The sequence below is a fragment of the Uloborus diversus genome, chromosome 10 (genome assembly GCF_026930045.1).
Source record: "Uloborus diversus isolate 005 chromosome 10, Udiv.v.3.1, whole genome shotgun sequence".
Taxonomy (NCBI): Eukaryota; Metazoa; Arthropoda; class Arachnida; order Araneae; family Uloboridae; genus Uloborus; species Uloborus diversus.
Window position 1 is genome coordinate 56,808,904 of NC_072740.1, and position 60,948 is coordinate 56,869,851.

The 60,948-nt window shown below is 33.1% G+C and overlaps 2 protein-coding genes across 3 annotated transcripts in view; one reads left to right on the forward strand and one right to left on the reverse strand.

The window, feature by feature from the left end:
* The window catches only part of LOC129231751 (serine proteinase stubble-like), a 13,192-nt gene extending 4,875 nt beyond the window's left edge, over positions 1-8,317 (forward strand). The window contains exons 3-5 of the mRNA XM_054866110.1: positions 675-943; positions 6,784-6,938; positions 7,795-8,317. Of these exons, the coding sequence (XP_054722085.1) occupies positions 675-943; positions 6,784-6,938; positions 7,795-7,956 (586 nt within the window). The 3' untranslated portion in view covers positions 7,957-8,317. The remainder of the gene's footprint in view (positions 1-674; positions 944-6,783; positions 6,939-7,794) is intronic.
* Positions 8,318-18,675: 10,358 nt separating this feature from the next.
* LOC129231243 (excitatory amino acid transporter-like) lies at positions 18,676-57,760 on the reverse strand. 2 transcript variants are annotated; one of them, XM_054865520.1, is made up of 11 exons: positions 57,631-57,760; positions 43,627-43,730; positions 42,695-42,917; positions 41,602-41,800; positions 39,951-40,158; positions 37,874-38,064; positions 34,050-34,176; positions 28,098-28,331; positions 22,406-22,600; positions 19,699-19,833; positions 18,676-18,978 (listed from the first exon to the last, which is right to left on the reverse strand). In XM_054865520.1, the coding sequence occupies exons 3-11, from the start codon at positions 42,791-42,793 to the stop codon at positions 18,717-18,719; spliced, it is 1,650 nt and encodes a 549-aa protein (XP_054721495.1). In that variant the 5' UTR covers positions 42,794-42,917; positions 43,627-43,730; positions 57,631-57,760; the 3' UTR covers positions 18,676-18,716. The 2 variants fall into 2 exon arrangements, with proteins under 2 accessions (XP_054721495.1, XP_054721496.1); XM_054865521.1 differs by lacking the exon at positions 43,627-43,730 and having other exon boundaries at positions 57,631-57,750.
* Between the last annotated feature and the right edge of the window lie 3,188 nt (positions 57,761-60,948).

The window sequence follows — 60,948 nt, forward strand, 5'->3', positions numbered from 1 at the left end:
CTTTATTTTTCGGGCTCAACGTTCCATTACTTTTTTGAAAATAATTTATTTTGCAACACATATCACACGTGGTTCAGAGTTAGCCTTAGTGGCAATCCAACTTTGGATATAGATAATTCATTTTAAAGAAAGCTAAACTCAGTGGCGCAACAGCCCATGGGGGCCAAGACCTACTATACTCCCGTCAGATATTGTGCCCCAGGGATCTGGGGAGCAAAGATGTTCCGGTTAGGTAGCCAACCGAACGTGGAACGCCAAGTGCTCTGTACCCAAGCATGCTAGGTACTCATTTTATTGACCCACTAGATTCTGGGTCGACCGTGCTGGGAATCGAACCTTCCCTGCGGCGTGAAAGCGCGAAGTGCATTATAAATGGTTTTATAATTATTATTTCTTAAATTTGGATAATTATACAACATGTTGGGAGTTTCTCTTCATCAGTTTTGCGCCAATAGGTGAAATAAATTTAATAAAATATGAGTGGTGCAGTTGAAAAGAGAGAAACCTGTTATTTTTGTGGAAAGTTTAGTTTGACTTTAACGTTATAAACCATAAGTGCAATTGATATACATCAAGTTATATTTCAGTTGATGTTTCGCTACATGCATAAAAAATCGTGAGTATACGTTTCCATGCTGAATTCTCAAAATAACAGCCCTTTCGTGTTTTTACAGTAAAATGCCAAATGAAGTTGTATTGCGTCTCGGAGAGTACAACTTTCACAGGATGGACGAATCGCACCCCCATGTCGAGCGAAGGATCTACATGATTGTCATTCATCCCCAATTTGATGCCGTCACATACGAGAATGATTTGGCCTTGCTTCGGTTCTACGAGCCAGTCTCTCTACGAGCAAATATTGTTCCCATCTGTCTGCCTAAGCCACTAGATGATGTGGCTGGTAGAATGGCTGTTGTCACTGGATGGGGCCGTTTGGCTGAAGGTAAGTTATGATCACGGCTTAATTTCTAACGAAAGAAGTGCAGGAGCTATATAGTTCCTAGAACTTATTTTTGAGCTTAAATAGTCTGAATTCCATCCAAAATGTTAAAAATCGCACACCCGTGATAAACATCCGTAGTATAAAAGATTAAAATACAGTGAAACTATTTGAGGGGCCACCTGTCTTAAGCGGCCACCCCTCTTAACGGCCAATTTTTCGCGGCACGTGTTTTTTGGCCCATAGGCTTAATATTAAAAACACCCATAGCAACGGCCACTCAACCCTTCTGAATGGCCACACGGTGGATGCGTCCATCCCATTTTTCAGGAAAATCTATTCACTTCCCATTTTTAATCTACAACCTTTCAGTTCTAATAGGGGATGTCTTACTAGCTGTTAATGAGTTCCGATAATTTGAGTAAAAATGTCACTCACGCTTATTTCATTAGTTGGTCAGTGTGTGTGTGATCTGGGTTGCAAACAACACCGCCGAAGATCATTTATATGAATCTGGAACAACGTACACATCAAGCTTTGATAATTTGAGTGTCGACTGAAAGAAACGTCTCCTGGTTAATGATTCTGCGAAAATAAGCGCTTTTCAATCAAATCTAATATTAATTTGATTACAATTGTTAGAAAAGATTTAAAACTTGAGTCTCAAATTATATCCTTTCTTCAAAAATGTAAACAATAATTAAATATTGTTTCTCCTTTAGAAAAGTCTTAAATTTCATTTTATGTGTTAGACTTGCTTAGGTTATTTATTATAAAAATTATATTGCAGCTGTAACGAAAACCCTTAAAAGCGGCCACCCCCTCTGAACGGCCTAAATTTTTCGGAACGGAGGGGTGGCCGCTCAGAGAGATTTCACTGTAGATACGTAATAGTGAGCGATGTAATATTTCCTTGCCAATATAGCGTACAACGATGGTAAATCAAGCCCTTGGAAACAGAACAATTTCTCAAATTATTTCTTGCTTTCAACAAGACGAAATGAACTCTTTCAAAGTCGAACCTTATATTATCAAAGCCAGACTGTACGTTCACAGTTGGAACTGCTATTTACACAGCATTTTTTTTTTTTTTTTTTGTATCGCTCCCAATTTTAAAGAGAGGCGTATTTGAATAATGTGTCACAGGTGCTCAACAGTTGTTGCCACCTTTTAAACTTGCTGACCTTGACGGGTTGTTTCCTTGTTACTGAAGCCTGAACAACTGAAAAATGCAATTAGGGAGACCATACTTCTTCAAATTTCGGGACTTTCCCCAGATTTAGGGTCTTTTTTTTTTTTTTTTTTTTTGCTTTCATTAAGTTATGTGACATAACTAGAGTTAGAAAATCAAGGTGTATTTGCGGAAAAGTAGGCTCGTTTAATTTTCAGGAAATTTCCTGTTAAATTCAAATTATAAAATTAGGAGTTTAATTTTTATTCCAAATTGCTTCATTCTATTGTAGTTCTCGTCTTAGTACGTTAAATCTTTTGTGAATGCCTCAAGATTTCGACCATCTTTTCATCTGACTCCGATTTATCGTCGTTTAGAGCGTTATTCACAATTTTTGATCAACAGATGGGAAAAATTGGAAAAGATTTTTGCAGACTGCTGAAGATTTTTTCTCCAAAACAATTTATTAGGTATCAAAGAATTGTTGAATTATTATGATTTGCCAACAATGTAATTTAAATGTAAGGAATAATTAAGTTATTATACACAAATAAATGAATTTTCAAGTAAAATCACAGAATTATAAAATTTAATCACAAAATTAATGTACAAAATATTGTATAAAACGTTTTACTTTAATTTATTTCCTTTAATTTGTTTATATATTTTATTCATTCGTGTTATTTATTTCTAATTTATTAACCAAGTATTTTTATTAAGGAGAATTTCGCGTGCGCAGGTGCCGGACCGAAGGTTAAGAATCGCTTTACGGTCATTTCCGTTGAGTGACTTTCTCGATGATACCCAATTTTCAATTAAAATCCTATCTTACTCCGTCCATTCATAGAAAAAAACGCTTCTCATGAGCACAATATGCGCGAAGTGATTGTTCTTTGCGCAAGAATAGTAGATAATATTGAACAAAATAGTTTTATGATTATATTTTTGGGGATATTTCGGTAATTGGGAATCTGGCGCGGTCGTCTCATTTTTAGCGTAAATAATTTTGTTTTGGTAACCCTGCTGATTTATAGTAACCCTATGTGAATAGATGTTTCCGTTCTCTTTGCTTGGATTTGCAACGAATAAACCTCTCGCGCTGGAGCTGAAGCCAAAAATTGACGCCAATGAAGAAATATCGCCAGATTCCCAATTATCCAAATATCCCCATATTTTTTAAAAGATAAAATAGACAAAATGCAACACTTTAAAGAGGATTTACTAGAACATTGATCCATCAAAAATCAAGTCATAACGAAAATTTTTGAGTTTTTTTCATACTGTGGATTTGATTTGATTAGCGGCAGGTCCTATAAGGCAGATCAAAAGAGTTTTCTTCGAACGTACTATCTATTAAGCAACATTCATTCAAATCAAAAAATATCTTTTTTACCTCATTCATGCTCAATGGATGAGTAAATAATGATTATCAGAATGATGGACAGATAATGAATTACGATTCCTTTGACGTTGGTGAAAAATGGTATCGGCTCAATTGTTAGGTTTGACTAACCGCTAAGATTTTCGTTGGCTTGATGGATGTGTTAAGTCAATCCCGTTTGTTTCTATACCTGTTAAAAATGTAATTCAAATGCCTGTTTATTTTAATGATGATTTTTACTGAATATCCCGTTTTAAAAAATTTCAAGACATTTAGGATAATGGATACTAAGCTCGTTTTCACGTTCTGACTCTTGTCACAGCCTACATGGTCAGTTAACTCTCCAAAACTCACGATGCGCCGTGAGCAAAATATTCGCGCCAAGAAATGAAACTTTTTTAAAATCTTGTCCCATCAAATATTTCCTGTTTCATTAAATAATATTAGGGCGTTTCTATGAGTGGTCATGGGAGATCACTATGACCTCCCAAAAATTCCCCTTATTTGGCAAATTTTGTCTGATGATTCAGCAAAATTATCAGCATTCAACAGAATTTGGAGCTCCATTCGGCGAAATTTGGAGTTCTGTTCGGCAAAGTTATCATCATTCGGCAAAATTTGGAGTTCCATTCGGCAAATTGAGGATTTCTGCTCTCCTAAAAATTTAAGTTCGAGGCGCTCGTGAATACTATATTTTTTTTTCATTACACTTGGTGTTTTGAGTAAATACTAAATGAAATATTTTGAACAAAAAATTTAATACATTTTTCGAGGGAAATAGGTGCCGTGATAAAAGTTCTCATGCGACGCGTTCTCAGGATGCGAGTTGTGAAGGTTTAACACTGTCTTTGAGAACTAAACATGATCTAAATATTTATTTTTGTTTCTAATCTTGCAAACCATCCTTTCCATTACAGCCTGAAGATATTGTATGTGATTTACTATTAGCGTTAAATAGTTGTATTCTGTGCAATATTACTTTCATTCGCTGTAAGTTTCAAAAATTTTGTAAAACTGTAAATAAGTTACAAGGTTTAGTCAACACGATCACATTGGTATGATGTTTCACTCTTCTAAGAATGTTTCTATTCTCCATAGTCATTAGTTCATATCAGCGGGGACCAAAAAGTCGATCCCGGTCTACCAATCTATCGCTAAATGATGTCTAACCAATCAACGTTAAAATTGATAAGACTTGTTTTGTTACTTCTACAAATGCGTTTTCTAATTAAAAAAAATATCGTTTTCATCTTACAGATTTTTAGTGATTGTTTTTTACGATTTGCTATTTCGATACATACATCGTATGACCTTCTGATCAAAAATATTCGAACTTGTTATCCATTAATGTCTTTGTATGTACGAAGTGATGACTTTTGTTCTAGTTTGGCGAGGGGGGCTTGTAGTTCTAGTTTTAACACTAGAACTACAAGCCCCCCTCCCCTTTTTTTCCTGTAAACTATAAACCAGGGTAAATATTTATCCCATGGGATTTTTGCTCGTAAAAATGTTTTGAAATATGTAATCTGACTCATAAGCACATTATTATTATTTTTTGTTTTTCCTGCCGAAGAGAATGGTGAAGAGCCATATCAATTTTACCAAGGTTTAGTTAGTGAAAATACGATTTGAATAGCTAAAAGTGCTGTAAACCTGGTGCTGAATGAAAAGTGGCTACGTGGAGTAGATATCTACTCCGTTTTGTAGTTCTAGTGGTAATTAACAAATGTATTGCTTTTCTAATGCTGGTTTTAAATATTTTGTTCGCATCAGTCCTCTTACTAACAAACGCAATTTTTATCATATCATGACACACTGAACATATAAAGTTGATCTCAGCTACAGACGAATTGTCTAACCCTGATTTATACTATGTATGGCTATCACGTTCTCGGGTGAAGGTTAAAGTAAAACACCCTCTTTATTTATGCCCTCTGGCTTGAATTTTGTAATTTCCCGTTGATGCACCTGTTTTCTCATTGTAGGTTAAGATGCTAGCTTGCTCTTCCTTTCTACCCACGCCTCTCACACTAAAGCCCTGATTTTGCTATTGTGGCATGCTTAAATTTCCAGTCTGCAAAAATGACCGTGCCAGGTCATTTTAACATTTCTCTTTGAACCGAGTCTTAGCTTTGACCAAGACTAGGTGTGATTTAATTTTATATCATGTCATGGGATTTGTCTGGATTCCCAAAAATTTGAATAATCTAAAAAAAAATTTCTTGTTTTATTTATTGTTACGTTTGTTATTATCATCATCATCATTTTATTACTTATTTATTGCTTAAAAAATAAAAGAGTTTCAAAGTTCTGAGAAAAAAAATATTTTTAGCTGATTTCAAAAACAGTCCATGTCCTATTTTGAATACAGACACTATGAATAAGGGCACTTCCCTGTGATGTTTGCCTGCTGTATTGGATAGCCAGTGATAAAACATTCTGACGATTACATCCCTTCTATACACCTACATATATTTGATTTTTTTTTTTTTTTTTTTTTGAGTTTTACTGTACAATTTTTACGTGGTTTTTAATTTTTGGTGTTGTCAAGTTTTAAACTTAAATGCTGTAAATTGTTACTTGTTTTTTAATGCTTCGGTATTGTACAAATTTTAAATTTAATGCTATATGTATTACTCTTTGGACGGTAGCTAGATGGAAATGGTCTGAATTCCTGTTTTGGCAATTGAAACGACAACAGTATTTGTATTCTGAAGAAACTTTGTCCAGAGATTAAAGGAATGGCTACTGTCCATTTATTTAACTATTGTAGGTTTACCCATATTAGTTTCTTGTATTTAGCATTTTAGTGCTGTAAGAATTTCCTCCTGGGTTTCCGAAGTAACAGTCTTCACATGTATAGATATTGACATGTACGGATGTCCTTTGGCTGTTCCTAGTAAACATTCTTTGCAGTTGTATTACTACTGCTGAAAATCTTATATCTTTAAGAAACCTTAAGAAATTCATTAAAAGATGGAATGATTTGTTTTAAATCTTAAACATTTTTTTTTCTTTTTGTTGCGGTTACCTTCATAACTCCCCCCCCCCCCCATCACTCTGAAATCACTCAAATTTCGAAAACCATTAACCAAAAGTGCAAGATTTGGAACTCTATTTTGTTTTTTAAATTATCATCGCAGATACTGAGTCTGTCAAGTTGGCAGATTAATCGCAATTTCGAAGATGTATTTGTATTAAAATTATCATTTTTTTCTAATTATTTACTGACATGTGTGGGTTGAAATATCATGGTAATTCATACAAATAACCGATGAATTTATTTGGCAGAAGGTGAACTTCCCGGGTCTCTTCATGAAGTGTCCATGCCTATTTTGACAAATAAGGAATGCGAAGAAATGTACTCCGCTGCTGGCTACGTCGAAACCATAAGAGATGTATTTGTATGCGCAGGGCTACTCAATGGAGGTTTGGATGCTTGCGAAGTAAGTATTTGCATACTTTCAAACTACACTGTGCCGTCAAAAAGTAACTCTCAAAAAATTGAGTCTGAACTTGACATGCTTATGTGATTTCCCGAAATATAAATTATTTTAATTCTACATGAAATACACCGCCAGCTCAGTCATTCCAGCCGCCAAGGACTGCAGTTTCGTGCTTATTAGCACTCGTCAGCCCGACATAGGAAGTGACTGAGCTGTAGGTGGAAAACCTCTAAAGTAAGAGAAGAGTGCCAAACAAACTGGCAGCTAATATAGGATTAGCACTGACCAGACGAGTGACCGAAGCAATGGTTCGGTTTATCTAGAAGAATGAAAGAAAGGCATGGTAAAGTACAAAAAAAAAAAAAAAAAGCATTCTAGCCGCATTGTCAAAAGGTCTACTCGCATTTAAATTGTACGTAGAGGGCAAGGCAACATTTAAAAAAGGCTCTACTCGACTTCAGGGGTAATTAGAAATGTAGTAACGTATTTGTAGCTAAACCCCTTATTAATCCATTCTTATCGTCAGTACTGCATTGAAATTTTTTTTGGGGATTAAAATTGGTTGAAGATCAGACGTTCATTCAAAATTTTAAACTATTGAAAATATCGGACTTTTGAGTTCTGCCCTTTTTTGGTGGTGGGGGAACGGAATTCTTCTTTTCGTATTGAAATATTGATGTACCTTGTCTTTAGAAAAGTATTCTGTTCAAAAACAGTAAAATGCTTCATTTTGAACACTAATGTTTTTGAAACTTGGTGGGAAGTTATTTCTCACTGCCTTATTAACGGTTAAAGTGAAGATATAGTAGTTTTTTATGTATCTAACTGCAGTTTCCCCCTTTTTTTCTCATTTCAGGGAGACTCTGGTGGCCCCATGGTTGTGAGAGGTACTCGTGGACAATGGAAGTTGGTTGGTCTTATTTCTTGGGGAATGGGCTGTGCTGCGCCAAAGCAGCCAGGAGTGTATACAAGGATCACGAAATTCGTTGATTGGATCGACGACATTATTTCGCTTTAAAAGCAACATTTCGCTGTAGTTGAATGTCTTTTGTCGGATAGTCATTTTAAAACTATTACGATGCCGGTGGATCTCTTTTTTATGTATGTTTAGTGTATTGTTTTCTACTGTAGCATTTCTGAAAAGAAGAGATGCAAAATGATTGAATTTTAAAAAATTCCAGCCATTGTTTTTTATGTTCGAGATTCAATTATTCTTCTTAATAGAGTACAGTTAGTTTCTGACTGTTTTCTTTACATGAAGGTAATTTAAATTCATTTTACTCTTTGTGTTGTTTTTGTTCTTCTCATTGGTTGTGTATAGGTGACTTGCGCTTGGAATGCATTTTATCCTTTAATATTCCTATTTAGATACTGCCATATAATTTTATAGTTGTTTTAATTTTTTACTTTTTGTCCATCACAATTGAAATAAAAAGTTTTTATATAGAAGTGCGTGGAATTATTTTATTATTCTGTGTTAGTGTTGGCATTTTGGAAGTCGGTACATTGCTTATTTTGGTTTATGAAAGATTGGAAGTAATTTTGCTCAATTTGGTTTGATTGGATCGCTTAAATAAATTTATAATTTTGAGTCTGATGTTTTATTAAGCTCTTTAGACTCGAGAAAAAAACCACTGTTCAAAAACAATTTTTACTGTATATTGTCTTTTTGCGACACTAATAACATAAAAATATATGGGGGAGGGAGGGGTGTTTGATTTTTCTACTGAAAAATAAAATGCTTCACTCTTATTTGAACTTAAAAAGAGAACACACACAAAGCTTATTTTAACTTCATTTGAAATTTGATACTTTGCTTAGCAAAATACAACACTTTAATGCTAAAAATTCAAAGTAGTAAAAGAAAACAACTTATGTTTTACGCCATAAGAAATACAAGTTTGCAGTAAGATATGTGAAACTTTTGTTTGTGAATAAACTTTAAAAAATTTAACCTATGCTGACATTTACAGGACTATAATTAAATTTAAAAGATTTCAATAGAAATCACTAGTTTAAAAGGACTTTTTACCTAAGCAATATTTTTTTTACGAATTTTTTATCATTATATCCGATTAGGTATATTTGGAATGATGAGGTTAAAAATCTCAAAAAGAAAGTGAAAAATAAAAGGCATATTCATTCACTGAGTAAAATGGAAAAATTAGTCTAATCTTCACCATAAAGTATCTTACCCCAACAACAGGAGACTGTTCTCGGTTTTCTGTTATTTCTCTCTGGGCTAAAACCGTTATGGAAAATTAAAATGAGAAGTACAGGAAAGATGTCAATACTTGATTCATTAATAATTTCAATCCTTCCCAACCTTTCGGAGTGATTAGTTGTTGCTTGCAATACCTCTTATTGTTATAATATAAAATGATCTTCTTCCAGAAGTGAAATCCATGTTCAAGTTATGATTATTTGGAAAAATAATCATTATATCAACATAATTAGTTTTAATTACGTTAAGTATGCTAAGATAGAACAACGGTAATATATTTTTATGATTTGCGTAAGGAAATAATTGTTTCGAGTTGTTTTTAAAAATTTTGTATATTGCAAACATTAAATGAGGCAGTGAGAAGCAAAGGGATGTAAGTGGCATAGTTTAAAAAATTGGAGATAACCAGTACACATGGTAGGTGAACCTCTTCTCTGTCTTGCGGCAAGAGATAGTACTAGTAGTTCTGGTAGGTGCTGTAGAAAAACTTTTCAATGAAAGCCTACCAAAGACCTTATCTTTAAACGCGTTTTACTCAAAACATGAAAATGTCAACTTACATCCCTTTGCTTCTCACTGCCTCAAATGTGAAATATTATAGAAAATAACAAAATATTTCTATAATCATATTAAATAAGGGTTGAAAGAGCTAGGTTGGAGTTTAAAAAATTGGTTCTGAGTTACTGCTAAAACTCGAGCGACATTTTTTTTTTTTTTTTGTTTAACATACACTTATGTTTGTGAAAATTGCAACAACATGAAGGACTCATTGGAAATGGATAAAATTTGTTGCACATGTTACTCATAGTGCTACAGATAAACGATCAAAATTACAGATCACTGAAATGAAAATATCGGGCGTAAATAAATATCGAATGTAGCTACCCCGTGCAGATATGACAGCCTGTACACGTTTGGTATCGAATCATAGAGGTTCTGAATGTCACGATCGGGAATAGCATCCCATATGGCTTCAATCTGAAGCCAAAGTTCTTCCGTACCAACTGCCGGACGAGACACATGTGCGAGTCTCTGACCAACGCAATCCGAGACCAGGGCCGCGCCGGCCCTATGTGCAAGGTCGTGCGACGCACGACGACCCCAGAGTCAAAAAGGCGCCAGGCTCTACGAATCAAAAATGCTCCAAATGAGAGGGAAAAAATAAAATTGAACTTTTCATTTTTCTATAAAAGTACCGGTGAAATTATACTGCTCATTAAAACAAGCAAACTTCCTTACTGCCTATCTATAAGGGAAAATGATTGCCTTGTTGTGTCTGAATGTGCTATTCAAAAGCTTTATCTTTTATACTGAAAACACATGATTCTAATTAATTTGCATTTTTTTTCATATGTGGAGCCATGAATGGTACTTCAACATGTCTATAATTTCATAAGGTTGAGCATACGAAACAGCGCAAGAAATTTGCTATTCTCCACTTTGGTTCTTGCTGTGAATATGTTCTATTATAATTCGTGCAATATGTATTTTTGTGATTTTTTAACTATTGTTCGTGGTAATTTCACTGCATCATGTTATCATACATTAAAAAATACGGTAAACAGATTTGCATATTATTTACTTGTGCGTAATATGCATATATTGTAGACAATAATTTAGATTAACTTTTTAGTTCCGAAAAGTAACGACTTGACCATAATTACACAATTCCCCCACCCCCTTTTTCTTTACCTATTTGGGTATTAAATTTTTTAAAAAAAGCTTTAGACAATGTGTTTTTTTTTTAGATACTAAATTAAATGCCTTTTTAACAATTCGTACTTAAGAATTATTCGTTTTCCCAGCAAGTTTCAGTTTCAGATTTTATAGTGGAATATCCTCTACAATATTATACTTCAATTTAGAAATATAATCAGTACCCTCCTGTTCCGTGACGCAACTGGGGGGGGGGCTCAAAGGGCACCCCTCAGGTTGCACCGCCCCGTTCTCCCTCTCCTCCAGAATGCTGAGTTGAATGTTTCTCAAAAATATTTACTATTGGGGGGAAGGGGGGGGGGAACGCGTCTTCAGAAAACAAAGTGATTTTAATAAGGAAAAAATAATGATGTTGGGGTAAAACTTTAATTTCTTTCAGTAAAAAAATCTTAGAGTTACAAATTCTCAACAATTTCAGCTAATTGGTCAGCTACTCCCTTCCCTCCCTCCTATTTCTTTTCTTTTTCCCTTATCATTTTTCTTTTTTCTAGTTCGCCTGAAAATGAGAAAGTGTTCAAAATGCTACTCGGCCGAATCCCTCCCCCCCCCCCCCCCCGCCACGCCAATAGCATTACGGAGCATCTCAAATTTCGTTTCCAGATCTTCAATTTCGCAAAATTTTGCGAAAGCTCCCGACAACAACGCATGAAACTCTGTTCGAAAATCACTTAAAGTTGCGTTTTTAGAGCTTTAATTTCGAAATATTGCCGGCCCTAATGTTACCAAATATGTCCTTACAATCATGTTTTTAAGACTTCAATTTCAGAAAATACTCGGACAAGGGCCTCGGAACCTCCTTCTTCAAATATCATCAAAAGGTTTTTGAAACATGACTTGCCAAAAATTTGAGTTAGAATAGCCTCTGAATCACTTCTTCTAACATCATGGAATTCTGCTTAGGTTTTTAGGACTTTAATTTTAAAAAAATTCCAGGAGGGAGCTCCAGAATTCCCTTCTTGTAAAAATTTTCAAAATTGTTTGCAATTGCGTTTTTGGAAGTTCAAATTCGAATAATTACAGATTAGAAAAGGAATTGATTTCCATCTATTTTTCAAAAAATAACGATCGGGGAGAATCCCAGATTTTGCTAACGTCAATAAATATGGCATAAAATCACGTTTTAAGGCTTCAACTTCTATAAATTTGCACGGAGCCACTTGCACCTTTTTTTCCCCATAACACCACAAAGACCATCTAAAATTGCGTTTTTCAATTTATAAGTTTCAAAATTTTTCCGGGGAGAACCCCCGGACCCCTCTCATTAAAAGAGTTTTTTTTTTTTTTTTTCAATTTGTACCACACTAAAACTATTTTCTAGTTGCGCCACTGCTCCTGTTGTCATATTTTGACAGGCATAAAAGTTTTATTAATTATTTATCACTTAGAGATTAGATTGAATTCAAAGTGGCTTTAATTTAGATATTAAAATATTGCCTTCTTCCTAAACGCATTATTAGCATATCAGAGGAGCTGCTGAACTAGGAATAATTCTGAGATGTAAAGTAAAAACTTACACCATATTGCGAAATTTAATATTCACACTTTACTTTTTGCATAAGATAAATGCCAAACTTTTTTTTTCCCATTTTATATCTGTCCACAAAACTTCCCTCAATATTTCCCTCGAACGCCAGAGCATAAATTCGCTCAAAAAACATTTGCACGACGGCGCCGATCAGGCCTGGCGCGGTCATGTCCGAGACATGCTTGACGGGTGTCATATCCGGAGAACGCGCAGACCAAGGAAATAGCGTAACCTGTCGTGCACCAAAGAACACTTGTACATTACGTGCGACATGTGAACGTGCATTGTCCTGCTGAAACGCTGCACCAGGAATGCTCTGAAGGAGTAGTACCTCATTACGTTATCATTACGTATGTATCATTAAATTGAGGAAATCGTTAAATCGAAGTTATACTTATTTCAATTGTGTCATTTTTTTCTTGAAGTTGGTCAAACATTTCTTCTCGCGCGTTGGTTGAAAAGAATTTGGTAACAAATGAAACCTAAAAGTTCAATTACAAAGCAAGAAATTAACTAAATTGAGATCATTAATAACCATTGAAAGATCGGGGGAATTATTATAATGGGTAATATTATGTATCGGCAGTAGAGTTTTTATGACTAATATAAATTGTATTACAAAATTATACGATCAGAGAGTTTTTGTGAAAAATATCGTCTGTTTTCAAAAAGCAAAATTGTTAAAAAATTAAAATTAAAAACTAGTAAGAAGAAAACAAAATAAAACAACTCAATACCATTTTTATACAATCAGATTTTTGTTTCCATAATTATTTTAACGATAGTGATCTATCGTTGTTTATAGAAACACGTCATACATTTATAAACTTAAAATTGAACCTACAAAACTTAAAGTTCGTTAAAATGGAACTTTAATTGAAAATACTTAAAAAAATCAACAATATAAATATTATACATTTAACATTAATAATTTTATTTTTTATTAACTCATACGGGTTAAATTAAACAATTTTTGTTTTATACTGCCGAATATAGCGGTTGGGATTTTGTAGAATACACTTGCGAGATCAGACGAAACACCAGTCGCAAGTAATTCATACAATGCCGCACACCTGCCCATGTTCATTAGTGTTCTTTTTTATGATGTTTGAAACAATAAAAAATATCTAAAAAGGAAAACTGAAATTTGTGTAAAATTATAACTTTTAGAAAAACTGCAACTAGAATAGGAACAAATCTGATATACCCCCCTCTTGGCGACTTTTTCCTGTTGGCGCCAAAAAAGCGTCGCCAAGAAAACTATGTATGACGTCATATGTCATACATCGTTCTTAGCGATGCTTTTTTAGCGCCAACAGGAAAAATTCAAATTATGTCATTAATTATTTAATGAAATTAATGCATTAATTTTTTTCCGTTGTTTCTCCGGGATACGAGCCCGAGGTCTCTGCCTCGGTCTCATTACGAAAGTACTATGAGACCTCGGGCTCGCCAGGACCTCGCTGCCGCTCGGTCCGTTATCCCTCCGACTTTTAATATACATCACAGTCGGATATAAGTCACAGATCTCCTCCGTTCAGTATACAATAAAGTCACAGATTTTATGTGAAATTAACACCATTTTTGTGCTACAAAAATGCCAACCAGACCAAAATACAAACTACCAGAAACACACTAAAAACACAATAATTAAAAATATGTTCACTTACCTTTTTTACTTTTCTTTTACTTCCTCACGTGAGGCAGTGCACATATGTTCCGCTCTTAGGGAAATTATCCCATTTTTTATTATCATTACTTTACAAAAATATTTAAATTATGTTTGTTTTGACAAAAAAAAATTCCAAAAAAAACAACCTTATTTTACTTGTATTTTGTACTCCACCCAATTAATTTCGCGAATTATTTCCAAAAACTTTACAAACATATCCTCATTTTTGTATTCACAATTTTTTTTGTATAAATAATAAGCTAAATAAAATTTAAAATCCCCTAATCTATCATATGTTGGTAGAGTACTTTTAACGTGTCTCTATGTGGATTCAATTGTGTTAGTGTGACATTTAGTTTCTGGATCTACAAAATTAAGTTTATGGTTGACTGTTAAATGCTCATACCCCTCCTCCCCCAATGTATCATATGCCCTCCAACAATCGGAGTGCACCGTCGTGCCTGGTAGTATCCACTGCTTAATTGCCAAAAATAGAGTTTCCCTACCCCTATCCCCAACAGCAACCAAAAAAGTTTTCCCCGAACCCCGTTCAACCCCCCCCCAAAAACCCATTGTCCCTCAACTGCATGTCCCCGATTATATTTTCTTTTCCCAAATTTAGATTCATCAACTTCAATAACTTTCCCAACCCCCCCTATTTGTTCGGATTTTAATTCAATGTAATTTAATATTTCTTCATTAATATAATTTCGCCAATCGGCTAAAGTTTGTGATGGAAAAAAATATTGACTTTCAATATCAGCAGTTTTAGTCCCAATTAAAATCTCATATGTTATCAAAAAAATCTCCTCTATTTTCAACTTGATAAAACTAAACCATGACCCACTCCTGATCGTTGCTTCTTTTCCACAAACAACACCCCCAATAACCTTTCTACAAAAAAAAATTAACCCATCTGAACATTTTTTAGTTTTTTTAATTTTCATAACAGAATTACATCTAGAACATAACATTTCATTCTTAAGTAAACCAATTTCCCTTAAAAATTCTAAAAAAACCTCTTTATTTTCAATTAGTTTAAATATAAAAAATCTATTTAGGACTCCGGTACGTCCAAACGTTGGACGACCTGACGAAAAAGAAAAAGAAGATTCATTCAAAAATTTCAATTGATACTTTTGGACAACATCACAAACCGAACTCATAATTAAAATAGAAAATTCAACTAAATTAACATTAAAAAACAACAAGAAAAAGAATACTCTAAAAGCGGAACATATGAGCACCTACCTCCTACCACACAGACACGTGCAAAAAGACAGACTTCGAGAAACTACTTTCCAGCGTTCAAGTTGCAAAACCAGGGTTGCCAAGTTATCGCCTTATTGGCGATTTTCGTATCGAGCGAAAAATTAAAATCTCGCCAAGAGGGGGGCATATCAGAGGAGAGCCACTAGAATAATATATATATATATATATATATATATATATATATATATATATATATATATATATATATATATATATATATATATATATATATATATAATAGAAAAGCTGCAATTTTTCATTGCAAAAACTTTTAATATGTCAGAAACGATTTTTAAGTTTTATTATTATCTCTATATGAGGACTGCCATGAACAAATCTTCTATCCCCCCCCCCCCCCGGAAGATAAATTCTGGCTACGCCAGTGCCTGGCGCGAAGTTTTAAATCCTCTAAATCCTCCCTGAACTATGAGAGATCCACACGTTAGTCGTAGAAAGGTATTCATACAGAGAAAATTTTTTTGAGGCAGTGATAAAAATAAAAAAAGAATTCTGTTTAAATCTGAATTAGTTTTTAACGATTTTTCTTTGTCATTGCAAGACTCAAAAAAACATCCTGTACATTATAAATCCCGTATTATTCGGGAGGTGTTTAATTTTAATGACTCAGGAAAAATCTGCATTCATGCGAACTAAAAGGGTACTATATTTTTTCGATCTAATAAAAATTAATATGTTGAACACACGCATTTGAAAGGAATTTAAAACTTATTTGTAAAAATAAAATGTCACTCTTTGCGCGATATGGTAAAAATACTCAAAAGCAACATAATAAAAAATAGCAACAACAGTTGTCACCTTTAGTCAAAACTCTTTTCATACGTATGCGATGTCCATAAATGTCTATTTTCCCCACATATTTGAACCTCCCCTCCCCCCCACACCTTTGCATAGGCGGCTGATTCGCCAAAAAAGTGCTTCCTTTCCTTCCACTCCCCCCCCCCCCCCATTTTAAAGCTCCATTTTACATTTTGATAAAATAATAGCGAGAAAAATATGGAACCTACAATTGTTAAGACATTTTTTCTTTCTTTAAATACGTAAATCGATCAATTTTATCATTTTTTGATCGATCGTTAAATTGAACTTAGAAAAGTGGGGAGGCACTTTACTTTGAAAAGTGAGGGGGCATTTTCCCCCCGTACGACAAGCCGCCAACGTCCCTTCGTCACATAGTGTCACACATTACCTTAACCCCGTCCCCTGTCACATGTCACGGTGTATTTCATAGACAAATACTTGCAGTTTGCAGTTCAGAAACATAGCGCTACGTTATCGATAATAGTTTAATTTTAAAAAACTTTACGTCTTTTAATGATACGCACTATGCTCATTTATTATACGTAACAATAATAACGATTATATATGTCTATTGCGAAAATTTGAGATCAAATAACGTAAATTACTACATTTTGCGTTGCATCTTTTTCCTTCAAGAATTCTGCATTAAAATTTCAAAATGTCATCTTAGCCTTAGAGGAAAGATTCTTGGAAGTGATGCACTTTTAAAAAACATTTAGAACTAGTAAGGCTTTGGCTAGTAAAAGACAATACAGTTACGTTAAAACTGCGTATGAATACTAATCAAACATCAAAGGGACCAGTCTTCCTGCATTGAAAGTAAGTAGCACAACCACGACTTGTTTATTTCAAAACAATTAAAATAATAACACAATTATTGATTTCAAGATAATTCTTGTTCGCTTCAGATGGAAACAAAAAAACCCTGAAATTTACTATGACTTGTAATAAAACAACTTTTGCTTTGGTAAAGTCCTTCAAATAGTGCATAAAATGAAAAACATTCTTACCTGTTTTATACTAGCAGCAGAAATATCGAAGAAAACAAAATAAAAATACTTTGAAAAGAACATGTTTTAACTGCACGGAACTCAACTGATGGTAGCCATTTTAAAAGCCTTGTTGCCACTCAAAAAAGCCAAAATACATCCGAAATTGTTCCTTTTCCTTCGGGAGATTGTTTTTTTCTCTTTGATTTAATGTTCGTTTGTCTTTGTTTTGTTATTCATGTTTTTTTATATCGCTCAAAATTATTCTTCGGTTTATTCCTTTGGTTTGTTGTTCAAAATTTGAAACTTCGTTAATGTGTTTATTTTGGCAATTTTTTTCAAAATTCTAGAAGTTTTATGTCCTTTTCTCGTTTAACAATTTCACTTTTTTTTGGACACTTTTTTGATCTCCGTAACAATCGTATGGCGCAGTATGGCCTATCAAGGCCGTACTGTGCCTAAAAACCTAACAGAACCAATCAACCAACCAAAAAAAAAAAAAAAAAATACTGGAAAAAGTCAAAAATAAGCTCAGTAGCTCACATCATTAAAAAGTATGTACAAGGTGCGTATGTGCAAGGTGCGTAAAAATAAACAAGTGCGTGAAATATGACCAATTTTTTCCGAAAGCAATTACGTCGCAGCGTGTTCTAACTTCCTGGGCTAGATGAAGGGGCATGTTAGCTTCAAAACGCGTCCAGTCACATTCAGCTACGAGCTGCCGAAGAGTCAGGATGTGCTTTCTCGTGAACCCCGTTTTGAGACTATGTAACAAGGCACTTTGGATCGTTCTGTAGAGTAACGGTACGATATCAAATTTTGAATTTCACTTGGGAAGTCTGCCACCGCGCAATGCCAAAGCGACATTAAGGACGCGTGGAAATTTCATCATGACAACGCACCGAGTCACAATGCCTTCATTGTCAAAGACTTCCTGACCAGAACCCACACCTCCATTGGTTCCCCAGCCACCCTACTGTGCTGACCTGGCTCTGGCTGACTTTTTTTTTGTTTTTGTTTCCTCGGTTAAAAGGAACCATGAAAGGAAAACATTGAGACACGATTAAAAGAATCCAGGTGCATGTTAAATCGGCTCTGAAGGACATTCCAGAAAAGACCATCAAGCATAAAAACACCGCCTCCAGAAGTGCATCGATGCAAGAGGGTGCTATTTTGAAGATTTTTGATTCTTTTTACGAATATATTCAATAAATGATTTTTTATGAATTTCGTCGCATTATTTATGGAACACAACTTGTATGATGGGAAATGCCCTGTTTTTCGTTTAATGAGTCCATTATTGTTTTAGATGCAGAACATTTTCCCATTTCACACGTATGGTTGTTAATAGAAAGATATCTATGCTACCAGTCACACTTTAAGCTAGTAAAAATTGAATAAAAATAAATACCTTAAGAATATATATTTTAATAATTCCAAAACATTGGAATCGATGGAAAAGATACTCCATCATTGACATGAAAACAAATATAGTTAAACAAAAACCCATTTTTGCCATTTCCTGCTTAAAAACTTTATTAGACATAATTTATTAAGTAAACTACATTGACGTTTCGTTCGATTCCGCTTCTTGTAGCTGAGAAGATCTTGGCTCACAACATTTTATGTTACTTCTCTGTTTACTAGTGAAATGAAAAGAATTGCGGGCAGCCGCAGTAGAATTTCGCCTTGAATTTGCATCTTGCACCTCAATGTGAACTCGTTCCATGAGGCTATTCCCGAGTTCTCCACGGCATAAATGGTGAATTATTCCAGCCCCATAAGCATCTCCCAAGACATTCACTGATGTTCGTACACGATCTCTGAAATTTTAATACGATGCGTTAGAATTTCTTCCTAAGCGCGTTGATGAAATTTCAAGGCATACAATTAGCTGAGCACACAAAATTAACTAATTAATTTTAAAAAAATTATTAGTTAAGGACTGACTTAAAAAAGGACTTAAGACATTAAAAGTATTTCTATGCTAAAAGGTCTAGTACCATTGGCCTATAAAGTCCCACTTTAGGTCAATGGTATGAGAAATCATAACAAGTAAAAACTACAAACTTACAGAAGATATAAATAAAATATTCATTTAAATGTAAAAAGTGCATTAGTTTTACATTGTTAATAGAGCGAAACTCAGTTCGGGAAAACCATTAGATTACTTCTTTCCAAATTACGAAGTAATTATATTTATTAAAATTTTTTTAACAAATGAGGCAGTGAGAAGCACAGGGATGTAAGAGACAAAATTAAAATTTTGGAGATAATCAGTACAAATAATAGGGGAACCTCTCTTCTGCTTTGGGGCAAGAGATGGTACTATTAGCTCTGGTATTTGCTGTTATACAGCATGATTTAGAAGAAAAAAAATCAATGAAAAGCTACCTCGCATCTGAACTTTAAACGCATTTCATAAGGAACTTTAAAAAGTTCACTTACATCCCTTTGCTTCTCACTGCCTCAACTGTCTTTCATAAAAACATAAACGTTCACATGTAAGTAACTGCTTGAAGAAAAGCACAAAAATGAATTACAATAGCCAGTCGACAGCAACGATCATTGATATGTCTTCTGTTGGTAGGCCAACGGATGTCAAAACAAGCAGCATAGTCACTAGTCCAGCACTAGGAACACTTGCTGCACCAATGCTTGCAGCAGTGGCTGTTAAGCTGAAATTTAAACAACAGCTTGTAAAAAGAAATAGCGCATCTGGAATCATAAAAACAATCAGACAAAATGTCATTTGCTTTCTTATCCATAAAAATATATAGTAATCTTGCACTTAATATTTTACAAGGCGATTCTAAGAAAAATATTGGCGATGGGGATTTCAACCTGCTGATCTGAATGTTATTGTGATATTGAGTCCAGTTATCGAATAGATACGTGTTAGTTTCTTGATTTTAAAATCATACTACATTACTATATTTTTTACAGATTCATCAAAACACAAAGAAGGTACATTTCAATTAGAACAAACAATTAAGTAAATTAAATTAACCTACTGGTTCATTGAATATTTCGGTTTATATTAAACTGTTCCAAAATGCTTAGCCTATCACACTTCATAGAACCTCGATTGCCTCTTTTTGAAGCAATGCAGAACTAAAACTGAACGTTCTACTTTGTTCGTAAACGTTACAAATAGCTATATGCTAAATTGAACGAATGAGATTTGAAACAGAACCGTTACATTCCGGGTAACTTTGCGTTTCTTCATATTTTTTTATAGCATAGTATATTTTAAAATCATAAAGAGCAGAAATCTTATTTTATGACCCAGTAAAGTAGAATGCATCACTGAGATCTCTAGGTTTTTCTTTTAAGTCAGATAAACTAAAAATATGAAGTGGCGCAAAGTTGTTCGCACGAGTTCAAAGATACCTTGAATGACTGACTGTATGTCTAACATTTATAACGTTTCTGTATGCTTCTTGAAAACTTCAAGACCATCGTTCAGCTTCATAAATTTTCTGAAGTATCTTCATGGAAATTAAACAACTCAGCTTCAAAAGTAAGAAAAAAAGAATTTTTTTTCACTGATAAATGTAGTTCGTTGTAAAACTCTTATTTTAGGCCAGTGGTGCCCATCACCCGAAGGCTGCATCTCATAAAAAAAGATGATTCTCGCAGGTCAAAACATGCATGAAATTAAACATTTTCTTCCTAGACAACATGGAAAAGGAAAAAAAATACAAACCAAGAATTGCCATCACCTGATGCCTATTTTACTAATGCGGCAGAGTTTGTAGCAGTTGTTCAAAAACCAATTTCTGGATACTAGGCTCCATTTGTCACAAAGTTTGTGACAAAGAAAGTAGCAGTGAACTAGAGAAGTGAATTCATTGGCTATTGTCGGATTTTCTAGGACGGTTTCGTAGTAGTTTTGGAAGATTCTAGAACGTGGTTCTCGATTTGTAACATTGAACATAATACGCCATATGGTTCAGCTACGTGGACCGTAGGTTAGGCACCACTGGTTTAGACGATGAAAATGAGCTTCAATATGCAGTTGAGAACAGAAGAAACTAGAGGGACTGAATCGCTGCTGTGCTTACTTAGAAAAGTAGTCATTTTTTATTAACTGAATGGACTTGCCACACACGTATCGATTAGATGCTTAAGAAAGTAGATGCAGATTGAATGAATATAAACATAACAAAAACTTCCATTTAGAACTAAACGAGCCTATTTTTCTGTGTACAACATCGATTTAACATCAGATAAATTTTAAGTAAAGGTTTTTTTAATCATTGAGTAGATAGTGAGGAAAGTCGGTGCCTTAGAAAATTGTCCGTCAATAGAGGTGGTCCCCATATAGAGGTAGTCGCTCATAGAAGTTTCACTGTACTAGCAAAATAATTTTGATTTTAGCTGATAAGCAGTGGTTCATCCAGGATGCTCCTGACCAACGTTTCTCTTGACACGGACTGAGGTTTCATCAAAGCGCAAAAATAGAGCACTTTTGTGCCCTTCAGAGCATATTTTGTAATTCGAAAAATCCTTAGACAGATTAAGGGAAACAATAGCCGGAAGCATTTTAGATGGACCGCAGTCTATATAGCAATGTACCAGAAAGCCCGGAGTATTCAATAAGATGACATTTGCCTCCTCAGTTTGGTTATTCACTAATCCAGACTGATGAGTTCTAATAAAAACGGAAGTAGTCTCTGGATGTGATAACCAGGCTGTCTAGTATATTGCATGTAGTTTTGCCTCAGCCCCGGTTTAGGGGCAGTAACTTTCTACTAAAAACCCAAGATTTGCCTTCCATTCACAAATCGAACTTTACCATGCTGCTAACACTCGCCGGTGAGATAAGTTTACTTTATCTACCAGTTTGTTGGCACTCTTAGCTTCAATGATATGACATTTGCCTCCAGCTCGGTTGTTCACTAATGCAAAGTAATAAGTTCTAATACGAACGAAACTGCATTCTCTGGATGTGATAACCGGTCTGACTAATACATTGCATGCAGTTCTGCATTAGCCCTGGTTTAGGGGCGACAACTAACTGCTATTCACAGTCTATAAGTTTGGATGAAAATAGTTTGGTTATTGACGTTGATCATGAAATCCTTCAATCTTATCTTCTGCATTACTATTCCTCTAAATTGAGATTATATTTGGAACTATATTTAAAATTAGTATACAAACAACTATTACAATAAATAAAACTATGAAAATATCTTTTAGCAAATAAATAAAATCCTGAGTGCATTGAAATGTTTTCAATGTTACCTGACAGATATAACTTGTCCAGCTGATAAGTTAATTCCATTCATTTGTGCAATAAAAATAGCTGCCACAGCTTCATAAAGAGCTGTGCCGTCCATATTTACTGTCGCTCCAACAGGTAAGACAAAGCGAGTTACTCTTTTGTCGATACCGTTGTTTTCTTCTAAGCAGCGAAAGGTTACTGGCAATGTCGCGGCACTAGAAAGAAAAATATATATATATTTCTAAGCACACTATTTTTATCAAAATACTGAAAAGTGCTAACGAAAAGCAAAAATAAAAGTTACCTCTATGAGTTCCTTTTAATTATGTTCATGTATTCTTAATTTTTTACTCAGGATTTATTTCACTGCTATTTGATTCGTTCAAAAATGCATTACGAAGGTGTGATGAAAAGATTGTACGGAACTACAATTTCAAGCGTTTTAGTAAAATTTAATGCAATAACTTAAAAGACTTTCAAAATTAGAAATTTTTTCTAATGGTAAATGGTTTTACTGAAAAAACTTTTATTTTGATTCACAAAAATAAAGTTAGATTTAGTGAGGATTTTTTCAAAATTTTCAATTTACCGATGTTAAGTAAGTGAACAGCATAGCTAAAACATGGTGAGTGATCAAATAGAACATTAATTTAGTGATAATGATATAAGAAGCAGAAACCAACTTTGGTATCCCGTGCACATTCAAAATAATTTTACCGAATCGTCACTTCTGTAAATGACAAAAATTTTGAATATGTATTATACAATCAATGTCTTACACGCATAAGTCATCGGTTCTCAACCTTTTAGTTTAAGCACATTCACTACCTAGTTTTGAATCATGATTTTCCTCTAGTCTTACCCTCCTCGTAAAACATACGTCAACATACATACAGTAGTAATGCATTTTGTGTATTTTGATTTTAAAGCGTCATTGCGACCTTAACTAAAAATCTGCACTTAGACTATAGAAATTTGTTTTTTATTCTAAAAAATAGGTTCTGACTGCTTTCATTCAATGATACTTTTTCAATATATTTTTACTAAATTTTGTAGCTAAATGCTTGTTCATAAAACCTCGATTATTAAAAATGCTTGACATAAATATTTACGAATGTTTGTCATCACAGTTATAGTGCTAAGCTTTATGATTATAATTTAACGTTGCACAGTAGGAGGTATTTATTTTATCTCAACTTTAAAGCTTTCAGGCAAATAGCAACTTGAATTTCATTAACGAAGAATCAAAATTTTACTTTTTTATATATTATACAATATGTTAATTTTTTTGCATCAAAAGAATCAAAATTTTAATGCTATTATATACAATATTCTCAACTAACAACAACAATATGATAAAAATTTAACAGTGAATTTTAATCATAAGGCATTATTAAAAGAAAATATTGATGTAACCCAGCTAAAAATAATCTTCAGAAAATCTGCAGAAAAAAATTTTTTTTGAAGTATTTTTCAAGATTTCTGCAGATTTTTAGACGACAAGCAAAATCTGCTTTTTATCTTCAAAATAATCTGCAGAAAATCCACACAAAAAAGTTTTCTTTTTAGTCTTCTTTTAATATTCTGCAGATTTTTTAAAGGTACAAAAAATCTGCAAATTTTCTTCAATTAGATCTACAGAAAATCTACACAAAAAATTCTCTTACAGTTTTCTCTAAATAGTTCGCACGTTTGTAGATATTTTATGGTCACCAAAAAGAAATCTGTATTTCAATTCAAATTATTTCTTAAAGTTTTATTACAGCATAAAAGTTTTTCACACTTTAAATTTTTTTATTTTTTTTTTTTCAGTTTTTAGAAAATTAAGCACATTTCTTTGTTTCTCTTATTAAAATCAGTAATAAATTACTTAAACTTTTCCCCCAAGAACTTTGATTTATATTTTGATAAGTTAAATTGAAATTTAAAAGCATTTCAACACGTTTGAAACATTTACCAAATAAAAAATGTCTGTTCATTGTATTATACAAATAATATGACATGAAAATCAATTTTAATATAAGTGCATGATTCAAATCAAATAAAAGTGAAATTACAATACATCATTTTTTTTTTTTTAAATTAAACGATATTGAATAACGCAAATTATTACATGGTTTGAAAGGGTTTTCAAAAATGTCATTTTCAAGAAGGATACGGATTAGAACAGAGTCAAATTTGTCTCACTTGGAGAAAAATCAGGAAATTGAAATTAAATAAGAACAAATATGACTTGAAATAATGTTCTCGAACGGCGTTCGAGTACAAACGCACCGAACGCCAAGCCTCTTACCGTCCACGGAGGCCTCGGTCCGTCCCGCAATATTCGGGTGCCACAAGCACAAGGCTACGAGAGTAGATTACCCCTCGACCAGGTGACGCGTATTGTTTTTTTGCTCCGTCACGGAAACAAATAATTAGGGAAATTTTAAGTTCCATCATTGGAAACCCATGAAAACATATTGGATTCATGCCTCAGTTCACAAAAAGGTAAGACACTTTAAAATTCACCAATTATTATTTGATTAAATTAACTTTTATTTAATAAGTGTATAGTATATTAGGGTTAGTTTGAAATGTTATGCCTAATCGGAGGTTTTTAATTTTTGAAATTTTTTCTTTTTCACCGATTGACTTAAAATTTTGAGCGAACATTTACGTTGTCAATATCTATTAATAAAAAAAAATGTGTTACGATGTCTCAATAATAACCAGCCTAATTAACTTAATTACTTTCCACCACGTGGTCGATTTGGGGGAATTTTTCGAAATTTTTAATTTTTACAAATTGTTCTATTTATTATTTCGTCTTGAAACTTTATACTAATTTTACAATCATAGCGATGTATTTTTGTGACAAATTTGGTTTAATTATTTCAATTTGCATAAGCTTCAATTCAATAAAATTTAAAATTTCATTTTGGTTGCGTAGTTCAAGTTTTAATTATATGTTTTGTTAAACGAACATGAAACACCACTCAGCAGTGAATTTACTCATTTTTATTAAAGAAATGTCGAAACTTAAAATTAAAAATGTTTTCGGATTTTTATTGCATTAATTTCATTTGTTATTAATTGTTATCTACTATTTTTAATTTGCTGGGTATATTTTTTGCAGTTTATCTACAGATTTTCTGCAGAATATTTAAGTATATTTGAAACATGCTTTCTTCACAAAATCTGCAGAAAAAAATCCGCAGAAAAAATCTGCAGAAAATTTGAGCATATTTGGAACACGCTTTCTGCAAAAAATCTACAGATAAAATCTGCAGATTTTCTTTAGAAAGCATGTTCCAAATATGCTTAAATTTTCTGCAGATTTTTTTAAAAGATTTTCTGCAGATTTTTTTTAAAAATAAAGTTAGATTTAGTGAGGATTTTTTCAAAATTTTCAATTTACCGATGTTAAGTAAGTGAACAGCATAGCTAAAACATGGTGAGTGATCAAATATAACATTAATTTAGTGATAATGATATAAGAAGCAGAAACCAACTTTGGTATCCCGTGCACATTCAAAATAATTTTACCGAATCGTCACTTCTGTAAATGACAAAAATTTTGAATATGTATTATACAATCAATGTCTTACACGCATAAGTCATCGGTTCTCAACCTTTTAGTTTAAGAATTCACTACCTAGTTTTGAATCATGATTTTCCTCTAGTCTTACCCTCCTCGTAAAACATACGTCAACATACATACAGTAGTAATGCATTTTGTGTATTTTGATTTTAAAGCGTCACTGCGACCTTAACTAAAAATCTGCACTTAGACTATAGAAATTTGTTTTTTATTCTAAAAAATAGGTTCTGACTGCTTTCATTCAATGATACTTTTTCAATATATTTTTACTAAATTTTGTAGCTAAATGCTTGTTCATAAAACCTCGATTATTAAAAATGCTTGACATAAATATTTACGAATGTTTGTCATCACAGTTATAGTGCTAAGCTTTATGATTATAATTTAACGTTGCACAGTAGGAGGTATTTATTTTATCTCAACTTTAAAGCTTTCAGGCAAATAACAACTTGAATTTCATTAACGAAGAATCAAAATTTTACTTTTTTATATATTATACAATATGTTAATTTTTTTGCATCAAAAGAATCAAAATTTTAATGCCATTATATACAATATTCTCAACTAACAACAACAATATGATAAAAATTTAACAGTGAATTTTAATCATAAGGCATTATTAAAAGAAAATATTGATGTAACTCTTTTCATAAATATACTATTAGTGTTAAGATATGATTCGCATTCATTGTTTCGTGTTCCTTTCAGCAAGTTAATTTTTTAACCGACTTCAAAAAGGAGGCGGTTATCAGTTCATACCGTATGTATGTTTTTTTTTTGTTTGTCCACTCACAGCGTCTCACCTAGTAGACCGATTTTGATGATTCTTCTTTTAATGGATAGGGGATGGCTCAATTTAGGTCCCATTACTTTGTTTGACCATATTTGTTCGTTAAAAAAAAGTTATTGTCAAAAAACAGTAAATTTCATGCAATTTCCCTATTAAATGATTAAACATAAAACCCATTGTTTCAACAATTTGGTGCCAAACAACAATAATATTAATAGTAATTGTGGTGATAATTTTAAATGGAGGCTTCTCTGAAGCAAGCATCAAGTTTCTTCAGTGTCATTGCTCTATAGTGGGGGTAAACCTAACATGGAAGCGAGGTTTATGCAGTGATTAGGATCTGCTTAGCCTTCACAATGCTACTAGGTTAGGTTTGCTTCAACTATTGTAGTATTTTTATCGTTATCAAGTATGCCAATAACAGATGATTTGGGCTGAGTAAGGAGATACAGGATTGCACAAAAAGCAACTATGCTGTGAAATGTAAATTAGTTAGGGAAAACGTAATATTTAAATGGTTATAATTAAATTAACACACAAATGAATTCCAGCGAGGAACAAAGATGAATTTTTATTATCAATCGTTTAAAGTTTAAGGCGTGTTTTTATTTTTTTAGTATGGAGCATTTTTATGAAAAAAATAAGGTAAAGTTTCGTTATAGTAACTTCTTAATATTTCTGAAATACATTTACACTAAAAAGAATAAAATAAAAAAATTTTGAAAAAAAAAATAGAACCGACTTCAAAATTGCTCTAAAAAGTGAAAAATAATTTTATTCTTTAAACACCATCGGTAATTCTTTTAAACATAATTTTTGAAGTTGGCGATAAAATCATTCACAGCCATAACTCAGTTACAACTATAAATTAAATCAGGCCCAGTTTCTTCACTACCACATGCATTACGCATTGATGACAGCATATTTGAGTAACGATATAAATGTTTCGTTCCTAACTTTGGATGATTTTTTTTGATAACAATATGAACGAAGCATGGTTACAATGGATTTTACTTTTTGTTTTTGCGCCAACTTCAAAAATTATGTTTAAAAGTATTATCGATGGTGTTTAAAGAATAAAATTATTTTTCACTTTTTAGAGCAATTTTGAAGTCGGTTCCATTTTTTTTTTCAAATTTTTTTTATTCAAAACCAATTTTTTCGTCTTGCCGGCGCTATGCCTTTACAGATATTGCTCCCCCCTAGGAGGGCGTGCCCCACAGGTTGTGAACCACTGCCATAAACCATGTTGAAAACACTAAGCAGAAAATATTGAGCTTTTATAATGTTTTTAAAAACGACGTCTGTAGAAAAAATAAAAATTTAGTTGTCATCTTACCTCGATGCAGTTCCCAGGGCTGTAACCCAGGCTTGCAACATGCCCTTGAAAAATACTAACGGATTTTTATGCGTTACAACGAAATACAAAAACGGCAAGGTAATGCATGCATGAAGCGCTAATCCAGCAACGACAGTGAGCATGTAAAGTCCGAGTTGTTCCGCAGTTTTGGCTAAATCATTAATTGCCATAATTTTTCCTACTATCAATGACAGTATTCCAAACGGTGAGTACCTGAAAGGAAATAAAGTTGTATCTGAATAATTATTCTTATTATTGCACTAAAAAAGTACAACCGAAACAGCATGAACATTTTTTATGAAGATTAAACAAAATTCAAAAATATTTGCTCTATGCTTGTGGCATTGAAGCCAACATTTCAAACCACATCAAGTTTTTCTAAAGCTTCTTTTTAAGTATCTACGCCATCAAGAATTCTTTAAGATTGATAACAAATTTTGTGAATTCACCGGCCTGCAAAATTCGAGTCATGAAAAAGTGATTGTACGTTTTTACGGACTTATATACAATTGGTGCGCTGATTCCAAAGATAGCATCTGTTTTTCTAGATCACTTAAGGATTTTTTTTTGCAAAATGAGTTTAAACAAATAGGCAAAAAAGCCAAATTTTTGCATATTCTGGGAAAAAGACGATCTTTTAAAAATCCTCTATTTTTGCAATCGTTAGTCTTAGATGCATACTTCCAATTGCAAAAATGTTCAAAATAAGATGCGAGGTTAAGATATTGAAAGTTTGAACAAAAATAAAAATGAGTCAAAAAACACAAAATTTAACTTTTTAGAAGGGCTCTAGGTCTCCTAACTTATATTTAGGGAAATAATCTCCATTGAAAAATATTATTAACACAAAAAACTTGACATTTGCAAGACAAAATCTCGAGGAGATATTCGAGTTCAAAGTTTTAAGGCACTACACAGAAGATGAGATTGGAACTAACTTATCGCCCTTTCAAAAGAATGGCAGGTTGTCGAACTAAAAAAACAAAGTGTCTATATTTTTCGTTGGTATTCAAAAGTTCCTGCCAATGTTATGCCGTAATAAGCAAAAACACAAATTGAAAAAATACACTCTGCACCACATATAATTTGAAATTATATATATATATATATATATATATATATATATATATATATATATATATATATATATATATATACATACATACATATATATACACAGTCCAGTCACATTAATGTGACCATCTGTCAAAAGACAGAATAACCACCTTTCGCAGAGCGGACTGCTGCGAGACGTGCAGGAAGAGAGTCACTTAGGTCCCTGAAGGTGTTCTCTGGGATGTTGAGCCATGCCAACTCTAATGCCGTGGCCAGCTGTGCTAGATTACGCGGTTGAGGATCCATGGCGCGAACAACTCGATCGAGATGGTCCCACAGATGCTCGATTGGGTTTAAGTCAGGTGAGTTTGCTGGCCAGGGGAGGACGGTAAACTCATCCTGGTGCTCTTCGAACTACGCACCTACACTGGTAGCTGTATGGCACGTATAGCACCTCGCATTGTCCTGCTGGAAGATGCCATCATCCTGGGGAAAAACAAAGCGCATGTAGGGGTGGACATGGTCCGCAAGGACAGATGCGTACTTGTATTGATCCATCGTGCCTTCCACAATGATCAGTGAACCCAGAGAATGCCAAGAAAACATTCCCTAGACCATAATGCTCCCGCCTCCAGCTTGGACCGTTCCGGCAATGGTTGCAGGGCGGTTCCTTTCAGAGGTTTCACGCCTTATACGCCAACGTCCGAACTGTCCGATCGAGCATGAAACGCGATTCATCTGAAAACGCTACCTGTGGCAACTTAGTGGACGTCCAGCTGCTGTACTGGCGTGCAAATTCTAGCCTTCGTCGTTGATGAACAGCAGTCAGCATAGGTGCACGAACCAGGCGTCTGCTTCGGAGGCCCAGACGCAGCAGTGTTCGCTGAACAGTAGTTTGGGAGACACTTTTGGTAGCCCCTTGGTTCATTTTGGTGGTCAGTTGCTCAACGGTAGCCTGTCTATCTGCCCGAACGCATCTCCGCAATCGTCGTTCGCCTCTGTCATCTATGGCCCGTGGTGCACCACATTTGCCACGTCGCTGATTTTGGACAGTCCCATTTTGCCATGCACGGTACACTTTTACCACGGCGGCACGCGAACAGTTCACAAACTCAGCCGTTTCGGAAATGCTTCCACCCTTGGCCCGAAAGTCAATGATCATGCCCTTTTGGACGTCGGATAAATCGCTTCGTTTCTGCATTACGCCAACGATTGAAGTGTTTTCCGAAGCCCTCACACAGCCTTTATATACGCTCAACTGCACTGTGCTGCCACCTGCCGACTGTGATTGGTTATTTAACTCTGATGTGGAAAGTACGTGGTGGTCACATTAATGTGACTGAACTGTGTGTGTGTATATATATATATATATATATATATATATATATATATATATATATATATATATATATATATATATATATATATATATATATATATATATATATATATATATGTATAAACTTTATAGTTATTAGAACAGTTTCTATTGCTTTATATAACTTACATTCATGTGCATCTCAAATGCTGAATTTTCGTATTCCCCTGAAAGCTTTTTTTGACACTTAGCTTCTTGTAGGCAGAATGTGGGAATGTTCAGGGACATTGCTACAATAAACCAGGCCACGATCTGGAAAGAGTATGGAACGAAGTCTGTTTCTCTTTCTCTGAACCGTTAGAAAGAGCTACTAGCAGCTAATGAATTATTTTCTTTAGCCTAGAGCCTGAAAATTCAGAAGGTTCTTTAGACATTCCTAAATTGACTAAATCATTCAATTTCAGCTGTGAAAAAAGTTGGGGTTCGCTGCCTGTTTGAACACCGTGATAGTCTTCTTCAAAAAACTAACCTTCGTCACCAGAAACTTTATGGATATCTTCTGGTTTATCAGTAGCTTCAGGCACAAGCTTTTCTGAACTATCAGAAACGGGACTCAGGAGGTTTGGATAGTTCATATTTCCTTTCTATTAAATTACATGAGGAAAAGTAGCTGTCGTTCCTGTGACTTTTAGGCAATCTCTAGATCACATTTACTCTTCCAAATACAGGAAGGCTCTTGCATGCCTTCTGACCACTTTCTCAAATCTGCTCTTTTTCAATCACCTACTCAAAAGGGACACTTTCATGTAGAGTCAGTGACTTATCCTGGTCACCAAATGTTACACCGAGTATGCAAAATACACTTAAAAATTTTGCTATATATTTCTTTGATATTTCTTCACTACAAATTTTCAACGAAAGTAATAAAAGGAATCCGATGAATTCTGGCAAGTCCTTGTTACCTTGATGGGTGAAGGGGTCTAAGGAGTAAGGACCTTAACCTTCAAAATTATCAACTTTCTGGAAAAAATATATGTTATGCATAATTTAATTCTGAACTATTTGATACCTTATTTATTACTATACGCAATAAACTTTTCAAGTTATCGTAAAAGTGCGTATCTTTTCCCATAGAGATTTATGTTAACAGCAGCTCTTTAAGCCTCTTTTTCTCAGGTGCCGGCTTCGCCGATTTCTCGTTTTGTGTGCATGATATCTCAGAAAGTTTTCTATATATTTCCGTAAAACTTTTAATGCATGTTCATTTGGTTTATTTTCGTGATCTGAACCTAAATTTATTCATTTATTTTAAAGTTATTTATTTATTTTTTTGAAATTTAATAAGTTAAGTTGAAAATTTTAAAAAATTTTGAGCATTTTTTTTAAAAAAATATTAACTTTTATTTTTAGTTAAAATTTATGTTCATATCATAAAAATAAACCAGACAAACAAGCATGAAAAGTTTTACGAAAATATATAAAAAACTTTCTTAAATATCATGCACGCAAAAAGAAACCGGCACCTGAGAAAAAGACGCTTAAACAGCTGCTGTTAACATAAATCTCTATGGGGTAAGTTTACGCATTTTTACGATTACTTAAAAAGTTTTTGGTGTATGGTAATAAATAAGGTATCAAAATGTTCAAAATTAAATCATGCGTAACATATATTTTTTCCACACAGTCAAAAATTTTGAAGATTGAAAGTCCTTAGATCCCTATGAAACTATAACATTATTTAAACTTGTTTGCTGCGAGAAAAAAACCATAATCAGAAAACCTTTATAAAGATTGTGCTGCTCGGCACAGAATCGTTTCAAAGTATAACTGAGTAGAGAGCAGAAGGGTGAAATAGGGGGTGGGAGTAGTAAAAAGAAAGTGAACCATATTTCCAGTCGTACCTGACTCTTGTGAAATTTCTCTTATGATAATTGATTTTCTCATGAGGATTTTTATTAATCTGTTCTATTAAATGAAAATTTGCAAATACTTTCCTTTACATTAGCACGACAGAATAAGGAGAAGCAATTTCCTTCTGTATAACCCTTTGAAATTCAGGGATGAAGTGTTTAAAAACTTGGTTCTGAAAATTCAAATAATTAACCGCATTTTTCTGTTCAAAATTATGTAATTTTTTTTCATAGTAAGGGAATTTGGTGCGAAGAGAAATAGTTAAGATGAGAGACTTAGCTTTCTCAAAATGAACAAATCGGAAATTTGTTTCGAAAATTGCAGTACATGAAGAACAACGTATTTAAAATTAAAACTTGGATTGAAACATTATTTTTCATTTTTGGCAGTAAATTTGTGCCTTTAAAAAAAAAAAAAAGAAAAAAGGAAAGAAAAAAAAAGAGCAAAATGTTCACTTTTTTTTCATGGGGCAAAGTGAAAAATGAATAATTTTTCTTATGAACTAATTTCTATTTGATTGCAAAAAGTATTTATGATCAAATGAATGAGTAAATAAAAAGACGAATGATTATATGAAAATATAATGAAACAATAAACTAATATAAATAAATAAATCAATTAAGTGATTTATTTATTTATATTAGTTTATTGTTTCATTATATTTTCATATAATCATTCGTCTTGAATTGAATTGAGTGAATAAAATAGTATGTGAATTAATAAGAAATTAAGTGAATGAATGCATGAATATAAGTGAATCATTAAATGAAGGAATGCAAATAAATTAAATAATAAATGAATACGTAAGTGATTTATTAAATGATTGAATGAGTTAACGAAATGAATTATTTCACTTTGCTCCGCATGCATGTGACTAATTCTGCAAAATATTCTATGTACAAATGAGTTTAATAATAACTAAATAAATGCTGCACCGAATATTGGTAGGCATCAATTAATATTTAAAATGTTAATGGCAAGAACATTATCATTTGATAATATCAAAATAGTTTTTGATTTACAACAAAATTTTACAATTTGAGTATCATATTTTGAAAACTACTTGTACTATCATATGCTTTGATCTTCAGAGGTATTTTTTCTTGACTGGAATAGACTACATGTGTTACTGCATTGTTCAAATATTACCAGATAGGTGGCGTTAAAAAAAAAAGTTTTAGAGATATTTCAAGAAACTCGTTTTTATTTCTCACCAATACCAATAAAATGTTGAAACTTCAAGTGAGACTACAGGTTAAAAAAAAAAACTTTATTTTCCGTGGAAACCAAATAAGCATATTTGTGTGAAAAACTCCAAGTAAAATGAATGATAATAGTGCAAAAGAATGAAAAACTTGCAGATAGCTTCTAAATAACTGCCATTTACCTACCCAAGGCAGAATATCTAATTTTAAAAATATTTCTTATTTACTTTACGTAGCTATTCCATAAAAATTATTCATTTTAAGAAATTAGTTCATTTTGTTATCAATATAAGAACGCGACAGTTTTATTATCAACAACTCTCTGAATCTCATTGTTTCAAAATATTATGTTATTTAAAAACTAGTTTTCACTTACGTTTCAACACATTTTCAAACAATATACCTTAAAGTACGTAAAGATAGCGGTAGAAAAATATTCACCACATTATTAAAATGACAATTCTCATAATGATTTCGTTCAAAACAACAAAGAAATGAACCATCGGTGCTCCGAATTCACCAAGTTGTCCGGCAATGATCCCGAAAGCGATACAGAAAACAATGAGACCTATTTAAAGAGCACACAATAGTAAGTAAAAAACTATAACTTGTATTAGTATCACTTCTTAAAAGACAAAGAAGTAACAAAACGATTAAGGTGCACAAATATCAATAGAATAATAATGTACATTTCATAATTGTGACTCTTAAATCTGAATATGATTGCTATGTAACAGTTTTGATGAACTCAAGTGAAATTTGTCTTTCAGTGCAGTAGCTCTCCTCTGTTTTGACAGCGAAGTTCAAATTGCGAGTTATAAGGAAAGCGTAATAGAGTCAGACCTTGATATAAGTTCAACCACATACAAGGTTACCCCGTATATAAGGTCACTTTTCTAAAGTCCCGCGCATTGAATAGGAATTCTATGGATTATCGGATATATCATCAGGTCTTAAATGCTAGCTTCCAGTATTTAAGCGATGATAAGTGATGAGCAAGCGACCTTATAAGACATTGGCTTATAAGGTCTTTCTTTTTTTTTTTGACTTTCTTTGGGTCCTTTCAGTGATCAGTGCCACCGATGAAAAGTCATTGCCGTATTAATGTACAGCCTCCCGAGAATGCCGAAGAGAGTGAGTATATAACGACAGTATAATTATAAAAAGTAAAGCGATAACACAAACAGAAGTGCTAAGAGTATGTCATGAGACATTTTTTACAAACTGTGGGAGGATTGAAGAAATTTTTAAGAAAACTAGAATTTAGAAAACATTGTACATAAAATTTAAGAAAAGTTTCGACATTTGAGGCAGTGAGAAGCAAAGGGATGTAAGTGGACATTTTCAAGTTATGAGTAAAACGAGTTTAAAGATAACATCCTAGGAAGGCTTTCATGAAATTTTTTTTTTCTAAATCATGCTGTACAGCAGCACCTATGCCACTTACATCCCTTTGCTTCTCACTTCCTCATTTGTGTTTTTAGGATTATTTTAATTCGGTAAATAAAAATAATTTTTTATTTCGTTGTGAAAAATGTGATACTATAGATGCATTCATATAGAGTCTTAAATCGTAAACAAACACGCTAAAACAAAAATTAATAAATCTATACATATAATAAAATAAGATGTTTGTGTGTGTGTGTGTGTGTGTGTGGCGCGCTTCCCGGGAAAACGGTACGGCCTAGAAAGATGAAATTTGATATACTGGTGCAGTTCTTGCTGAAGATGTGCACCTCGGGCTTCGATTTTTGATATTTTTATTAGAAAAAAAGTTATTTAATGTTTTATGCGTTTTTTTTGCACTTTTTAGTACTTTTTACCTCACAGACCCCGAACCAATCGCACCACACAAATATTTTTTGTACTATAGTGTAGGAAATTTAATTTTGAATATGATGAATGAGAAAATTTTGAAGATAGAGCAATTTTTGTATTTTTTTTATAAATTTTTGAAAAAACCTTTATTTTGCATTTTTTTCTGGGTTTAGTTTTTTTCGAAGCCCATCCTGCAAAAAGTATGGAGCCCTCAATTCCAAAATTTTAGTTGGTAATAGTAAAAACATTCCGCCCTCTTCAAAAGAAAAAAGTTTTTAAAAATACGCAAAAGTTTATTTTTTACAATTTTTTAAATGCAGAACGCGACGCGACCTGTAAGCATTGCCGATTGAGTTCCGCACTTCCTCATCACGTGACCTAACTGAAATCGTTTGCTTTCTCTTCACTTTTTTTTTTTTAACGTTCAGAGATTTTATACCTTTATTTTTCCAACTTTTTTTTTTCTGGACGTTTTGCGCGTATTTATTTTTGATCAAATATTTGTGCGCATTTTAATTCAATAAAAGCAGTGATTTTTTTATATTTTGCAGCGCTGCTTTCTGCACACTAAGGGAAACATAGAGCCTTTTTTTTTGCGTGCAATTTTAAGTAAATAAATAAAGCCCGCGGTTTTTTGCGTGATTTTTGTAGGGATTGATGGTTAGATTTTGTAGATACAGAGATGATATTAAGTGGACAAAAAATGTTTTTTTTTTACATAGAAAAGGATTGTTAATTACTATCAGAGGTAAATATGCATGGGTCGTATAGATAGATAGATTCAGAGAAAGAAAGGTGGACAAATATAGAGGTGGATACAGTAGAAGGACAGTAAGAAATAGAGGAACTTCAACGGGGGATCAATAGTCCCCCCCCCCACACACACACAAACACACACCATGACTTTGAAAAAACAATGCTTTCACATAAAAGTGGAAGTGCTTTTTGTTATTTTTGATAAAATTTGCATGAAGAGTATGCCCTTTGTGCCTCCCCTCCCCCCTTTAAAAATATTCCAAAGGACATAACTGGAGATAGATCTAGAAAATACTTTGTTCAACACAAGATTTATTTAAGCAGCAGCCGATGGCGGCAACCTTGGCGTAAAAAGGCGAATGATAATATTGATGTATAGAGAAAAAGATTGATTAATACCATCGACAAAATTTTTTAAGCAGCCGCCGAAGAAGTCAACACTGGCGTAAAAAGGCGATTGATAATATTGATATATAAAGAAAAACATTGATTAATACCGTCGCTAAATTGTCTAAGCAGCCGCCGAAGGCGGCAACCCTGGCGCAAAAAGGCGAATAGCCTAAAAATGCGGACCAGCTGGTCGCCGCAGGCGGCTAGTAAATAAATAAAAGAAAATAAAATAACGAAACATGTAACATATCTTTCGATATCTTGTACCTTTTTAACGAATTATTTTGCTTCATTGTGAAATTGAAATTATCGTACCTATTGCTTGAAATGAACAAAATCCAGTCGAAAAGAAATACATTTAAAAAAAAAAAAAAAAAACTCGCAACAACTGCAAACTCGACTTACATTTTTGAAAAGAATATATTTTGAAAAGAAGAGAGAAGCTTTGAAGATTAATTCGATACAAAATAAACGACTGAAATTTTAAATTAGATATCAAGGAAAAATCATTAAATATTATCAGTTTCACATGTGTGTGAGGAAATATGTTTGAGTAATTTTTAGTATTTACAGTCGAAATGTTTTGGTAATACATTAAAATTAATCCGAGATAGCATTCATCACGCAATGAAAAATTGATTCCGTTGCCCCAAAAACAAATGCTTGATTCTTCTTGGGAAGTTGGGTTTGAAATTCTTTTCTTTTTTTTTTGAAACTTATAATAGTACAAGTACAAAGCGGTTATACAGTTTAATTTCGAAGTGATGGGAGGTTTAGAATTAGAAGATAATCAAACTTTATAATTTCGGTTTTACATACGAAACGGGATTTTATGAAGAGAACTAGGAAACACTAAGACGTGTGGAATAACAATTAGTGAATGAAAACTTAATGAATGCATAAAATAGTTCGTGTGAAATACCTTAACACCTGTAATTTACTATTCATTGCATTTGCTTACTTTATTATTTATTTTTTTATTTACTTTTGAATTATGCAATCCTTGCAATCTGATTGATTTCAATAATTTTCTTTTCATGTATCATAGTTATTATTTTAGAAACCTGCATTAAACTCATTTCACAAGCGCATTGCATTTTTTTTCTAAAGTGAATTGTAAATTTTAATCACATGGTTGCACTATGTGAAGCACTTTAAAATTGATTGCAACTGGGTGAGTTTCTTGTAGTTATACCTTTCGCAAGTACGCAGTTGCGAATCAACTTTCTTTAGCATAAAAATAAATAATAAAGCATTTCTGTACATTAAAATACACAATCAATTTCAATTTAAAAGCTTACCTAAAACATTAGTACCATCTTTGTACACATGTCTTCTTTCCAAATAACTTATTACTAAAGAATCATTGGCGATTGTAACCTCACCGTCAATAAATTCCATTGGTGCTATTGTTATGTTTCTGGACTTTTTCTTAAAAATTGTTTCCACTTGCTGAAAGCATGCTGTTAGCAAATTTTCTGGGAACATATTTCTGCAATTAAAAACCACCCTTAGAAAAGATTTTTTTTTTCAAAAGTAAGTTTACCATGTCAAAAATTATGTTATGTTCATATTATTCTGATAACATGAAGCGGAAAACCTTTGTAATTTAATGATCATAAAATAGTATACTTTACATACGAATTAACATATTAAAATTGCAATGCAAGTAAACTAAAGAGGAAAACGATACATATTTGAAATTTAAAATGTTTTAAGAAAGTATTTAAAATGCTAAAGCACATTGTTTCTAATTACATTCAAAATATGTAGTACTTACCCATATCACATAAGTAGGGGAATGTGGGGCAAAACGAAATGATTAAGATGACTGAGTTTTTTTCAAAATGAACAAATCGAAAATTTGTTTTGAAAATTACAGTACATAAAGAAGGAACATTGTATTTTATAATAAAACTCGAGTTGAAACAGTATTTTGTATTTTTGGCAGTAAATTTGAGTTTAAAAAAAAAGTGGAAACATTTCACGTTTTTTTTTTGTTTTTTTTCATGGGTCAAAGGGAAAAATAAAATATTTTTCTAGTGAAAATTTTTTTATTCGATTATAAAACATATTTTTGATCAAAAGAATCAATAAATAAAAGGTTGAATGAATAAATGAAAAGGTAATGAAACAATAAACGAATAATTAAATGAATAAATCAATTAATATATGAAGAAAAATAAATGAGCAAGTAAAAGAATGAATGAAAAAGAAAATGAATGAATGAATAAATAAGTGAATTACCTGCTACATGAAGGAATGTATGTAAATGAATTAATTGATAAATGAAAACGTAAGTAATTTATGTTAAATGATTAAGTGAGTAAATGAAACAAACTATTCCACTTTGCCCTGTATGTACTTGAGTTTTACAAATTATTTAAAATACAAATGAGCTTAATATTAACTAATTTAATATTGCATTGAATATAAGGAGGTCTCAATCAATATTTAAAATGTTAATAACAAGTACTTTATCATTTTATAGTAACAAAAATAACTTTTGACTTACAACACAATATTACAATATGAGTATCACTTTTTTAAAATTGCTTGTACAACCAAATGCTTTAATCTTCGGCGGTATTTTTTTTTTTTTTTCGTGACTGGAATAGACTACATATGGTACTATATAGTGAAAATAATATCAGATAAGTGGAACTAAGAGCTAAGTAAATATTTCACTATTTCACTTTGTCCCATGTTCCCCTACATTTGTAAGCTTTCTGAGCAGGTTAATGGTAGTATCTATGATTTATTTATTTATTTATTTTGTCATCGATTTAGTTCAGTTTTACTGCAAAAGTAGCTTGGTTGGTTTCCTCTGAAAATAAAGAAATTATTTATTATTATTATTATTAGTAGTAGTAGTATTAGTATTATTATCTTTTTCTTCAAATTTTAATATTTTACTTGCGCCTGCGTCGGCTCTGTGTTAACTTTCATGACATTTCTGTAAAAACTTCTACACGCATTTTAAATAATTCTTAAATAGTAAAAAAGGTATGCGCATTAACGAGCACATGCTTCGACATCTTTTTTGGTACAAAAATAGAGTGTTAAAGATTTTTTTTCTTTAATATAATTAACATGATAAATTTTTAGCCATGAAGGAGGAGAGGTGTAACATCAAGACTGTCGAGACAGAGGCTTCAAGTATTTGCAAACTGAAAACATTCAGTAACTTGAAAAAGCACTTTGTTCCGGAGAATACCAACGTTCAAGTTTTCTCCAAGATCTTGTTGCAGGAGTCTTCCATACAAAAATTCTCATTAGAAAGTAGTACTTTATTTAGAGAATACACGAAGGAATGCTGCAAGAAAAGATCAAGCAAAAAAAATCTAAAAAGAACGAGAAGAAAATTACTGCAGTTACCTAATCAGGTCTAAAAGTGCATCTAACGTTGACACTTCTCGTGCATCTCCTCTGAAGTCACTTGATTCCTTTATGGAGGGATCACCAGGTTGAATGGCAAGCACTAAAAGGATACCTAACACAGCTGCAAATATTGTAGTAGATATATAGTATAGAAGAGCCCACGAGCCCATCTTGCCGCATGCTTTTGCATCCAATTGAGCTAAGCCTTGAAAAATAAATAAATAAATTTAAAAAAAAAAAACTTTTTTTTTATTTCGAAACGAAACAACAAAGTCAACTCCGATCTCATACCTATTCATGTTTTTCTATTTTTTAGATGCACCAATGAATGGTCGACTGGAACAACGTTAGAAATATTTTTTTCTCAAAATTGGTTTTCCGGTGAAATAATGTTGGCTGCACTGTAAAAAAAATTCCAAAATGTCTCTGATTATTTCCATGAAACGCTTCGAGATTTCACAGGTTTCCCCCAATTTCCCGTGAAAATCAAGTATTTCCATCAAAACGTTTCCAGAATTGCTACAAATTGCAAGAATACAGACTTCTCACTGTTGTAAGAGATATTTTTAACTGCCAGTTTAAAGATTAACTGAGCGTATTTACTAAGTGTCGTCTTCAGTCCAGTTACGGCCCTTCCAGATATACTAAGCTCCCAATGAGAACGAATAAGTCTCTGGATTCCGTAGCTTTGCAAGAATTGAAGGCAAATGATATGCTTGGTACTTACTTGCAATTCTGTTTTAGCTTAGGCCATGGTTGCAATGATGCTTTTGGGGCTCTTTTGGTAAATCAGTAAGGCGCTAAGCTATTATTTTAAACCTACTTAAGTTTTTTCTGAAGGTTCGAGACACTGGCTTTAATTAGAGAGATATCTGAAATCTTTTGAAAGATTCCAGGATAATTTCGGGAAGATTACTGACTTCTAGCGGAAAGTGTTCCTGTTTTTTGCAAGATATGTTTCTGGCAGAATTTGGGCACATTAGCTGCCCATTATTTTCCTGGAACGTTTCTAAATTGTTTTTACAGTGTGGTTTGTTTAAAAAAAGAATTTTGGTTTTTCTTAATCCGTTGGAGGAAAACGTTTTTTCAGAGCAACGTGTTGGATGTGACATTTTCTCGGCAGCATTTTCAAATTTAATTGTGCTCTCAGAAAAAACACTCTCCTGTAAAATTTTATATTTTGTAACGTCCAACGTTGTTCCGGCCGACCATTCAAATAGAAGTAATAACTGCAAACTGCTATTTGTATTGCGATTCTCAGCTTGCTGCACAGCTGGTCCTGAGCGTACGTAAATATCCACTCCGAAGTAATGATTTTTGAAAAAAAAAGATACTGTTCCGTTAGTTAAAATGTGCACACACATAATTTCACTTCAGCTCCAAATGAATCTATGAAGAAATGAATCCTAATGTAATGACGACAATTGTTCGTCAAAAACACTTCTTTTACGGAAAAAAACCAGTAGCTACGCGTTTTAAGTGAAATAATGAATTAATAAGTGGCAGCTATCCAATCTGAAAGTGACTGCCAATAAAAATAAGTAACGAATAAAAAAAATCACCAAACAGAGATTTATCGTCCAAGAGCTCTATTGCAATACCATGCATAATATTAAAATTAAACATGGGGAAAAAATATTTTACTTACCAGAGATCATCGAGGAAATAATGAGCGGAAGGATCAGCATTTTCAGCATACGCATTAAGAGTTCACCAGGGAATGCTACTACTACTACAATATCTGTAGTATATGAAAAAAGTCTAGCCATGAATCCTAGAACTATCCCCACAATTACAGCAAGAATAGTAAGAGAAAGTAATAAGTTCTTTTTCATCCATTTACTGACCTAAACAATAGAAAAGAATGTCACAAAAAACATATATGTGCGCATAAACTACATGACCCTAAGTATTGGGACACTTTCAAAAATCCACATTTTTGCGGATTTCTCGAGAAATAGTAGATTAATTGCTCTGTAAGTTTTTTCACATAAAAGGTATACTCCAGCTGTCATTTCCCATTAATAATGGAATCTTCTATTCATTCAAGGGACCAGCAACAAATTGAGAAAACAAAAAAAGATTTTTGATCATCCTTCAGAAATTAGTTACAGAACTATGTAAAATTTAATTTTATATTTTAGTGAAAGTATCTCTAACACCCATGGAGATATAAGCATTTTTTTTTTTCAAAAACACAAATTTTATTTGAAGGTTTTCGGCTTATAACACTCAAAGTTTTCCGTCAAACGTTACTAAACTTTCAGAATAATTAACAGCCATACAAAAAAAAACACAATGATACAATTTGAAATTAAAATATTGAAAATTTGATAAAATATGAAAGTTTAAAGCAATTAATTTTTCACTGCACATGCACGAAAGATAGCAGTTTATAACTTTCACAATTCAAAGCGCAAGTAGATCCTGCAACTCATAATAAAATGCCACCTCGATATCTTTAAAATTTAAAAAGTTATCAACGATCTAATAAGCTGAATTTCAATAATTCTTGGATAGGCAAGGAATCGTGAGGGATCGTTCGCAATTAATCCGTTCTTATCATGAATCACAGGAACGTGTTGCCCGTTTGCGTTACGTCAAAGTTAACTCTTTCAATCAGACATCTTGGTACTTTAATCTTTTCGCTATACAAAGAACATTTCAAACACATAATACAAAATCATTTGTAAAGGCATTTAATTTAAAAACTAATATTTTATAAACAAATCAGTGATTACCGCTTTTCTGCACGTGTATGAGCAACCTGACTCTCTAACTGCAGGAGAACTAACTAGCATGGGAGTTTCGGCATTACTCTCTGGAGCGAGAGACTCCATGGCTATAGGTTCTGCTCCTCAGAATTTTCCTTTTTAAAATACTTCTTCATCTTTCAGTGTCTAGTTACTTGAAACTTTCAAAGTACTCAAAGAATAAATACATTTCAAATGCTGTTTTCACTGACTGAAAATAATTAAAAAGTGTGAATAATGCTAAATAGTAAAAAAACACAAATAGTGTTATAATATTCTCAATATGAAAATTTAGAACTTTTAAAAACTACTTAGTAGTTACTATCAATGTCTATTTTCAATACAAATATCTAACCAATATCTTCCAAATAATTGCAAACAAGGCAGTTGGAGGAAAGGAAAACATTGACTAACTACATGCAAAAGGCAAACAACAGAAAAAAGCAGAAATTTCCATTAGAAAAAGAAAAAGATTTTACTTCTAAAACAGAATATCTGAACTTCGTTTAAAAAAAAAAAAAAAAAAAAAAAAAAAAAAAAAAAAAAAAACAGCTTAAGTTTTGTAGAGGACATAGGAAAATATTATTTTGAACTTCTGAGAAAGCCGTTGAGGATGATAAAAGTTTAAAGACGGTTTTTAGAAACTTTGAATTAAAAATGAGTCTTATCACAAAAACGAAAGAAGAAATAACAAACAAAAGATGCTACACAAATTGTATGCACAATGTAGAAAAGTTACAACATGCTGCAAAAAGTCTTTTAGGTACCAACTAGCAGCACAAATTCAATTGCTAAAGTTTATATTGAACGTCGAAAGTGAAATCTAAGTAGCATTCTACAAACACAAACCAATGTTTGACTTCACTATAAAAATCCTGAAAAGGATGAAAATACTTAAGAAAAGTAGAATCAAAACTGACCTTGTTAAAGAAACATGTGAAGAATCAGCACAAATACTGGCAGGTTTGCCTATATTGCGTCTTGAAAATGCCCCTATACCACAGGATCTCATAGCTCAATAACCCTAAAATAGTTTTTTTAGTCTGAAAATTGTGAGCTCAAAAAAAAAAAAGAAAATCAAAATAATAAGCAATATTTAAAAACAACTTCAACACCATGGACTAGGCTGACAACAATTTAAATCTGTTGGTTTAAATCAAATGATTCTTTCTTTAAATCATTGATCTAAATAAAGTTTTAACTTAAACCACACAAATCCTCTTGAAATTTCTAACTTTCTAAATTAAATAATAAATTAAACTACTTTTTCATAGTCAGTACAACCTTTCTGCTTCAACTTGAGTTTGTCGTTAGAGTTTTTCCTCACTAACCCTTTTTATCTACACTATATGACCAAAAGTATTGGGACACTTTCAAAAATTCACATTTTTACGGATTTCTCGAGAAATAAGATATTAATTGCTCTGTAATTTTATTCACATGAAAGGTATACTACAGTTGTCATTTTTCAATAACAATTAAGTCTTCTATTCATTTAGGGGACCAGCAACAAATTGAGAAAATAAAAAAAAATATTTTTGATCATCCTTCATTGTAAATGACTGGGAATAAGCTATAAATTTCAGAAATAAGCTAACGAACTATGTTGGGTTTATTTTTATATTTTCGTGAAAGTATATCTTATGGCTACAGAGCTATAAGCATTTCTTTCAAAAATACAAATTTATTTGAAGGTTTTCTGCTCATAACACGCAGAGTTTTCCGTCAAATTTTACTGAACTTTCAGAATAGTTGACAGCATCAAGAGAAACATAATAAAAAAAAATTGAAATTGAAAGATTTAAAATTTAATAAAATGTGAATGTTTAAAGCAATTAATTTTTCACTATACATGCGCGAAAGATAGCAATTTATAACCTTCAAAATCCAAAGCCTAGATAGATCCTGCAACTCATAATAAAATTTCAGCTCGATATCTTTAAAATTTAAAAAGTTATCAGCGATTCAATGAGCCGAATTTTAGTAATTCCTGGATAGGCGACGAATCGTAAGGGTTCGTTCGCAAACTGGCAACACTTTCCCGTTATCGTACATAGTGATTCATGATAAAAACGGATTATTTGCGATCGATCCCTCACGATTCGTCGGCGGCCCAAGAATTATTGAAATTTGCCTCATAAGATTGCTGATAACTTTTTAATTTTTAAAGACATCCAGGTGGAATTTTACTATGAGTTCCAGGATCTATCTGGGCTTTGGATTTTGAAGGTTATAAATTGCTATCTTTCGCGCATGTGCAGTGAAAAATTAATTGCTTTAAACGTTCATATTTTATTAAATTTTCAATCATTTAATTTCAAATTTTTTTATTATGTTCCTCTTGTATGCTGTCAAATATTCTGAAAGTTTAGTAACGTTTGACGGAAAGCTCTGCGTGTTGTGAAGCCAAAAACCTTCAAATAAAATTTTTATTGTTGAAAGAAATGCTTTTATCTCCGTGGGTAAAAAATATACTTTCACGAAAATATAAAGATCAATTCCACATAGTTCGTTAACTTATTTCTGAAATTTATAGCTTATTACCAGCTATTTACAATGAAGGATGATTAAAAACCTTTTTTATTTTCTCAATTTGTTGCTGGTTCCCTAAATGAATAGTAGACTTAACTTTTATTGGAAAATGGCAGCTGGAGTATACCTTTTATGTGAAAAAATTACCGAGCAATTGGTCTCTTATTTCTCGAGAAATCCGTAAAAATATGAATTTTACCTGTAGATACAGGGAGAGAAGAAATAACTTAGACACACATAATACACCATAACTTTAACGCTACTGAAAATTTTACGACCAAACTTCAAAATAAATATGAGTACATTATTTCGTCTAATATATTTACAAATTTTCAAAGTGGCTACCTTTAGGATTAATTCAGAGCTTTAAACGTGTCACAAAAATTTCGACTCTGGGGCGCAACTCACTTACTGATATTTTATCCCATCCCTTGCATAAGGATTTCTTTAAGGATGCCAAAGTTTTAGGAAGTTTAGCACACACCTCGTCTCCAGGACCTTCTTGCAGTGTTGAACAACGTCAACGATCCCAATCTAAAGATTTGGGGTGGGATATGTGCTAGTGGATGTTTACTTGTTTTTGTTGATCAAGGGATAAAATTAGTCCAGAAACATATCGCAAACGCATTTTGGAAGATGTTGTCTTACCTTGGTCACAAAAGTTCTTTGGAAACAAAAGATGGACCTTCCAACAGGATTCCACTTCTGCACACAGAGCTAAAGGCACTCAGATTGGTGCAAGACACATTTTTCGGACTTCATTGGAGCTCAAGAATGGCCACCGTATTCCCCAGATTTAAACTCAATGGATTATTCTGTTTGATTCATCGTGGAGACAAGGGTGTGCGCTAAATCTCATAAAACGTCTAAAATTGCATTTTTTACAACTGAAATTTCGAAAAACTTTCGAAGGGAACTTACGAACCTCTTCAGCCCCTAACATAACCAAAGATAGTCTAGAATGCATTTTTATAACTACAAATTAGAAAAATTTCTGAGGGTGGGCCCCCGAATCTCTCCTCCCTTTTACATCACCAAAGATTCTCTAAAACTGCGTTTTTAGACAATTTCAAAAAACTTCAGAGGAGAGTACTCAAACCCCCCTTTTCTAAGCGTTTAACAAGCGATAAAACAATTGCATTTCTAAAGTTTATCTTCCAAAAAATGAACCGAGGAACGCATCTAAATCTCTTTTTCCTCTTACATTACAAACGACCAACGATCGTCCAAAAAAAAAAAAAAAAAAATCCTTTTTAAAACTAAAAATTCGAGTAATTTCCCGGGGGAGAAACCATTGCATTTATGATACGTTTGAAATATTAAGTGGCCGCCAATTTTATACACCGCTACATAATTTTCTGTGACCTAGAAATCTTTCTTTGTTAATATCATTAACGATAGTTTGAAACTTCGCTCTTGACGTTGCCGTCGTTAAATTATACATTTCATTTTGTAGCTATGTCGCGGGAAACCAAAGAGTTCCCTCTGTTCAATCAGTATACAATATAAGTAAGGTGAGCTTGCAGAAAATGGCGTGGTGGAGGGAATTTATTGGTAACAAACTTGTTAAAGGACTTCAATTTCGAAAAACTCCCCCATTCCCAAAAGAGCTTTGAAAACGTCTAGACTAGGAATGTGGCAACTTGCTCTGAGAAATATTGGCTGAGGTCCCAGATCCTCATCAATTCTCCAATAACGTTACCAAATATGGCCTTCACTCGCGTTTTTAACTCTCCCATTTTGAACATTTTTTTGAATGAATTCTCCGAATCTCCCTCTCCCAAACATTGCTTAAGATCGCTTAAAAATCGTTTAAAAGTGCCCTTTTAAATCTACTGCGAAAATTTTACGGGGGCGAAATCCCCGGATCCCCCAATATATGCACGAATATTTCCTTTTTTTACTAGGTACTCGCAAAATTCAATGAAACCCTACCAAAGACATAATCTTTAAACACTTTTTCCTCAAAACTTGAAAATGTCCACTTACATCCCTTTGCTTCTCACGGCCTCATATAACATCTGCATTTCAAAAACTGAAAGGGAGGGGTAGGGGGAGCGTCAAATTCAAACACCCAACCTCCAGTTTTTTGACCGTTTGTCGGCCATGATACTGTAGACCGTTTGATTTTGATCCTAATTTGAGTCGCGAGAGGTCAGATATTTTTAATTTTCCTCTTCAAAGAACAACTTTTAAGAGAATCAGCAAGAAAAAAAAAGCGCTTGCTTGAAGATAGCATAAAATTATTTTTCTTCACATTTATTTAAATCCTGTTTCATAGGGTCAATTTTCTTATACTCCATAAACACAAGTATATGTGCGGTAATATCAGGCGTCGGCTGGCCTCTAAATGTCAGGGTCGGTTCCCGCTGTCTAATCCGCCACTGAGCAAGTTCGTCATATTATCGATCAGAAACAGAAGGTAGCATACCTAAATGTATTTGTCGTCTATATTTACTGGGATTTTAAAGGAAATTATAAATGCCCGTTCTCGATCTATTCAGTTTTGCTGTAAATTGACGAGCAGTCCTGAAATTCACTTTTCCTCCGTCAAACTCCGAAAGTTTACCTAGCAGCTTGACTGCTAAAATAGAATGAGAGGATACCAATCCCTTACGCATTTATATCGTCAAGAAGTAGTGCCGTGTGTAGAACAAAAAAAAAAACATACAAATTTTATTTTTTGGAGCACACAAATATAGTTGCCCGAATAATGTTGTCCTTTTCACATGACTATCTTAATCCAAAATACATTTTATAAACATAAATACCCCATACATTTCCATTAAAACTGATCAAAATAGGCTTCATTTACCATTGGTATATAGCCATAAAATTTGCATAATGCTCTAGTCAACAGTAACCAACATTTCGCAATTTTTCCTTTGTCTTTATAGTTTGGACTTGGACCACCACTGTAGGAGCAAATTGAAATAATTAAGAGCAACTTACAGTTTTCGAAAAAAAAATAAAAATCATTACCCAGTTTTGAAAATTATAATATTTACATAAAGAGAGAACAATGAGCTAGTTTTTTTTTTTTATCTATTTATTATTATTATTATTATTTTTGCGAAATCAAAATCCTGAGCTGTCTGCAACTTCTGGTTAGTTGAAGAAGACGACTATAGACGGTTAATGTCTGGCTGAGGTTCAATTTGGTTGGTGAGTATCGCCATTTAGGCGGGAATAATTCGGTTATAGTTAGCACTGCGCGGGAAAGTTTAGTGACTCAGGTCTGAGACAAACTGAAGACAACAAGCACGATGTCAAAATATAAATAAAAATGCTTTCTCTGTTTTATTTCATCGGTTTTGAACTAACCCAAACAAAACATTCTAAAAATCAGTGAGCCAGTATGCAAAAAATGCAAAGAAAGCACCAGGGACAGATGTTCGTCGAAAAAGAATTAATTTAAAAAAAACATGTCCCAGAGGTGAAATGAAAGTGGCAAATAATCACTTTTCTCCATATACGAAACAACATGCAAAAAATATGGATTTTTTTTTCTTTAAATGAAATTTTGAATTTATTTGAGCAAGTTATTAAACAACTGACGTAATTTGAATTTTGGGCCATTTCTTTGAAAAAAAAAAAGTCTGACAATATTAGAAAGAAAATCTCCATTATTAATTTCGATAGGATTCACTTTCTCAGCTTCACCTCTTTTTTTTTTTTTTTTTTTTGAAAAATCATCGCGCATAGTCTCGTAATCGTCTTTTATCATTTTATTGTTATCCCAGCAAGATTCTTTATTAACAAATTTTAGGAGCAAAAAGTGAAATCCGATCGTTCGTCTGTTCCGCACGTAGATGATCAATGTTCACAGAAGTTGAACTTAGAAAATGTCCACCATTAAATAAGCAAATTGCACAAAACAGCAGTAGAGCTTAATTGTTATTAGTAATACGAATAACAAGAATTTTATCAGTACATAATTTACTAACTACTAAGTAGTACAATATGAGCATCGTTTTTAATATAGCTTGTAACGTAAACATTATTGCAGTAATTTTGATTGTAGCAGTCATGCATTAATAAACGGTTAACAAAGAAATATAAAAAAATTTAAAAACAAAGTAGTAGACGAAATCAATATCAAGGAATGCACTCCGTTTTACAGAGAGAAAATTGCATACTTTATAACTAATATATCGTGCAAAAATAATAGTTGTAGTCTTTCAATTATGTGATTATCCTATTATTTAACTTTACAACCACGGGTAGTTAAGCCACAGTATCTGCAAAAATGATTTTTTGAGATACTTGCAGAAATACGTTTTGGATTTCACACAAACACTAGTTAAATGTTGTAATTCGACGTTTTTTTCGTGCATTGTTTTCAGCGTAAACCAAATGTGCACGTTTTGTACTGTAAAGCTTAAGTAAAATAGTATACGAAAATGCAAAAAAAGTTGAAAACGAAAAATTTGCAGATACTGCTGTTTATCTTCCATGGGCAGTTATTTTTTATGAAGTTGTTTCTCTATATTCAAGCTGTGAAATATTCGACATGTACTTGCATGATAAAAATCACAGTCGAAGCTTATTAAAATACACTTTATAACAAAAAAAAATCGATGCACCTAGAAGTAGTTGTCAGAATGAATAGAAACTTTACATACGTAACGACAGCAATCATACAGAAAGTGAAATCAAGTACAAAATGAAAGCAAAATGATTTTTAATTACAAGAAAAATCCCATACTAATGGAAGTTTTAAATACTCTGTTGAGCCACCTCTAGTGTGAATGTGCGAGGCGATACAGGCGAGCATTGAACCATAACAATCTCGTGCGATGTCCTACGTCATCAAGTACGACAGTTAAGCCTTGGTTTCCTAGAAGTGAACTCGCCGATCGCCGGCATCGGTCCTTGCCGAGAGGAAAACTTGATTCTTCTGCGCATGCGCGCCCGAGCTAAATCGACGTCATGAATGGCTACGCCGGAATCCACTTGACTTTGATTTCAGCGTCACGGGGAGGAGCGACGTCGAAGATCGGCGATTCGCTCCGAGGAAACCAGGGCTTTATGGTAGACCGGCGCACGTTAACGTGGATTTTTTTCAATGAATTTTCTAATTTTTATGTTTCAACTTCGGAAATTTTAGACATCGCGATTTTAAGAAGCAGTTAATGGAGTCAAAATTGGTATATTCAGTCGTTACTCAGTTTGTGTTTTTACCCGATAAATAAATTATTTTTGAGTCCAAGTCGGTTGCATAAACTTGCCTCGGACATGGGGCACATTTACGCAAATTTATTTTGACACCTAACGTGGTTCTGTTAGTGTTTCGAACATAACGTCTTACCATCTTTAAAACAAAGCAAATTTATTACAAACTGAATATTGTATGAAGTAAAAGCTGAATGAGCATGAAGACAGCACTAATTGATTGTAACCTATAAGATACGAATGTGCAACTCAATAAAAAAAAATAAATGGGGATTTTCAACACTAAAGAGCCTGAAAATACTAAAAAGATTTGAGACAGTTCGGAGCGAAAAAAGCGTCAAAGCACGTTTAGAAGTAAGACACCGTAAGAACGTGCGTAAAGGTGCTCCGACGTCAACGCGTAAACTCGCCCCGTCGCCAAATTTGGATTTATTTTTAACATGGAAAAAAAAATTAATAAAATTTCAGTTCATACAAGTACAATTTTCAAAAAAGGATCAAATTCTACTAATTTTTATGTATTTGTTCTTTCTTAACTAAGTATTATTTTTTCTTAACTAAGTATTATTTATTCACAATAAGCTTCAAAACGTTCAACACAAAGCTTACTCAACTTGGTAAAAAACATTATTTCTGCATGCTAGACCGAAGCTCGACTGATGCTCAAAAACTTATGCGAACATGTGCTAGAGAGCAGCATCAATCTGTTATGACTGTTGGCTCTCCATTTATAATTCGTTTTGAAAAAAGGTCACTGCGTAAACGTGCCCCGATCTACCCTACTGTAAATGCGCCTCTAATTCAATCAAACTCGTAGGCTATCCAACTTACCGTCAGAAGCAATCCCAGATATGCTCGATCTTTGACAAACCAGGGAATCAAGCTGGTCAAAGATGAGGAAAATGAAGAAGAGAAAGTCTTCTGACACCCTTGTTGTATGAGACCGAGCATTATCCTGTTAAAAAATGGCTTCTGAGAGTCCCGCCACGATATCACCATACGCAACTGAAGCATGGCCCAAACACACCGTCAGGCTTTCATGGTGTTGTGAATTAATGTTAGAGGGGACTATGTATCATATAGCACCCGATAGTATCACCCTAACTGCAGATGCGGTGTGCTTCTGAAACAGAGGCAGGATTAGGGCTTTCACTTTTGTCCTCCATTAGGAATACCGTCGCGTGACGGAATTAGACTGCAACCAAGTGGTTCTAAATCGTCTTTAGCGGCAGATCTAGATTAAATTTCGGTAATGATGATAATCATGTGCACTTGTGGAAACCCCGCTGTGAACGCTCTATCAGTGCCTCTGCTTTTCAGCTGCATACAGCATCCAGACATGAGGCAATATTCTGGGGTGCTATAGTATACGAAACATGGTCACCCGTTATATTGAACCACATCACCATGACAAACTTACGGTAAGTTGGTGGCAAGCTTCAGACACATCTGTTGGCGCTCATAGCGGGACTCACAGGAACCACTTCTTAACAGGACAATGCTAAATCTCACTCAGCAAAGGAAATAAGAGGACTTCCTTTTCCACATTATCATCTTTTCTCGCCTGCTCGATCTCCTCGATTTTTCAGATTGAACATACCTCGGATCATTTCGGACAGTAAGTTGAACTGCTTCGAGTTTGATAGAATTAGTGACGTCACGAGAGTAAATGTGGAACGAAATAGTGTTAAGACATCCGTTCGATACTTTTAAGTCTCAATCCTTGTCAGTATCACCTCGTACATTAATGCTATAGTTAATCAAGTGGGCACTAAAGCCTCCTTTCATTCGAGATTTTTCCTATTGTAAATGATCATTTTACTTTCGTTCTTTAATCAGTTTCTCATATCAATGTTGTCCTCATGAATGTAAATTTTTCTTTTATTTTGACTACTCCTTCATGGTGCGTCGATTTTTTTGTTATGAAGTCCTCTAACAGAATTTACACTAGTGGACAAAATTAAGAGATGGAAGGTATTTTCACACTTTTCTCGGAAAATATCACAAAAACCTGGATAGTTGATTGCCACATAAAAGCACTATGACGCTGGTGTCGCTGAGATGGGTTTACGTATTCTTGTGGGCGTTGCTAAGGCAGCATGAAGTATAAAAGTCTGTATCCAGCTTCTCAGCTCATTCCACTCTACGACACAGTAACGATTTGTATGGGGTTTCTTGAATAATCTTGTTGTTTTTGTTGATTTTTGGGTGAAATGAGCGAACATCATCGTTTAGGCGAAGGTATAAGGTGGAGAATTGTAGGGAGACTTGAGGTAGGACAGTCCCAAGCTCAAGTTGCTATGGAACTGAGAGAAAGTCCAAGCGTTGTTTTGAATTTGTAGAGTCAGTTTAAAAACAATGGGAGTGTCCAGAAGATCAGGACAAGGTTGTCTGAGAGCAGCAACGTCCAATAAAGACCAGTATTTGTTACTTATAGCCAAGCACCAGAAGACGTTTACAGCGACACAACTGTGTAGGGACCTCGCTGCTGCCACAGGGACATTAGTTTCAAGCAAGACAGTTGCCAGGAGACTCGATGAAAGAGGGTTGTATGCCAGGAAGCTCGCCATTTGCATCCTACTCACTCCCTCCCACAAAAGAGAGAGTGTGCAATGGTGCACACAGCAAAATGACTGGACACAGCTCCAATGGGCTAATGTTCTTTTCACAGATGAGTCCAGATTCTGTCTTCAACCTGATTCTCGGCGAATATTTATATGGAGGGAACCTGGGATCCGATACCATCCCAGTAACATCATGGAAAGGGACCATTATGCTGTTGAAGGATTGTTGCTTTGGGCAGGGATCACGCAAGATGCCCGCACACCACCACCACCACCGAGATTCTACTCAAGGCCAAACAGCGGGAGGAAGATGGCTCCCCAAGAAGACCTATGCGACTGGATGCAACTTGATGAAGATACCGATATTTTATGCAATTTTCTTTCTTAATCCATCGTTTAAATAGTTTCCTTTTGTCAGCGAAATGCTTATTTTGATGCTCGCGATGCGCATTTCTCTTCGGTGAAAACAACATAATTCCTATTGCAATTATTAAATGAGTATGAATACATTCCTGAAAAATTTATGGAAAGTATTTCTGTTTGTCTTCAGCATTCAGTATGATTAACTCTACAATACATTATCAACAATAATATTTTTTTCAGCGTGGGATAATTTAATAGTCGTGTTTAATGTTCACAAAAAAAAGCAAAGATCCATTTCACGGAACTCATTTATTCCCTTTTGACACATCAAAATATCACTAAAATAAAATCCTTTTCACTATCTCAATAAATAAATGCACAAATAAATGTAAAGAAACCAATAAATTATTCAAAATATCTGTTTTACATTTAAAAAAGAAATTTTATAACATAATTAGACTTTAATAAGTTAAGATTCATTGCTTGTGCATCTGTGGCTGATTTTTTTTTATTTAACAGCGCAAATTTTGATAGTCCATTAGTTTAGATCAAAAAGGATCAACACCATTAAAAATCTAGAGATTTTTCTGACTAATACTTAAGTGGGAATAAAAAATAAAAAATATGCCGAGAAAACCAAAGAAAAAGCACCTTTTTAGCTATTTTCATTTCATGGCAGTAGCTATTTTTTAATAATAGGTATAAGTTGACTGCTTCTGCTTTTAAGACAAAGCATGATTAAAATTAAATTTAACATTAACACCCCCATCCCTTAGCTACAACCACCATTCTTTCAACTATAATTCTAGGAAGCAGAAGTACCCACTATTTCCTAAAACTAATTTCCATACTTTTTAGCAGAATTTTTTATTATTTTTTTTTTGATTTGGCAGTTTTCTATGTTTATCAGCTTAAAGTCAACATAATTTCTGAAATGAATTCGATTGTTCATTTGGAATGAAGAGGGCAAAAAACTTTGATAAGAAAGCAATCTGAACTATTGAATCAATTCGGCTAACTCATATTGGGATAAGACTTGAATAATAAATTTAAGATTTATTAATACATTATTATGTTTAGATAAGATGTGATGTTTTATGATATGCTTAAAGATAAGGTTTCCATAATCCTGTAAAATTGTAGTGTAAAATAGTATGTTCGACAATTATTTTTCTTAGCTATATTAATCATGATGTATAAGAAAAACTGCAATTTTTTTTTCTTGTTCTCAAGTAATTTTGAAGTAAAAACAATATTGCCATGTCTGAAAATCTGTTACTCACACAGAAAGAGATTATGTAATTTTGCTAGTTCAACTAAAATTATGTAATGCAGTAAAATTTAATTTAGAGTAACAGATTTAAAAAATGCGAAATTAATTTATCTAAAATCTACTCATTTCAATCAATGACTTTGTTAACTTGATTCAAATCAATTGATTTAAAAAATAATCACTTGATTTAAATCATGATTTTAATCACAATTTAAATAAAGCTGATTTAAATCAATGAACCCTGCTTATAACATTAAGCATTTCAAAATTAAATCTGTCAACTAGTTTACTTTAACAATGTTTGGAACTTGCGTTCATTCAACAGCGTGCAACAATCGTGCCAGACAGTTTTCCCCCAGAACATAAACTTAAGTAATTCTTATGATCATGTATTTAAGAATTTTGAATAATTTCCATGACCTATCCTTTTCCATATAAAAAGCCCTTACATATATCTATCTCTATAAAATGTTTCATTTGATTCCACTCACTTTAACTTTTCTGATTTTTATAAACTCAAAATATATGTTTCTATGAAAGTGACTCATTTATATTTTTAGGTTCTTAAAAAAACCCTCAATTTAAAGTACAGAATTTGCTGCCCTCTTAGCATTTAGTAGGAACTATTGCAGCATCGGTAGTGGGTACTTCCAAAAACTAAAACATTAGATAATTTAGAATTAATAAAAAATTTTATTCTTTATTTAAACTTTTATAATGATTGTAAAAGTGTTTATTTTTTGACACGGAGTTTTGACTTTATAGTTAATCATGGTTAAAATTAAAACTGTCAAAAGCTTGCCCACCAGGGTTTTTTCCATATTAACATATTAAAGTAGAAAATTTAAACATTTTAATAATAATACAAATGATTACATATTGTTAAATTATTGTTTTGAATTAAGAATTTAAATTCATTTTCAACAGATATTTGTTGTGACGAAGAAAATAATTTTAAAAAATGATTGCATAAAATACGGAATTAAACAAAAGTTTAATTTTCATGAAACGTATTTTAAATATTTCTGTCTCATTGAATGTGAAAAATATTTTATAATTAGGATACAACCACACAAAGAAACAAAAACACTCACGAATAAAATAGGCATAAGGTATACTGAACCTAATATATTACCAGTGACTGTAATAGGGAGGGGGGAGTGGAATAATGATTTACATCCTGGTTATTCACGCAACTGTATACGGTTTGTGATTATTCAGCTTTTTAAAAACTGCTACAAAAATTAATTTTGCTAAAAGTAATTATTGACATTTGTTATTCAAATTATTGACATTTGTTATTCAATATACCAGTCTTATTTTTGAGAAACAACAACAGAATTAATTTGTGCACATTTGTTTTTAATGAGGAAAAAAAATTAAAGAACTCACCCGAGATGACTTAGTTGGTGCAAAATCCTTGCGTGGAATGGATTTAATCCATCTTTTGCACATTTCTACATCGGCCGAGAATTTAAAACGGTGCTATCGTAATTGCACTGAAATCCAGGCACACAGCATCTGAACGGCATGATTGATAAACACTTATACACAATAACAAACGAAATAACTATAATAAGCGATACTTAACCACTAAACAAATAAAATATGAGAATCAACAAAAACAATTCACACAATAAAATTTTAATCCAAGAGTAAATGGCGGAGACAAAGCATAGCGACCGTTACTTTCAGCAAATTCAACGGTGTGAAAGATTGAAAACACTCCCCCAGAAGGTTTGGGGAAAGCACAAACAGGTCTTCTTCGCGTGACTCATACACTTCCCTTCGGAAAGCTTGTTTGGCCTTGAGGAGTATCTCGGTGGTGGTGACACCACTCCATGTGTTTGACAATGGCTCCGTGAATGCCCAGAGGTAAAGGCATGAGATCCTACAACCCTATGTGCGTCAGGGGTGCTGTTGGCCCTGAATTCGTTTTTATGGATGACAATGCTGAACACATAGGGCTGTTCTGGTTGAGGAGTATCTGGAAAGCGATGATATTCATCGAATGCATCGGCCAGCCAAATCTACTAACCTTAATCCAAATGAACATGTTTGGGATGCACTTGGGAAGGCTATTGCGATACTTCAACCCTCACCCAGAACCATTCCGGAGTTAAAATCTGCTCTGGTGGATAAGTGGGAGGGTCTTCCACAAGCACTCCTTAACTCTCTCATTAACAGCATGTATACTCGTTGTGCATGCTGTCTATCTGTAAGAGGTGACCACACACTATACTAGAGGCGGCCACACTCCATACAAGCCTCACTTTCATTGCAATCTTTCATCCTGAAGTTCGGTTCACATTGGGCGTTTGGCAATAACTCTTGCCAATGAATGGCACTTTAATTTTTACTTTGCACACACTATTGTCTTACTATGAGTTATATCCATACGAAATTTCACTTACTTTTATCCAGTATTTCTCGAGATATTTGGGAAAATGCCTTCCATCTCTTAATTTTGTCTACCAGTGTACTTAAAAATCTCACACATTACTCCATTTTGCGATAAAGATTTGTTACAATATTTTTCTTCAAACGCAAACCAATTCGAAATGACTTTCAGGCACGTACAGTTTTTTTCTCATTATTAACCAGCAGTTTATACGATAAAATATTATCTGAAGCTATCAAGTTGATCAAGCAAATTTCGAAAATATGTCGGGAGTAAAGAATTTAAAAAGTTACTTAATATGAAAAAAGTTTTAAACAGCAGAAAGTATAAAATGCAAGAGTATAGGAAATGGAAATATAAAACGAATAACTAATAAAAATTCAAAAAACGTTACTAATAAATAAAAAAAATATATCATTAGTACTATTCTTTTAAAAGAACATTAAATTGAAAGTAAACTGATGTATCATATCATAAAACAATAACTATTGCATTAGGAATATTTATTAATTATTTTTGATGACTAATGTTTGCAATTAACTAAATACGGTTTCCTGGTTTTAATACCGCAAACACAACAGAAGTAAAATCAATTAACTGTAGTAAACGTTCTTACCTGTATTACAGCTGCAGGAACATGCTTTTTAAATTTGCAAATTGAAAATTAAAGCTAAGCAATCATTATTAGGTGTGCTCTATCTTGCTTTCAAGTTTAATGCAGTAAATTTTAAAAAAGTACTACGTATAGTATAGCGATCAATAAAAGATCTGCGGAAATCCCTAGCAAAAACTGCTTACAAGAAACACGCACCCAAAGGTCAATCTCAGGGTCAAATTAGAAATCACGCGAACGTGCAACACTCACCTGTTGCATTGCAGGTGAAACGTTCAACTAGAAGAGCTTGGATAAAATATTTCATGCCATCTATTTAACTTACTTTTGAACAATATGTATTATGCTTCTTACATTTAAATTACAGAATCAGAAGTATTTACGGGGAGAAATCAGTTCAGATGCCTAAAATTTTAGTGTTTTTCGCGAATTTTTTTAACAGGAATGAAATAAACAGAATTTCTTTAAATTTAAAAGATATTTTATTCATTTTTTTGAAGTACACCTTGTAGTTTTTTTTGAAGTCATTTCCACCAGAATTAGTTTAGTTAGAAGCTGCTGTCCATGGGGCAGTGTCTATCAGAGCTTGTTGCTAATGGGCATTACCGAAGCCACAATTTTCGCCTGTAATCATTACAATTTTTCTTTCTCATAAATAACATATTTCCTAAGAATATGAACCTAATTGTGATCAAAAAAGTTGAAAGTTGTACGCTTTTGAGGTGTTTGATTATTATGTTATGTTTTTCTATCATTTTGTTTTCACATTTCTTGCATTAAAAAACTATTTTTATTAATAATAGCATCAAAGAGTTAGGTTCATATAGAGTACAATTGAACAAAGAATATTCACATAAATTTACAGAACGATTGGTCAATAACTTTTTGAGATAGAATGCCCATTAGTTGAAAAAAAGTTGCTTCGAGAAAAACGCGTTTGAAAAAAAAAATGTTGTGAACGTTTTTGAATTTCCACAGTCACTTTAAGAGCTATCACAGCATCGGAACTAATCGAAAATTTTCACTGTAATTTTGGCGACATATTATTGAACAGTTTTATTAACATTTTATGACATAAATTATCCCCCCTTAAAAAAATTCTAAATTTTTGTTGTAGGATGAGAATTTCAATGAAAAATATGTTCAAATATCACCAGCTATAAAAAATAAAGAGAAGGACCAGTGGTTGGAAAAACTACATTTTTTTGTAGCGAACTACAACTACAACTACTTTATTACAAATGTAGTTAACTACAACTACAACTACTTTTTCAAAATGTAGCATCTACAAACTACTTTTGAAATGTAGTTGCTACTTCGCTACTTTCCAAAAAATAAGTAACAAATACAAAGCATACACTATAGGTTTTCCCTCAGAAAATGAAAGTCAATTTTTCAAGTCGCATACACTCTTGTATTTTTCCTCTTGTGTCAAAACAATCGTGAAAAAAAGTCTCATATAATTTGCACAACGGCAACCCGTGCCGACTTGCACCTGAAAGTGTAAAACAGTACTTGTATGCTAGGCCAAAAAAAAAAAAAAAAAAACTTCTTTTAGAAACTCGAAATTTCTGTTGATGAAACGTTGTCCCTGTACCCAACACCCCACATGTACCACAAGAACATTTATTCAAATTAAAAAACATTTAGATATGCCACACTTGACCTAAAATTTATAATTTTATTTAAAAAATTGATTTTTCTTTTCAGTTATCTTTCAAAAAATTACATACAAATTTAAATAGAATATCAAGTTCAAAAATTACTGGCGAACACATTTACAGATCAGCAATTACAAACGAATAATAAAAACATAATATATTTTAAATGAAAAATTTAACTCAACCTGGAAAAAATCCATATCTTTGAGTACTATGTGGGAGACTTAAAAATTGCAGGAAAACAAAAATTTCTATTTAACGCTAATTACCTACTTTTCTACTTTACTGTTTATATTTTTCAGCTTGATAATTTCGTAAAATCTTACATATCTGAAAATATGTATCAAAAACTTAATTTTTTGAAGAAAATTATAAATGTTAGGCCACGTGTGGGATATCTAAATGATTTTTAATTTAAATAAATATTTTTGTAGTGCACATGTGGAATATAGGAGCAACGTTTTATCAACAGAAATTTTGAGTTTCTAAAAAAACATTTTATTTTAATTTGGCCTAGCACTACACAAGTGCTGATTCACTCTTTCAGACATAATCGGCACTTGTTGCCGTTGTTCCAATTATATGATTTTTTTTTTTTGACGTAAAAGGATAAAATATAAGAGAGTGTGCGACTTGAAAAATCAACTTTCGATTTTTTTTTTTTTTTTTGGGGGGGGGGGGGGCACCCCAATACACAAACACACCGTAAGAGGATTGAACAAAAAAAGATTGATAAATTAGCTCATCAGAAGACACTAAGAAAAATGTCCGTTATCATACTCTCATACATGTAATGCTCGCATTTATTGTAAGTCATCCAGAACAGTTCAATTTCATCCTTTTCTAAAACAGTTTCAGTAGCTTCTTTTTATTTGGTGAATACTGTCGAAAATTTAAGTCTCGCTAAAATATTTTTGTTTTTCAATCTTCGGTCTGTTCACATAAAATTCACCAAATTTTTAACTCGTGAAATCACCGATATCTTCATTTTCGCGAAAATAAGTGCTTTTTTCAATATAAATATTGGTGAAATATGAAAATTACGACGGCAAACTAATGGCGGCGAACAGATAGAACGTATGGCGTCAAAATGAAATGCCTGAGGTCAGCTCGTATTTTAATGAGTCTTATTTCTCATTGCATCCGCTGATGTACTTGTGTAAAATTTGCGACAGTCAAATTGATTTGAACCTTGATTTTTTTTTCTTTTCAGTTTATTTAAAAGTAGTTTCCAGAAATCGCTACAAACTACTATTTTTTGTAGTTAACTACTCACTACACTACTTTTTTTAAAAAGTAGTGCGCTACACTACAAACTACTCAAAAATGTAGCTACTACAGTAGCGTCGCTACTTGTAGCGCGCTACTTCCAACCACTGAGAAGGACAAACCTATATTTGACTTATTTTATTGATTCTTATGAACCAATGAATGAATGAGAAGTGTTTCAATGGCACGTGCCTTGAATTTGAGTCTCATCAGATGACATTAAATGTTAAGCTGTAAGTTACGCCCGTTATCCGTGGCATGGGCAAAACTACAAGCAAGTACCAATTTCACCACCCTAGTTAGGATCCATCAATATCGAATGGCACCATAAGTATCAGTCCGTAACAGAGCAAAAAGAGCACCTCAAGCTCTGTTACAGCTATTTCAGATT

What these genes read in the sequence shown, in the direction of transcription:
- LOC129231243 (XM_054865520.1), bottom strand. Translation starts at nt 42,793, where the DNA reads ATGGAGTCTCTCGCTCCAGAGAGTAATGCCGAAACTCCCATGCTAGTT. An exon ending in CATACACGTGCAGAAAAGCG is followed by an intron (nt 41,801 to 42,694) that starts GTAATCACTGAT and finishes TCTATTGTTTAG; the next exon opens with GTCAGTAAATGGATGAAAAA. An exon ending in TATTTCCTCGATGATCTCTG is followed by an intron (nt 40,159 to 41,601) that starts GTAAGTAAAATA and finishes TTATTTTTCAAG; the next exon opens with GCTTAGCTCAATTGGATGCA.